General features: G+C 42.5%; 1 protein-coding gene across 2 annotated transcripts; it reads left to right on the top strand.

Annotated features, from left to right (window-relative positions):
* The first annotated feature begins 449 nt into the window (after window positions 1-449).
* On the top strand, window positions 450-59,313 carry efna3b (ephrin-A3b). Of its 2 annotated transcripts, XM_044034846.1 has the most exons (6): window positions 450-851; window positions 1,115-1,329; window positions 50,236-50,528; window positions 51,620-51,685; window positions 52,717-52,794; window positions 58,310-59,313. In XM_044034846.1, exons 2-6 carry the CDS (start codon window positions 1,220-1,222, stop codon window positions 58,426-58,428), a joined length of 666 nt encoding a protein of 221 aa, XP_043890781.1. In that variant the 5' UTR covers window positions 450-851; window positions 1,115-1,219; the 3' UTR covers window positions 58,429-59,313. The 2 variants fall into 2 exon arrangements, with proteins under 2 accessions (XP_043890781.1, XP_043890782.1); XM_044034847.1 differs by lacking the exons at window positions 450-851; window positions 1,115-1,329 and adding an exon at window positions 49,756-49,799.
* Window positions 59,314-72,089: the final 12,776 nt, after the last annotated feature.

Below are 72,089 nucleotides of genomic sequence, written 5' to 3' on the forward strand. Positions count from 1 at the left end.
GATAATGCTTTGAGATCACATGCAGCAGTGAGAGAGAGAGAGAGAGAGAGAGAGAGAGAGAGGAAGGTGGTGATGATCCATGGATGTTTCTGAGCTTTAAATGCATGTGTGTGTAAGACTATAGTATATGTATGAGAGGTTAGTGTGGGTGTTAACACACTGCAGATAGATGGTGGCTGCATACAGATGTGGAAGAGGAGAGGGATTCACAGATGTGTGCATGGACACAATCACTGTAGGTCGAAGAAGAAGAAGAAGAAGAAGAGAAGGCGTAGTAATGTCTACTGCTGCTGCTGCTGCTGCTGATGATGATGATGATGAGACTCGGCTACGATATTGGAGGAATGCGCTTTTGTCGCTCGCTGTGGGCGGAGCCACAGAGTGAACGAGTGCTGCCTACCAAACAGCGAGGGGGAGGGAGAGAGGGAGGAGAGAGAGGGAGAGATAGAGATAGAGAGAGAGGCTGCTCGTGGTAAACGATGGTTGTTGGATAGAGTCTTGAGGAGCTAATGAAAGTGGTTGGCTGAATTGTTCGCAGAGATTACGGAGCTCAGGAGCCTCGCGTGCTTCGCTTCACTCGGATCCAAACAAGGAGACAAGAAACTGCTGCAGCACAAAATAATAAAGAAACAAGTACAGTTTCTTCTTCTTTTTTTTTATTAGGAAGAGGACTTGTTTTTTCAGCCATTTCTTTTCCCATCCTTGATCCACTTTAAGCAGCACACTAACTCTTCCCCAGAGGACTGGAGCATCTCATGCCCGGAGGAGGAGGAGGAGGACCGACCTCCCGCTTGGATCCAGTGCACCGGCGTGCCTCACTCCTCCGGCGGGCTCAGAAGCTGCAGTTCCCGGTGAGAAGAGAGGAGCTCCACAGGCACAAAACCCCCTTTTTTTTTTCCTCTTGAAGCCCCGGGATTTGTGAGGGAAGGAGGGAGGAGGAGGGGGTTTGGTTTATGGGGGGAAAAGGAGGGACCTAAAGTCACTTCACACCACAATAGAGCCCGAGTTTTACAACACTTATTAACCAAAAGTCTTTATGTGGTCTTTGAAGGTATGCGTTTGAATGCCGTGCATATGAAGCTTTTGTGTCCCCCTCCTCTCTCCCGTCTGTTAGGCATTTGCTGGGATGTTTGAGTCGCGCTGTTTGGTGGAGGGGTGAAGGGACCGAGAGAGAGGACGGAGACACCGAGGGAGAGGAAGAAAGAGTGGAGGAGAGAGCATGGCTCTGGTCGCGCTGTCTCTCCTGGTGCTAACGAGTCTCACCTGGGCGGACCTGCTCCAGGTGTCCGCCAACAGACACTCCGTTTACTGGAATAGCTCCAACATACAGTAAGAGCTCATTATGTGTCACTGTGTGTGTCTCTGTGTGTGTGTGTGTGTGTGTGTGTGAGAGGCCCAGGTTAAGGTTGAGGCTTTGGTTAGGTTGTGTTTAATGGAATGGAAGTCACTGCAGTGTCCTCACAAGAATAGCAGTGCAAACCTGTGTGTGTGTGTGCGTGTGTAAAAATCTCTATTCTCCACTTTTTACATTGTCATGTCCACATATCACATGTCACCAGTGATTTATGCTCGAACACTTCAGTAAAATGTCACATTGTTGTGCTCTTCTGTTCATTATTGACCACATCAGTATCATTTGAGTTAAAGTACTAGTTATCATTAACTAGTATTCACTAATGCACTGTACTCCATTCTAAAGACACAGAACAATACAGAAAAAAACAATGATTAAACTGCAGCCTGTGCATTTGCTAATTGCATTGTCACAGCTGCCTCTTTCATCTGTACCTCCGCCTCCCTCCTCCTCCTCCCTCCTCCTCCTATGTGGTAGAAGTTATTTACATCCACACAAACTATTTCACTGCTTCATCTTCATGCGTGCAGTGTTTTTTTTGGAGTGCCGTCCCGCTCTGTCACATCCCCGGCAGACTGTGGAAGTCATGGTGGTTCAGTCCCAAACTGTCTTTCCATCATCTTCACACACACATGCACAGCTGCTCAGGAATATGTATGTGGCTGCACCTCAGGGTCACACTGTGCGTGCACACAACACATCGTTCTTTGGGGTCATTCAAAGCTGAGGAGTAGAAACAACAACAACAACAAAAAAAACAAACAAAGCCACATGTGATTCATTTGCCCTCCACTCCTCCTCTCTCACTCTTCCTGTCTTCTCCCCTATCTGGTTCAATTAGGAGCACTTCTTCATCCTGACCCCATTGTGTTGTTGCAGTGTCACTATTCAATCTCTCCTTCTCGCTCCCTCTCCGGCTTGCTCACTCCCTCTACCTCCTCTAACCCCCTTTCTTGTTTACACTCAGACCGTTGGCCTTTTTGTTATCCCTCTAATCCCTCGCTCCTCGCCTCGATCTTGATTCAAGTGAGAAAAAAAAGCTTCTTCTTTTTTCTCTTCCTCACTTCTGTCTTTTTTTTTTTTTAATGCTGTTCTTGTGAGTCCATGGCTCTGCTGCTGGATTCTCAAAGAACGTAGTGCCAGTCTTGTAGTAACTCACCGCAGATTCATCCCTCCTCCTACAATTAGTCAAATCCTGCACCATCTGTATTTCGCCGTCTTTTAATCTGTTCGTCCATATCTCGTTTGTTAGACTGGCAGGTGCTCAGGGAAAGTGATCGCGAGACTGTCGCAGCATTTCGCCTCATTTTTAAGGTTTAGCGAACAGTTAAGCGAGTTGTGATCCATTTGGAGTTTTCAACAAGGCCATTAAACAACCTCATTTGTAAGTTGCACATTTCACACACTGATGCACAGCCTCCATTTCGTTCCCCTCGCTTTTCAGTGAAGTCTGTGTAAATGTAAAAAAAAATAAGAAGTCTCCTCAGATCAGTAGAGTGAGTTACATTTTATGATGACACTTATTAAAGACATAAACAATGTGAAAACAAATTTTGTTTTCTGACAGTAACTCAAGGCCACTGATTTTACTTTACAGTTTGAAATAAAACTACGAGAGGAAAGTGGATTTATGCCTCACAGCAGAATTACTATATGAAGTTCTGCATGAAGTAATAGGAGAGGGGGGGAAAAAAAAGGTTATTGGTTGTGGTGCGATTCTGTAAACGATATTACTTTTCTTGAATGCAAGGGAAATTGTTTCCACACATTATAGGCCGACTAATACTGTGTGCACAGTTGCTGCTAGTCCATCGTATCTGATATTTCTTTCTGCAAGTCTCACTGTACGTTTCTACTTTTTTCCACTGAGAAGTGATTTTATAATAAATGGAAATGAAATGCCACCTTTGGTTTTCATAACAGAGACAGAAGTTTATTAAGATAAAATGAGGGGGGGGGAGAAAAAAAACAAAAAACAACCCTGAAGGCATAAACGGGAACGAAGGTGAACCTGGGACCTTCAGCTTCAAAATCAGCTTCACTTAACATGAGCAGTTTTAATGTTGTTCAAGATTGTATCTTTAGTTAAGTAATATGTCAGCTGTGCTCCGCTGCGTTTTCTGTGTTAAGAAATAAAAAAAAAAGAAAAGAAACTGCAGCTGGTGGTTGAGACAAAGCAGAGGGAGGACGAAGGCAGTTTGGGGAAGCCTAACCTTTAACCTGAGTGTCCACGGCCTGAGCCGCGCAGAGCCCCGCAGTCTCTCATCTCTCACTCCACACGTTCTCTGCCAACACTGTTTTCATCCCAACGGCCAAATATTCTTAGCCCCTGCAGTGTGAGTCTCTCTGTGTGTGTCTGTACTGTGGTTAATTAAAGAACAGTGCATCTCAGTGGACCTGCCTCATCCCTGATCTCCTCCTCGCTCTCCCTCTCACTGCACACATGCACAATGACAATGTATGGGGGGCAGTGAGTGGGAGTCACTTTCTCAACTCAGTCTACTCAGTGAATGAGCAGGCAAAGGATCCTTGGATAAACAGCAGGGTAGCTCGTCCAATCTCACTTTTTCGAGTCATTTAAATGGATGAGATCATACCCACCGCTTTAATTTTAATCTCTTACACCACAACAGCACAACATCCAACATTTGTGGCGTTGGCTGGTGCGTCTCTAGCTGCTGGCGATGGGCCTCCCTGGATTTTCTCTAACTCACATTGCAGCGTTGAGGTTTAGGAGGCCAATAATAAGCTGTAAAATAGCTGTCGATGTGAGTGGTAAACACTTTGTAAAGCCTCGGGACACTGCAAGTTTCTCAAACAGCTTCTGACCCCGAGCCACTCATCAACCACTAGAGACAGGCTGAAACTGTTACCATGGATTAACTGCTTCACACGCACACACTAGCATGTTCACATACGTTTACTATTGTGCGCACACGCACACAAAACGTGCAAGTCCCTGTTGTGCAGTCTTTTTTTTTAAACTTTGAAAAGATGGATTATTTCCCGTGTTTACATGGTGCACAAAGGCTGTTGCCACTGCCTATCAGTCACTTGTCACTGATATCCCTGGGCGCAACTGTGTGTGTAGTGGTGTGCGTTTTTCTTTTTTTCTTTTTTCTGTTTCTCTGTGGGTGTGAGACCTCGTGTACGTGTGAGTTTGCCCCGTTACAGATGTCTCTGTTCATAGATGTGTGACCGAAACAAAAACACATCCATCAGTGCGTTAAATCACACATTATCTCCCACCACCTGGCAATTAACCACTGCTGTGAGTGTGAGTGTGAGTGTGCATGCATATGCGTGTGCACGGGGGTAATTTAATAACGCAGTAGTGAACTGTTCTGCATAATACATATCTGATGATATCTTTTCATTTATCAGCTGTACATTTCAGAGGCAATTAGGTTTTGAATAATTGTTTAGTAATTACTGAATAATAACTGTTTGTGCGCCGCGTGTGTGTGTGTGTGCGTGCGTGCGTGTGTGTTTCCATGACACAAGTCACCTCGTTGATACCACAGGAATTGAGTCAGCTATCGCGAGCAGAAATGCCTCCTCATATGAATTCACGCGCATACGTGTGGTAATCGACACCGAGGTGGAACTTGTTTTATATTCATCCAGCTTGTCAGAGTGCACGGAGACGCGTCACACAGGGCAGGAGAGAAATAATGCAGGAATATGAGAGGGGAGGAGCAGCGAGGAGGAGATACTGTGGGGCTGGTTAGAGGAGGGAGGAATTGGGAAGAATGCAGATTGGTGTTGTGTTGAATTATAACGGTGGGGGTCATAATAATGGTAATGCTCGGCCGGTGATCTATACGCTCTTTGCGTGTAGATGCACAGTCAACCGTGGCTGGACTACACTGTTCAATTCAACAGCTGTTGTCTCAGTGTACGAGCACAAGTGGGGAATCGATTTATTGAGTGAAGTGTTTCTGCCTCCACTAGGGGGCAAAATGTCCCCCGTTCAGCTTGTTAGTTTTAAGCGGTTTCCGGGGTTAGCTTGCGGCGTGTTGCCATTCAGTCTTCCTACCATCCTTTAACTTAAAAAAAATACGATTCTTTAAGCTGATGGAGCATAAAATCAGTCTCCTCGTCATCTGCCCCAAAACAAACGTACCAGCCTAGATCTCGCCATGTTTTTTGTGTTTACGCAGTTGTGTTATGCGTCTGTGAACTGGCTTCTTCTGTTATTTCCGGGTTTAAGCCGGGGGTTGGGAAGTGTGGTGCATGCACAGAGCCAGGCCAGCTTCAGTCCTACTGTACATGCAGTAGTAGCTCCACTCCCAATTGAATTACCCAGGTTTGCGAGTCTGACTTTGAGAAATTTGATTTTCACACACATTGCAGTCAGATGAAAATGATGAAATGTATTTTAAAAGTCTGTATATATATATTTGTATATCTATATCTATACATATATATACATATGTATATAAAACAGGTCAATTAAGCATCCCCATGACAACACATCTGTCTCCCAGTCCCATTTAGAGCATCCACATTTACATTCATCAATATCCACACAAAGCAGAGCATTACTCACTCATGATCACAAGACCTGCCCGTGTGTGTGTGTGCGCGTGTGCGTGTGTGTGTGTTTGTACAACCCATCCATCAAAGACATTTACAGTGCTGCCACGCATTTCATCCACCACACGTGTGATCACAGACCCAAACACACCGTCGCACACACACACACACACACACACACAGCCTCAGTGATTTTATACTTTACACGTATTCAGACCCAGTAATCAGACCAATAATAGCACTGATATGTAATAAGGCCACATAGTGTATGAGTGAATGGATGGACTGGTTTGTGTCGTGTTGTGTGTGTGTGTGTGTGTGTGTGTGTGTATGGTGTGCAGACAGTAGCACAGAGACATCATTAATTAAAGGCAATAGAGAACACAGAACCTGTGTGATAGATTACCTCTGTCTGCATAATAAGATCCAGTTGTTTTCTCTCTCTATGTGTGTGGTGTTGGAGTAAATAACATTTTTCTGATTGGACAGGTGAGGATTGTCTGCTCCGTGTGCACAACAATAAGGGACATTTATCCTTTATCCTTTTTTTTTTGTCTATTTGGGGATGAGCTATATTTCAGGTCCCACGCTCATCCTCCCCACTGCCTGGTGGGGAAAGCACTCTTGGGGTGGTGGTATTTTGGGAACTGTGTGGTTTCTCTTTCTCTTCCAAATAAACTTGGACTAAATCTTTCCAGTGTTAGAAAATATGTTGCCTCGCGTTGAGGGTCTGGCTTTCCATCACCTCACCTCCCTCCAGCAGCACGTTCCCCTTTCTTTCGCCTTTGAACACCCGGCGTCTTTTCCCTTTTGCCTCTGAACTCCTTTAACATGGACTCGTCTCACACACATAAAACACTCACATTCATCTACATGATTAACTCATTGGAGCAAATTGCTGTGAAAATGGAGCGCCGGGGTTTAGCGGTCATGCTATCTTGATCTCGAGTGGTCAGTGTTATGGTTTAGACTCAAAGAGTCTGGTTGGTAGGGATTTTGGGGATGTAATGCCGCTAAGGTCAGGCTTATATGAGAGTGAGACTGAGTCTCGGGGCAATTTCAATCAGGCCTGACAGAACGTCTTACAGGTATAAATGCCCAGCCGAGGATTGGTATTGATTTAAGTGACTGCTGATTCCATGCTTGTGGCTCAGTGGATACTTTGCAGGTTGTATTTACCAGGTCTTTTGGAGTCCCAGCTAGAAAACACAGAATTGTATCTAATCCACCTGAGAGAAGGATTAATGTGTACTTTTTTATACACACATCGTCCTAGGAAAGACAAAACAGTCATAACATGATGTACAAACGGTGATGAGTTCATTTTAGGTGTTACGATGTAGATTCAAGACAGTTTAGGGAATGACCAGGTGATCTAGATAAAGCCATTTGTTGCAGGCAGAAATGAAATAAAACATAGCAAAATAGTGTCACTATGTGTTTCTCGTCTTGTGAGAATTTATTTTTGGTCGTCGTCCTCGAGGGAGGTGGAAGTATAATGTAGTGGGCTGCAGTGAATTCACAAGCTGAGGACTGCACATGAATGCTGTGTTTTGGCATACTTTTCCCTCAGTGCTTCATTTCAGCCACATTTACACAGATACATGATAAATAGAGCAATTGATGATTATAAATGTTTTGTGTATCACATTTTCCTGGACTGATGAACATGAAATACAGATGATACTTTACTTGTATATACATGTGAATGATGTGGCCTTGTTAAAATAATAATCATGATTTGTTGCTGCTCTTTTATCCTGTTTTATAGTCTGGGCTTGTCTGTGTGTCATTCATCCAAAATATCAAGGACAATGAATGCAGAATCAACATGTGTTGATAATCTGGCATGAATGTAGTTTAAGCATATCAGTGTTCCCAGTCCCTATCAGTTTATAGAAAGATAGGAAATATAGCAATTCATTCATTCAATCCATTCACTCCCCTGTAAGTGCTGTGTAGGTTGTGGATGGAGCTCTACTCCAGTATATCTCAGATAAAACTAGTTACATTCCATTTTAAATTGAGTGATTCTTGTTCCAAAGCAGATATTCTTTATTCAGTACTTTTGTGTCTGCTCAAACGTGCATGTGTGTTTATCATTTGCCACCTGCTGGGAACCCCTGCCGGCTCAGAGCGTCTCCGAGGCTCAACTAAATCCTGGAGCAGACAGAATTTTTGTCAGTTAAAGGCTGATAAGAAATTGGTTTATGTCGATATGCCCGAGTATGACTCACTCTGAGGCTTCTGATTTGGTCAGGACAGATTGATCCTGATCAGCGATTGTTGATAAACGCCATCCTCGGTTTGGTTCTTGTGTGGAGTTAAATTGGACAGTCTAAATCACCCAAAGGTGCGACCGAGAGCGTGAGTGATCGCTCTCTCCTCGTCGTGCCGAGACGTAGTCTCAGAAGTGCCGTGTCTGAAAGTGATTAAAAGCTCCCCTCGCTGGTGTTTGGACAAAGCAAGTGTGCGTTGCAAAACTGCCATGAACTACCATGAGTCTGACAGCCACGCCTGTGTTGCAGGTGTGAGCAGGTGCGAGAACGGGGCGACAACACTTCTGCCATTATCACCTGTCCTCATTAACCGCTGCATCCCCTCACTCCAGTCCACGTTGGCTACAACAGAAAGGATGTTTGCTTTCATAGAAAAGCCAAAGTCACTCCTGAGAAACAGCTGGCACAGATATAAGTCTATGAGGGGATAGGCGGACTCTCCCTGCGTCTCCAGTTTCGTCTGCTCCGTGAGTTAAACCAGGCCAACTTTTTTTTATGAGTTATACATTCATTTGCTGAGCACACAACTACTTCCACTTTACAATCCCTTGTCTCTGCGTCGTCCGGGTTTTATGTGCATTATAAAATTCCATCCGTGACGTTCTTGACGTGATTGATGATGGAAAGCTGGGCTTTTCCGAGAGAATATAATCCATTAATGGTTGTTTTTTTTGTTTTTTTTGCTTCCCTTCCACTCAGTTATACCCCTTTCACACATAGTGGGAATGTGTGCATGCAGTATTTAATTGGGTTAGGCTCTAATTAGTGGCATTAGTGGAAACGTAAAAACCTGGGTGAACATGCTAATTTCTTTGTACTCTGCATTCATGGCAGTGTAATTGTTAGGAAGCACAGCACACATTTTTGCTAATGTCCGATATTCCGATATGTCGGGAGTGCTAAGGCCAATAACAGATACCAAAGTATAATTTTTTTAACTGCAGAGATCATTTAGTCTCTTCTGTAGTAAAATGAATATATTTCTCATACACATTTCCCTCATTAAACAAAATAAATAAACTTCAGGGTCATTTTAGTATGAAAGAGGCTCTATAGTGACCATCAATAATCAGGTTTAGATGACAGTGTCTCTATGATCAATATGTAAAAGCATATAGATCAGATCAGGCCATTTGAAAACTGTTCTCATTTAATCTCAACAATTAATTCCAATATCACACAAAGAGGAGACGCTTTGTCAGATGACTGCATTGTGTTAGTTGAAGTATAAAAGGAAAATGTCTGTATTTAAAGTGGACGCAGTCGTCTGGTTTCAAAGGTGAAGTCCAGGAAGTAAGACCGAAGTAGCACTTATCCACTGGTTGTAAAACAAAGTCTGGAAGTCTATGGGAGAGTGAACCTCCTTCTCCCTTGATTTATAACGTCAGTAAACATTTTCCTGAGGAGTTAATGGTCTCATTTGCTAGTTTCATGTCTCCTTCAATAGAACGTGATGCCGGGTTTGTGAATTATGTTCCCAATTAGAGGGAAAATAGACAGTGAAGTGTGGCACATAGGAGTCAACATGGGTGTGACTGACAGGTGACATCTGTGAACACCAGTCAAATGTTGAGGCTTCACAATGGGAGTTTGTTTGTCAACCGGAAGATTGTCTTTGATAATTCTGACAAAACAGAAGCCAAATGATTGAATATTGTCTTGTTATCAGTAGATTTGAGGTAAAAACATGAGGCAAAACAACAAGTAACCTTCCCCACCCACGTGTTCAATTTAAACCAACCGTCCATGGAGAACAAATCCCACAGCGTTGGTCTGGAGGTGCAACACAAAAGCACTTTACAACACACTCAATGTTGTTGTTGATATTAACATTATTCTCTGAGCTGGTTGCTAAGCTTCAGCAGTGTAATCAGGTGCTAATAACAAGGTTTACAAGCGGTTTCAAAGCACTTAATGTGTGTGTGTGTGTGTTTGTGAGTACTTCTGGGGCTTTTTTTGAGGGGGTGGTATGAGCTGGTGAGGGAACTAATAATGCATGCTGTCAGCTCTTGCTCACACACGCACCAGATGCTCATATGGTGTTTGTGACGCGGCTAATGATGGCAGCGTCGCAGCGATCTGAGGCCATATGCTGAGCCAGAGCCGTGTAGTGCAGCGTTAATAAACTGTACTGACATGACAATTAGAAAATCCTCCACATACAGGCAACACAGTTGCATGCGAAAGAAATGCAGCTGTTTTGATCAAAGCCACTCACACACCGGGAATCAACTGTCTCCACTGAGGACAGGACGGAGGAGCAACAGGGAGCGGAGCCACGGCACTGACAGGAAATGTGTTAATTGTCACTGCTCGCCGGGCAGAAATCATGCTTATTGTCGGGCCTCGGATACGGATGTTGTTATTGCTTCGCGAAGACGTGAACAAGTTTGGATCTGAATTGCGGACATGCTCTTTATTCCGCTGTATTTTGAAGGAAGCGTCTGCGTAAGACAATTGTGGCGTATCATGGGGGAACTCTTGATTGTGACAATTTGATTTGTAAAGGTCTTTCTCACAAACTGTAGAGGACACAAAACCGTGCTCATTCCATTCATAGAAAGAGAGTGTGTGGCGGAGAGGGAAGGAGTCTTTAATTGAGGTTTTATCCATTTAAGCTGTCAGTAAGAAGCCAACTCTGAAACCTTTTAACCATTCTCCTCTCAGTAATGACACAAATCAGAGAGGAAATGTGTTTGTGTGAGTGTCTGCGCGAGCGTGCGCTCCGTGCGCGTGCTAGCGTCCATGAAGCGGGAGGGTAATTATGCGGAAATTGGGAAATGGCTAAGTGAATTATGACCTTGTTTCAGGAGAGGGCTTTAATCAGTCCCAGCCAGACCAGAGAAGGAGGCAGAAATGTTCACTACATGAGCTCAGACTGTCGCTAACGCAAGACACTCAACTGGTTTGATGTGTCTGACTGGAAACCAGTCACTCAGCCGTAGAAGGAAAAATCAAATATGGTGAAAAGAGTGTGTTCTGTGTGCTAAACTCTGGCTGGGTGTGTTGTTCCTGTATGAAGGCCAGTGAACAGAGAAATGTCTCTGCAGAACTCCTGAGAAGTCCTCACAGGCCATGACCGCATTTCCAGCACGGACCACGCCCACTTCACATTTCTGGCCAATCACGCAACAGTTGTCGGTCCCAAACGAGGGCTGCGAGAATAGTGATGTCATTGTTTTCTGGCAGCCCTGTTAGAGAGAACACGAGAACACGCGTCTGTGTTCTTGTGGAGAATGTACACGTCTTTAGAGCGATGGTCACGTGTGGACGGCTGTGTACCATGAGTTTTTATTCTTAGTTAATTGCTTAATGTGACAACAACAGGGCAAATCCTTGTTTTATATTCATTCATTTCACTGACGACTGACTGTAAAGTTCATTCGGTTATAAATTCCGTTCAATAACTGTTTGCATTGATTATTTGCAAAATATAATAAGATCACTGGGGTCGCTTCCAATTATTATGTACATACTTTTATTGATTTATAGTCATCAGTCATCCTCAAAATGCATTGGAACCAGATTAAACCAGTTCTTTTTTCTAATCCAAATTTCCTGTGCTTTGTATGTGACTTTTGTAATCTATCACTTATCAAAATTGCTTATTTTCCTGTTGAAAGTCAGTTTAGCCTTGTATTTCATATGTTGCCAACAGCAAAGAAAAGAAGAACAAATACACATTTTTCTACATGTGAGTTAGGATTATTAGCGTTATACACAGCAGAAGAAATACAATATATACAGCACGACGCCCCTGTACACACGTACACAGTCTGTTTCCTGCAAGAACGTTTATGTCAGATTGGAAGCACTCAGATTGAGTGCTGAACTCACTCATCCTGGAATGAGCACAGAGAGCGGCAGCTTGTGCGGATCAAGGTGTAAACAAAGTGAGTAACCGTGTGAAGCTGCAGGTGGTGCAGCGCAGAACGACGAGGCCACGCCATCAAAATAACACGGAATATTTTTCAGGAGCATATTTTCAGGCATGTGCACGCCAAAAAAAAAACATGGCATTGTTGTCTCTTGTGCCAGTGAAAACATGTTCGTTTTGTTGTGGCACATTTCCTGAATTTATTGTTGGACTTGTTGGTGTGTGTGTGTGAAATGAACGTGTGGATTAAGAGTGTGTGTGTGTGTGTGTGTGTGTGTGTGTACATGTATGAATGGCTCTTGCTGCTCAGTTGTGTGTCGGGTCAGCAGCGTCTGCTGCGTGTCAGTGTTTCTCTGTTGGTGCTGGTCTGGCTGTCTATTTCTGTCGGTGTTTTGAATCGATGGCAACCTACAGACACTGCACTCATCTCCTGGATGTTTCAGCCCGCTCCTTCTCTCTCTCTCTCTCTCTCTTGCTATATATCTGTCGCTCTGCCCTCCCTTCCCTCACTCTGCCTCTCCGTCTCTCCTGTTGCCTCACGAGTTGGCACGGTCTCTCTATCACTTCCTCCTTCCCCTCCTCATTGTCCTCACTGTATCATCGTGCTACTCGAGTCTCTCTTCAGACCAGACAATGAGCTCTCAGTGTGTGTGTGTGTGTGTGTGTGTGTGTGTGTGTTTTGATTCTCGCTGCTTCTTGTTGAGAGATTCCTGTTCTTCCCATTTTGGCCAGTTTGAGTTTATGAGCTGAAAGCCAGGATGTGCAAGTGATTTGTATTGTGTTCAAACACTCATGGCGATCAAGCTTAGACAAGGGATTTACTGGTTATCTGAGTTTCATATGTTAAGTCATGTCAGGCTGACAAGTTGTTTAGAAATAAGTCCACACAAACAACAGCAATGACACAAATGATTCTCAAAAATGTGAGGGGTATTTTGTGATTGTGGCCTGTCTGCAGTGAACATAACGTTTATTAGGACTGCAGTGATTCATCCATGCATTTTTTTTTTTTATAATTAAAACAAATGTTCTGATTTTCTGGTGTCTTTGCTCCATATAACAAAGACATCAAAACTGAATAATCATGGTTTGTGGACAAAACAAGACGTTCATCATCATTTCCACGTTTGGGAAACACCGGAAACAACATTTTGTGGTCCAAACGATTACTCGATTAATCGTTGGTTGCAGCCCTGATGTGCATATAGTACAGTATATCCATAATATTCAACTCAGAGCTGCAACTAACGATTATTTTAATAATCGATGAATCGCTTAATCCATAAAATATCAGAAAACAGAAATGGTGATGTTCTCAAATGTCATGTTTTGTCCACAAACCAAAATGATTCACTTTTAATGATTTCTTTGTTATCCAGAGCAAAGAAATGAAGAAAATATTCACATTTAAGAAGCTTAAATAATTGGAAATCTCATTTTAATCATGAAAAAAAGCTTCAAACCGATGCATCGATTATCAAAATAGTTGTGGATTAATTTAGTAATGGATTAATAATCGATTAAACGATGAATTGTTTCAGCTCTAATTCTACTGTTTGGTTAACTGGTATGAGCTTGTATGGTCTTGGAACCTGATATGCAATGCGACTCAGATAGGTTATGCTGCAGGGAAAGGGTTGTTTTGCAAAACACCAGAACGCTTTGGCAGGACAGTTCGGTCTCGAGGGTCATTTCCAGGAATAATGTTGGCTACCAGAGAGATTTTACCCAAATATAGAGTTGTGTTGGAACTAACTCAGCTGTATTAATGTGACTGGTTTGTCTAAAGTTCACAATAATTACCTTGTCTGTTTGAGACGTTCACCACCTCTGATCTCTTCAGAATGAATTATGTATGTTTGGATTTTTAGATGGTTTGACAGACAAATGTTACTCATAATGAAACTAATTGAATTTACCTTAAAACAAAGGTCTCAAACATGCGGCCTGCGGGACCTCATGTGGCCCACCATGTTTTATCAAGTTACCATGAAAACAATACTTTTGCTTATATTTATCACACCAATAAATATAGAGTGTTTTAAATTTTGATTCTTCTTTGTTTCTGTCTGTTTGTGTTATTTAAAGATTCATTTTTTTGTTTTTTATATTGTTTCATATCAAAAGAAATACTGTGAAAGAGCATCACAAATAACATAACTGATATCATGGTGAAACCTCTTTGTTTTCGCTTTACTGACCCTTCTCTTGACCAGACTAAACGTTCATTGGCCCATAGGTCATTTGAGTTTGAGACCTCTGCATTAAAACATAGCTTTATATTGTAATATCCATATAATTATACATAATTATATGGATAAAACACTTGAACAATTCTCTCGATAGGTTGTACTCATAGACATAATAGAGAGGGTTCAGTGGATCAACAGTATGCAGGACTTGTTCATTAGTCCATGCATCACTACATACACATTTTGGAGTGAATCGCCTGCTGAACAAAATGAACAGATAAAAAAAGCAGTTTTGTGTCATCGATTGACTTAAATACCTGAAAATTCAAGTTTCTTTGCAGCTGAAAAAAAAAATCGAATACTACCATAAAGCAAACCCAGTCATTGATTCGCAATATTGCCTGTGATGACAATTAACACATCTCTATTGATCTGGTGTATTGTTCATTTATCCGGCATTATCTGCAAAGTGTACTGTATACGTGTATGTGTGCGTGTGAGTTTATTTTATTTATTTATTTAAATGACGGTGTGGAGGCGGTGGAATCGACTGAGCGTCGGTAGTGTTGGCTGGCCTTCATGCTCGCACTCACGCCTACTGTCTGTAGGCTTTGCTTTTAAGCTTTAAAGGCACAGGAATGTGCTCGTGCCATAGTAAGACTGCATATGAATGAATATTTACTATCGTACGCAGCCCACTATCATGTGAAATAATGAAAGTCCAGAGCAGCTGGCGGAGTCCGGTCTGTATTTTGCTTGTACGGGAGGGGGGGTGGGCGGGGGAGAAAAGATGGTGGTGGATGTGGGGGTTGCAGGGTTCCTGTAATGAATGTACTGCAGTTTAAAAGAATTCTGTGTCACTTCCCGGGAGAGAGAGCGAGAGAGAGAGAGAAATAAAGGGGGTGGAGGAGAAGGAGATGTGGGAGGAGATGTTGTGAAACAGGACGTGTTGTGTTGGGTTGTAGTTCTTCGCAGACGGGCAAACTCTCCTCCCATGTACGAGTGCATGTGCTGCGGAGAGAGAGAGAAGACGGCATGTGAGTGTCCCACAGCCTCCGAGCATACCACCCACACACATTACCCACATGTATTAGAACCCATACATATGCATACTACCCCATACACACACACACACACACACACACACACAGACACACACAGACACGTAGGGAAAACACGTTTCACAGGCACAATATCTGTCATTACCTCCTACAGATTCCTCATGGGAGCACATTGTTATTTTCTCCCAGCCCTGATCAAATAAAGCGGAGCAAGTAGTGAACACACACACACACACACACACATTCACTCCTCCACACACAAACGTATAGAAAGACATGAACCGTAACACCTATGCGTTGCAACCGCATGAATGAATAAAACACGGCAAGATGACACCCATCATCAGCCCCCACGCTGAGTGTTTCTCCTCCGTGAGGTGAATAGTCAGTCCCAACATAAGTGTTGTCATTTTTAGTACAATATCAGTGCAGATAATCAAAGGCTCCTTCACAGCCTCCTCTCGATAGTGCGGCAAAGACACCAGCTGGACTTTGGTCGTATCTGTTGGCCCCTTGTTGATGCTGACGAGAAAAAAAAGGACAGAGACAGCACAACAACAAGAAAGATCTGCCAGACTGAGAAAGGAAAAAAAAAATCATTGATAGAGGGTGAAGGGGAAGAAGGGAAGGGCACCAAAGAATGGAGAAAAGAGGGCCCTGCAGAACAGTACTGCCAAGACCGAGGTCAATTGTGATGAAAATGGCCGTTCACATGTCCACAATAGCGGCTGACTGACAGCACTAAAGCGGCATAGATGGGCTTATCCTGATCACTCAGGGCCTTGACTGGGGATATCACAATGCCCTGGAGATCTGTCCTTTTTGGGGCTTGGAGGATCACAGAACGCCTTCGGTCCCAAGCTTTGGCCCCGAAACGTCCCTGACATTACCATATCAATGCTGCCGAGGCTGTTCCGCCAAGGAGCAGGACAGCTAGCGATAGCGCCTCCCGGCTAGCATCGCGCTGTGCCCTCACAAGGCTATTCAGTGGGGAGTCAATGCTAACTCAATGCTACGTGTGAATGAGAAGAGGTCCAAAAGCTCACTCCTGTAGCATGAACCCGTGTCTAGCTGTCCATTCAGTTTGTGTTTGTTTGTATACGAGTCTCTCAGCGTTTCTTTTCTCTGCTTTATCGCTCTGGTCCACCACAGCACGCACGGGTTTTGAACCTCAAAGGGCCTTTGGTGCTAAGCAAAACGCTTCCATACCATAGAATACACCCAACATTAGCTTTGAATGCTTGTTTGGCCCATTATAGACTTTTTTAATTAGGCCAACTTATTCACATGAATATGTGTTTAGTCTTTAATAACTCCTACACTTTTTTGTGATAAACTTTTTATTGTCATTTAATTGCAGGTAACAAATACCTTAACGACACTAGGGAAAAGGACAGGGAAAGAAAAACAAAACTAAACTAAAACCTGCTGTGGCGATCCCTTCTTCCATCTCTATGCACAGTTGTACATTTAATCTGTGATTTTATATGGTTTAGAATCAGTAAGACAAAACCAGTTACACTAAGCAAACAGATCTTGAATTTAAAATCGTTTTAAAATAGACAAAGTACAAACAACATTTTTTTATCACTGATTTTGACATGCCTGATATTTGAATTTTCCTCTACCTCTGGTTTAAGATCTGAAACGATGACACTGCTAACAAGATATTGTTCTTAAGTTTCTCTGCTTGGTCAGGCCTGTCCACACGGAAACATGTGGATGTTTTGTTTAATATTATGGAGTTTCATCCTCAGTATGATTCGTTTTTAGACAGTAAATATGCTACCTTAGGATAACGATGATTAGTGATTAGTACCACCTCTGTCATTGTTTGGCAGTGTTTCAATAAAAAGTGACTCATTTCAGCCTGAAAAGACACTAGATCTCACTAGAACACGTCCTGTCCTCGGTGACTTCAGACATCGCGGTGAAGAAAAATACAAATGTTGAAGATTAATAGTGAAACGGATCCGTAAATGAAGGCGAGGAGGAAACAAAAGCTATTTTCATAGACACTATTTTACTTGGATGAACAACACAGATGAGTGCGTGTTCCGCACACGGTCAGCTCTACTGCACATCCACAGCTCATTCTTGTCTGTGACTCTGTCGTCTGCGTGGTCACAGTGTTTCTCTCTGTCTTCTCTGAAAGTAGTTAGGGTTATTCCGGAAAGATGCGATTCACTAGATTTGTCGCTTGTCGCTTTTTTGAAGAAAGCAGAGTCACAGGGGCTCTGTAAAGTCGCTAAATAAAGCAGCAAAGTCACCAAGTTGTCAACGCTGTTGTTTGGTCTGTTTGCGTTATGATAACGTATTTTCTTTCTTTATTTCCCTTTCTTTCCCCTGGCTTGGTTCATTCTGTCTCCGTTTCTGTTATTTTATCTGCAGTGTGTACAGCGTCTTCAGTTTTTTTGGTGTAGCGTTACAGCGCCAATTACAGGCCTGGCATATGTACTACAGCGTCTTGAAGACATTTCCTGAAACGATCACATGTGTGCGCAAAAGCTTGTTTTCCACTTTTGTTCCATTTTCCGTGTGAATAAGCGTCCATAAGGTCACCATGATTAACATTTGTCACTGTGGACTGTTTCCACACGTAGAAAACGACACAAACAGCAGAGTAGAGGGTGCAAAATAAGTGCGCACAGGTTACAACCTTCCTGTGTTGTGAGAATATTAGATGACGTGGCTCTCAGAGTTGATGGCCTTTGATATCATTACGATGCAATTAGAGATATTAGCCAGTCAGAGTACAAGCCACAATGCAGTGCTAACCTTATTATTATGCCATGGGGGAGGAAATGGATCATCTGGAGAAGGAGAGCTGTTTTTTAAATGATGCAGAAGGGAATGGAGAGTGAGATAGCCAGAGAGAGAGAGAGAGAAAGGATGGAAGGAAGGAAGGAGAAAATCGATGGCTTAAAGTAAGGGATGGGAAACTAAAAGGGCAACAAAGAGAGGGAGATGAGGAAGAGAGGTGAGATATTGGCCGTAGACTTCTGCATTGTCATTGGAAATCAGAGCCCTGGGGGAGGGTGCTGTTTGATTTGCTGTTCTTGTTTTAATCTGTCAGTCAGTGACACGCACGCACACACACACACACACACACACACGCGCACACACATGCTGATATCCTCTAGTCTGTCACTTAGTATTGACAGAGAGCTGAGAGGTTATCATGCGTCGTCAGGTGCCAGACTGACTCTTGGTAGCAGGTTTGTCATTTGTAATTAGAGAGAAAATGTGAGCTGGTTTTTCCCACCTCGCTCCTGCCGAGACACACACACACACACACACACACAAACACATGCGCTGACACGCGTTTGATGGTCCAAGTTTGATTCCATTAAGAGGAGTTTGTCAGTTAGTCACTGAAGTGTCGGGGTGAATGCTGATGGCCGGGCAGAGCTGAACAGGATCTGAAGCAGGCTGTTCACACACACTCAAAACACCAAGGGTGACTGAGCAGTGGCAGGCCTAACGATGACTATTTTATGTCAGTCACATACACACACACACACACACACACACACAGAGACACAGACAGACACACTCACATAGCCTATCTGGTGTTGTATGCCCATGTGGTCACGGTCCACGCAGCTCTGAGTTGTGGTCACGGTTAAAAAGGCTTCCTTCTGGAGAGGAGGAGGGAGTGGAGTCTTAAGATGGAGAATGAGTTGAGGAGGTGGGTGTGTGTGTGTGTGGGGGGGGGAGATAATAGGAGAGGGCTAACAGCGGGGGAGGAGGGCTGGGATGGACGAAAGAGGGAGTGAAAAGGGGAAGATAGAGGCTGAAGGTGGGTTTTTGGAGTATGAAAGCCTGCGTGCCTCCATTTCTGTGCCATTGATGTATTCTAATGCTAAGTGTGTAATGCTGGGCCTCGACTGGTCTCTGGGAGAGACGGGCCTTTGATAGGCACAACCAAGCTGTGGGACAGATCTCTCACATGCCATTCATATGCATATGTAGATATATATATCTCCCTCTCTCTGTATATGTGTATGCTTGTACTGTGCTCTGTTTTGTTTTGTTTTTTTTAAGCTATTTAAGTTGTTTCTAATCCATTTGTACTACTGGTAGATCAGTTACATTTACATATCAATGTGTTTTAGGTTGTTTTGAGCAACTCACACCCTAATCCCGCATTACGCTGTTGGACCCTGCTGGTGGATGTTTGTGTGTTTTTGGAATTGAATGTGAATGTGTGAATGTGTGTGTGTGTGTGTGTGTGTGTGTGTGTGTGTGTGTGTGTGTAGGTGTGCGTTTTCCGTAGAGGAAGAACGTGCAGCATTTTGTGTGTGGCCATGAGGTAACGCACCACATCTGATCATGTAATTGGCCAACTGCAGAACAGGCCAAAGTGCAGGAGCTCGAAGCTGACTGCATCTCTCCAGCCTGTCCTGTGTGTGTGTGTGTGTGTGTGTGTCTGTAAATGAATGTGTGCCCCTATGAACTGTGTGTGTGAGTGTGAGTGTGTGTGTGTGTGTGTGTGTGAAGGCGTGTTGTGCAGAACGCTTTGTTTGCCGTGTGTTCCGGTCCCCAACCGATTATAGCATGAAATTCCACACACATTGTATAGCAATGGGGGTCTCACATGTGGATAGACACGCACAAACAAGTGCATACACACAATGTCACACTAAAGTGAGAAGTCAGAGAGGCCTGTTAATGACTGTCGGAGACAGAAAGGGAGCGGGACTGTGGTGTTGTCAGGGCTTTGTGACAGATGCTGGTTGTAAAATGCCTTGCTCAGAGGTTTATTGTCATTAAAAAACGTAACAATCAGACTCGGAAAGATTGATGTCATTCCTTCTTTCTTTCTCTCCTTTTCACACCCTCGCTAACCCTCCCACACACACACAAGGATGTGTCACGGTTTCTAGCCCTAACCGCTGCTATTTAGCCCGGGTGAGCTCAGCGATTTGATTTCACTCTGCAGACACGTCTGGCCAAGGGCGCCGTTTTGTCCAACTTCAGAATCTCCTTAAAAAAATAGGGAGCCAATCACAAACCAGGCTTAATGATGATGATGATGATGACAGAAAAGTGATATTTTGTGTCCATCCAACATCTGCCATGAGCAGTCGCCTTTCGATTCGGCTGTTGCTTCCATTTTAAACCACTTGTTTTACGGCGCTCCCCCAGGCAAAGGTCGTTAGATGCCATTACTAGATAGCCATCGCTCCTAGGAAACTACAACAAGCACATATGTTGATACACTCTTGTAGTTGTAGTTCAGTTTTCCACTGACCAGCATAAGCTGCAGCTAACATTTGTTGTTTTTAAACTGTCGACTAGTAAATGGTAAATGGTCTGTGTTTATATAGCGCTTTTCTAGTCTTGATGAGCACTCAAAGCTGCTTTACACCACAGTTTTTGCCATTCACACCCATTCACTCACACTTTCATACGGCGCATGTATTTGTTTTTCTGTCAGTCCTCTTTCATACCCATTCACACGCTGCCGGGCACAGCTGTCCGTCAGGAGCAACGTGGGCTAGAATTAGTCCCTGATTAGCCTGTCGGTTATTTTCTTGATGAATCAATTTGTTGTCTGGAGCATTAAATCAGAAACTGATGAACAATGTCAATTAACTTATGACACTTTTCCACTACACAGCTCCGGCGCGACTCGCCACGTTTTTTATTTTGCTTCTCCATCAGGGACAGTACCTGGTTCCAGGTACTTTTGTAGTACCTACTCGATGTTATACGTGACGTTGGCAGACTGCCGGCCACTGATTGTTCAGAGAAGCCACATCACGACCCCTGCCGCTGTATTTCAGGTTCAGCGACTGTGTCAGACGGAGTCTGTGCTCCAGTCGTGCAGGAAGTACTGAACGATTCTCTGAACAAATCTATTTAACAAGCTGATTCTAATGATTCATTTACACCCAAAACATCTGCTTTCCAAGTCACTAGTCACTCGTTTGACGTCATGGCAGTTTCATAACACGACTCCGCCGACGTACTATATTGTAATGGAAACCGTGTAGCGTCAAGCCTCTCGTGTGTGTTCTTCTTTTTGTCCGGTGGGAGTGGGGCCAAATGTCGCTAGATCCTAATCCAGCTCTCGCTCATCAGTGACCCTCCCTCTCACTTCGCTGTGTGAGTGCTCTTCTTCAAGCCGGAGAGGAGGAGGAGGAGGAGGAGGAGGGTCTACTTGTTCATCTTACTCCACCAGCGCTCAGCCTCATACTTCATGGTTGGCAGTGTGTTTATCTGCGTGCGTGCGTGCAGGCTTATATGTATTTTCTGTGAGACACTGGGTGGGGGACTGTGTCAAAGAGTGCTCGCCTTTATACTTTGACTGCCTTTTCTTTCTGCTCAAGAATATGATGGATGTTTCAAAACAGAGGAAGCCTGAATATCAGTGCCAGCCGCTGATGGTGCTTTGTGTGTGTGTGTGTGTGTGTGTGTGAGGCACTGGAGGTTATTTGATCTCATTGTGTTGTTGGAGAGGCACTGTTCTCTTGCTTTATGACCAGAGCTGTAGGGAGATATTCAGCTTCACCTGCTTCTCCTTTACAATCCATCATGCCTCTCGCAGCAGACAAACGCACTCCACTCATTTTATTACTTCCTCTCACACTCGGAGAAAAATTTAAGTTGCTCCGTTGCTGTACCTCGCACACACACACACACACACACACACACGTAATCTCTCACCTCTCTCTCCACAGTTTATCTCCTCAGTTGAGAGGAACGACCCTAACTCATGCTGTATAAACGAGTGACAAAGCGAAGCGCGCGCACATGTCGTCATTCTGACGGTGTTTCTGCAGCTGACTGCATGCTGCTGCTGTGTGGAAGCAGCGGTGTTAAGTGTGTGGCAAACCGAGCAGGGACGAGGACTCGGCTAATGACTGTCTCTGCACACTTCATCAGATTGCTCACCCGCAATATTGCCTCATATCAATCCCGAGCACCATTGGTGCTTAATGGCGTGTGCGTGTGCTTGTTATTGTTTGTGCATGTGTGTATTTCTGATCACAAACGTATATTGCTCTGTAGAGCCATTACAGTTTAATAGGCATCGTGGAATGTGCGGCGTGTTAATGCTCCAGCAACGTGAAGTAATGACACAATAAAACAATTAAATATGGTGGAGGAGAATTACTTTTTGAACAAGCTGCACCTAGAAGCTATTTGGACTGAGACAGAATAAATAGAAAGGACTGATCAAGCTTATTAAGGGAGGAGAGGGAGCTCCACCTTGCGCTCTCTTTTTTTCCCTCCAACTCGCCGTCATCATGACTTAATATCAGCTGATTCATAGACTGATAAGAGAAATTCTCCTTGAAATTAGAGAGTAGTGATTACATGCACGTTAACGTGAGAGACTTGTGATGAAAGGTCAGGGTGGTGTGTTGTTGTCGAAGATATTACAGATTTTCAGACAGTTGATTCTTTTTTTTTTATTCATTTAATCCATAATGTGGTAAATTGTGAGAAGAGTGGCGTTGTATTTTTGCAGAGCCTGAGCTGAAAAATTGCTTTTTTTGTATCGAGAAAAAGTCCTAAAGATTCTATTCTATTCTATTCTATTCAGTTCATTTGAGAAGCAACAAATGTGAGGCATTTTTCTTGATCAGTGACTTGACTTTAAGTCAGAACTATTCAATTATTTACAGATCAGGTTTTGCTCTCCGTGTGGTGTTTTTTCCACTTTCTGTTTGGGTTTCCTCAAGAAGCTCTGGTTTGCACAGCTGAAAATGTGCACTCATATATGTACTCAAGTATGTGAGTTCCTTGTTTGCTGTAAAATGTGTTGGCGTTTGTTAATGATAAATCCAGATGCTCAGATTGTATTGTCGACTGCTCAGAGGCGAGAACTGAGACACAATGCCTGACATCTGAACGGGGAGGCGTCATCACAGATACTGGCGAGCAGCGTGTGCCAGGTCGGATACATATGGAGAGTAAGACTTGAGATAGTGTATCCGGTCCAGATGCCTGGCATCTTAGGTATCTAGTGAGGGAACCTTGTCTTATCCAAAGTTATGGCTGTTAATATTGTACACCAGGTCTGGTTATAAGAATATGTGTATATTTAAACTTACAAGAAGAGAATGGAGGCATTGTTATTGGCTCTCGGCTTAAATAAAATCTGTCATAACCTGTGAATTATAGTTCACTAGAGTTGCATTGTGGGAAATAGAGGCAATATCTGGGGTTCTGCTGCATTGATTTTGATTCCATTTTTTTTTTTTAATCCAGAGAGAATTTGTCCATGTTACTGGAGGGAAATGCTGTAGTGGTTGAGTGCTCTTTCAAGGCCACGAGGTGAATTGCATTGGTCTCACAATGAAGTTGTTCTTAATACTACAATTTATGGCATTTTCTTTCTTTCTGTATCTTTAAAATGCATCATTTCTGTCAGAAATCCGTGCTGTTTGTGAGTATAATTTCGTGCATATTCTGTAATCTGTGATGACACAAGAACTTCCCTCTATGATTTAGTGTGGCAGTTGAAAAAGTAATGCGCGCAGTGAGCTTCACTTGTCCTCACTTAATTATATACCGTACATTTATTGTACACAGAGAAGACGCATGGTTCCGCTCACTTGCAGACGTCCTGGCCACGAAACCTTTAAGTACAATAACAGAGTTTGAGTTGAAACCTTGAAGGAAATAGAAAAAAATAACAGTCTATGTCAACACAGATTATGTCTGTATGAGTGGAGACTCCCAAGGTCCAGCTTATCCTAAATCCGGAACAGGATGGTATAACCTGACTGTATAATTCAACATCCTGCTTTGGCAAATACTAATATTAGACACATTCAAATATGTATTAGGTCACAAATTTCCCTGATGGTGTTCCTCCCTTTTAAAATGATGTAACACCCTCTTGAGATTCTCCATTTCCGAGGCTGATGTAAAGCACTTCAGCGGTGTCTGGAGTTAATTTGTGGTCAGGTTCGAGGCAAACAAACAAATAGAACGAGACGTTCTGGGGACACAATCCAACCATGTTTGTGGGGATGAGAACCACCTGTTTATGTGTTGTTAAACATAGGAGTCATTGTGAGTGTAAATTCTCTTGACTCAAGAACCACCGGGACATTCTGAGGGGATTTGTCTATTTTAATGTCGTCTTTCATTTATGAGTCTCTCGCTCTCTCTCTCTCTCTCTCTCGTCTTCTTCATCATTGTCCTCTCTTTATTTCTCGTTTTGTCCTCTATCTCGCACGTCTCTTTATGTAATCGTTTATAGAGATCTGTTGAGAATTAGAGATCGAAAACCCATTTACAGAGGTTACCTACGTAAAGTCAGCCTATTTGTCTGCTGTGAAATCGAAACCTTACCCTCTGCCGCTCTCTCCCATTCCTCTCTCGCTTCGCCCCCTTTCTCAAACTCCCTCTCCCTGTCTCAACCTCAACCTCGCTCGCTCTCTCTCGGGGGGGGTCACAACTCCACAAAGTAGAGACGATAAGAGAAGAGATTAGATGATTGGGCAGAAATGAGGGAATTTGTTAAGAAGAGATAGATGGACAGAGGGGTCGTTAATGGAGAATAAAGAGGGGACAAAGTATCAGGGTGAAACCATATTTGACTAAGGATGAAGGATGAAGAGTAAAGGAGTTCTTTTTTTGAACTCTATAACCAAGTAGATGATAGCACATGATGGAATTCAGTGAATGTTTTTCTTGTAATCATTGCAGAATTGCCCAAAGAATTGAAATGAAGGATAATTATTGGCTTGTGTTTTGTTTGTCAATCAGTATTTCCATGGACGGTTACTGCGACAGCTGTGGTGCAACTTAATTGCTACTGTCCATGTCCCAGTATAGAAACACTAGCAGGGAATGGATTTATGGAATTAAGTGTGTCTGCCTTCACGCTGCCATGTGGCAAATCTGGCAACGTGCTGCATTTCAGCCGCATGTTTGTATTTATCAGTTTCTGGTTTAGCCGGCAGCTCGTTGTAATTAGATGACGAGATTGTTACGGATATTTTTGATTATCAGGCGAGATGCGAGATGATGGAACCTCTGGAGTCACTGATGATGAGTTAAGTTGAAAGATTTTATTGTAGACACAGCTCAGAGCCGAGGAGAACTGAGACAAACACCTGGCATCTGAAGATAGTGTATCTAGATCTAGTGAGGGAACCAAGATTAGAATTCTCGCTCACACCTACCAGTCCAACATGTTTTTCTCCCTGTTATGGTAAATAGTCTGAATTTATATAGCTTTTCTGGTCTCGATGACAAACTCAAAGCTGCTTTAAACTACAGTTTTACTTCCCAGTGACTTTTATTTCCAAGTCCAAGACGAGAATGGAAAGTATGGAGCATGCACAGAGTCGTATTAGCAGGTAATTTGACTCTCAATTGCATTATCTGAGCATGTAAGTCCGACTTTGAGAAATTAGATTTAGTACAATTTCACGAGTGCAAACATGTGTTTTTAAAAGTGCGTTTCTAATCGCACTAACGCAATTATATGTCTTTTTTTTGAGCATCATGCAGTTGTACTGTGTGTGCAGTCTACAGTGTACTGGGGGGACATTTGGCCCCAGAAGTTGCTGCAGAGTAAGCGCTCCTCTCCTCTGAGGCAGCTCAGGGTGAGGACTTGGCCTCAATGTTGCCGTCACACTGAACAGTCATCTGAACCTTGTTCCATAAGGCTTTGCTTGGCAAGTATTAATCCTGAACATTTGAAGTGGATTCCTGTAAGAAAATACAGATTCAGAGTCACATCCAGCCCTTTCTTCATAATACATTTACATCCAAGAATCCACAATGTTTTGTCTCTTCTTTGGCCTAAAAAAGTACATCTAAGGCATTGAGTTTGACAGCGTACGGGCAGAAATAGCATGATGTGAGTGTAAGAAAAGAGAGCCGAGTGATGGAAAACAGGATTAGATAGACAACACCGTGGAGAAGTGGTTTGAGCCTGCAGCGAGGAAGAGTTTGAGCGAGTTAAGTGATGGAGAGAGGCCATGTAGGGGGAGAGAGAGAGAGAGAGAGCATGTGAGAGAAAGATGGAAAGAGAAAAGAGGCATAAATGAGTCAAGGCAGGGAATCCGAGTGTAAAACCCAGTCTTGGGCAAGAGAGTACGAAGGAAATGTGAGTGGGAAAGAGCGAGAGAGAGGAGGAGGAAAAAGACATGAAGTCAGTGTAGCTACAACACCTTCTGACACAAAGCTCTGACCTAAGCTAATACTCGCTCTATTAATATCTCCACCTAATGACTGCCACACCCTGTCAGTGGACGGCATAAAGTGAAACCCTTACTCATCACCTTTTCACTTTTTACTTCCTGAATTATGAGCCCAATAAATAGTTTAATGATGGTGTATGGAGGAGAGAGAGAGACCAGCTGTGTGACCATTTCAAAACAGACAGAGTAGGTCGCGTGAAATGTCACAAGTTAATGATTCACCATTAATTGCTTGAGCGTCATTAAGAATTTAACCATTTCATAATGTCTGGTAAATTAACCAATGTCACTTGCAGCGTCTGCGAAGGTTGTACATCAACCAAAGGCACAGTTAGAAGGTGAGGAAGTCGAAGTGCGGGGAAACTCTGAGCTGTGTTTTTGATGAACAGAATTCACTTGTGAAACTTTTCGCGCTTCTCTGTATTTTCACTCAGACTCAGATTTGTCATCTGATCTCATCAATCCTCTCCCGGGCCAGATACTGATGCAGACGGGCCACTTTTGGCTCACAGGCCACCAATTGCTCCCCACTGGGCTACAGTATTATATAGAATTATTTAGAACACAGAGATTGTTAGTAACACACATCCTTTTGTCTTTTCGTAAACAAATAATCAGAAACAATACCTGAATGAGTTGCATGAAAAGCCCAGCAGTGAATGTTGTTTTTTATGCTCACCAGCAAGGCACATAATGTGTGGTGTTTTTTTTCCTCATTTGACAATTTTCATCCCTTTGTTGTTAATTCTGTTTTCATACGCATGGTTAAAGGCATTTTTAAGTACTTCTTGCTCATACGTCTCAGGCTCATTAATTCCCATTCAATTACAAACAGCACAGAAATCCTCAGTGGAGACATCTAATTCAGTCAGTTTAAGTAATCAGTCAGTGTAAATGGGAAGCCTGTAATTGTTTTTTAAAGTGTTGCATTAACACGCTGGAATTATACTATGGAGTAGTTTGATTTGCCTTTTCATAAAATTCTACACGCTTTTAGACGACCTTAAAAAAATGAACACATTAAAACGGTGAACTAGACCCTGAATTCATGTTTCTTCCTCCTGTCTAAATAAAAAATAATGTTTTTGATTACTTTGTCTCATTAGAGCTGAACAGGTCAAACATGGATGGAACTACATGGTTTATGGAATTAGAAGCAAGCGGCACTTTATGAATTGAGCAAACCACAAAATCAAAATGCACAAATTGCAAATAAAATATCGATTTAATCATTCAAAAATATTGTTATTATTATTATCAATACACTTTTTGTTTGTGCTCCCTAATTTGTTTGTGCCGTGGTTTTTTGTTTGCGATTCTGACCATGGGCGGACCTTAGAAAGCTGCCTGCTGATTGGCTACTGAGGTTTGAAGCAACAGCTCAATGGACCAGTAGTAGTCACGGGCTTGGAGTCGCTGTCCGTCTGGAACTTTTTGTAAAAATTGTAAAAATTGTAAATAACTAACGTTTATAATTTGACAAGATTATTGTCGGATGTTGACAGGGAAAGCATGGAGAACGAGTTCCAGACAAGTGAGGGAGCGCAAATAGCAAGTGAGGGAGTGCAAATAACAAGTGAGAGGAGAAGAACAAGTGAGGGTAACAAGTGAGGTAGAACAAGTGAGGGAGTGGAACAAGTGCAAAGAACAAGTGAGGGAGTGCAAGAACTAAGAACAAATGAGGGAGTCGAAAAGAACAAGTGAGGGAGTGCAAAGAACAAGTGAGGGAGTCAGAAGAACAAGTGAGGAGTGCAAAGAACAAGTGAGGAGTGCGAAGAACAAGTGAGGGAGTGCAAAGAACAAGTGAGGGAGTGCAAAGAACAAGTGAGGGAGTGCAAAGAACTTTTTGATTTTGTGGTTGTGTCATTTTTGTGTCATTTTTGTGTCATTTTTGTTGTGTTGTTAGCTTCTTAAAAAAGTGTTACTTGCTTCGTGAAATGTCTTGTTTGCAAATATTGACACAAATCTAATTCCATACTGTTGAGAATTTAGGATTCTAAAAAAAAAAAATCTAAGCACCAATAAGAATCACAGCAGCTTGTGGAGTGGAGCTGCCAGTCAAATCTAATCTGTCCACACCCACATAGTCACTTTCTAATCAGAAAACAAGTGTGTGGGTAGACTATAGATGTGGCAGAGGCTTTAAGAAGATGGCGGTGATGCGTAAACTGTGAATTAGGGGGAAAATATTTCCCTTTCTGTGTGTTGGCTGATGTTTTAGAGGCTGCCTTCTGTAAAAATCACAACATAGTAGACAGAGAGTGCAAATCTATAAACAGTCCAAAGCAAGATGCTTTTATCAGTTAATTACATCTCGATTTAATGGCTTAAAATGCATTACATTACTTTGTGTTTGTTTGTTTTGGCACATGCTTTTGCCCAGAACAACCTTTTTCCCCTCCCCACATTTCCCTTTTGTGTGGAGGTTGAAAGTTTTCTGAGAAGACGTTAAACAGGAAAAGCCAGAGACCACGGCCACTGCAATCAGCTGCTGCCATCGCCCTACAACCATGTTATAAAAGAAAAGGAAGGAACCAGGAAGCAATCAAAAGTATTGCAAAAGTAGGCGACTGCAACAATTTAGAGGAGAAAACTTTCCTTTCACCCTGATCAGTGATCAGCCGTGTGGCTGTGCAGCCTGTTTTCTTTATCAAGGTGGATGTTTCGTCTCACTGGAAAATTAAAATAGCAAAAAAACAAAAAAATCCAAATCTCTCACTGCAAATGGATTCTTCACAAAAGAGTGCATATTTTACAGACATTTTAATTGCAAAAAAAAAAAGAAGAAATTTCAATTTCAGGGAAAAATAGTTCTCATAATCTATGAAAGGGGCCATTTCAATGAATAAAGCCTTAACATTATAACCACTATCTTCCCTCTCATCTCCTAGAGTTTATTCACCTCATGCTTTTATGCCTCTGAGCTACAGTCACTTGCATCGTGTCCTCTTACCCGATAATTCTGCCCACTTACAAAAGGAGACCGACGTTTCCATTTTCTGTTCGCTGTGATTCTGCTACGTTTCCTTCATTTTATAATAACTGCATTGTTTAAATGTGGACTCCAGGAAGAGGAGCTGTTGCCTGGTGTAATGGCTTATGGGGAACCTAACTAAACACTTCTTTGTTAAGGAGCACATTAAGTGTTTGTGTCAAAGGTCTAACAGATTCCAGGAGTTGTGTGTCTCTTCTCCTGTCTTCGCACAGAAAAAAAAAAAAAAGAAAAATCCTTACCCCTGAGAACTGGTTGAAATGTGCTCAGTAGAAGAGTTTCTTGATTGATTTTCTTCACAAAAGCTGTAGGATGGTGTGATGGCGATGAAGAACTGAATCTCTTCTTCCTCCATTCCCTCATTGTCCAGACTGACTGTCTGTCTGTCCTCCTACATTTTTCTCAGCATTTCTCTCCTGTCAGTCTTACTCATGACACGCACACACACACACACACACACACGCACAAAATCAGAGTATGCGAAACCCAGAACACACACTCGTCTAACGTGTTGTTGTCTGTCCTCGCACAGTGGTTATGTAAAGATTTCACTCGCGTGTACTCACTGGTAACACTTTATTACACACACACACACAGAGACACACACACAGACACACACGTATCGTAATGTCATCGTGTCACTGCTAAATGGTGCGTTTACGTCTTTTTAAGGAGATCCACACAGAAATGACATCATGTAGGCGCAGTTGCACTGGATCAACATGATGCACAGAGAAGGAGACGCGGTGCATGCGAGTGGGGGAGGAAGGGAGGACAGGGAGAGGTGGCGAAAAAGTGGAGGGGAAAGTAAACAAGTCGAGAGAGAGAGAGAGAGAGAGAAAGACAAGGGGATAATAAAGGGGAGGCAGAGGCATGAAGGCTGACACTGCACATTCATACTCAGTGGGAGGTCTAATATGTGTGTGTGTGTGTTTCTTACACCTCTGGAGTTGCTTTGTCTCATTTGGTCTTTCGTAGCACAACACTGGTGGATGTGTTTGTGTCCATCTGTGCATGACACGCGTGTCTGCACTGTCTGCCACACACACACACACACACACACACACACATCTGCTACCTATAAATGAACAGCAATCTGTTCCTTGTTACAGCTAGCATGACTCATTGTAATGGTGCATTGCCTCAGACAAAGGGTCACACACACACACACACACACACACACACACACGGGAACTTCAGCTAAGCTTGGAGGTTCATGCTACAGGAAACATCAGCACAGTCCTCAGCATCCCCTTCATTCTCTCGCTGACCCTGGCCTCTGTCTTTTCCTCTCGCTTCTCTCGCTGCCTCCGCCCACTTCTCTCTCCCTGTTCTGATCACTCTAACCTTTTCTCCCTCCATTCCTCACTCACTACGTGTCCACGCACAGTTAAGTCACAGCGTTCAGCTGGACTATACTTCCCTTGTCCTTGCACTAATGTGGAATCGATTGACTGGATGAAATGTGTCCACCTCCACGTCGCCCCTGTGGTGACACGCCCTCTTTCTACTTGTTAGTATGAACCGGTGGATGGTTTAGCTGCTGGCTAATTTCCACTTGTATTATCTGGATCTGATTTAGCACCATTTCAATCAGACCGACATGTTTACGCGTATTTTAAGAGTCTGGTTTTATTTGGACTAACAAAATAATTAGATGTAGTTTCTAATGTCACGTATAAAGATCCTTCTCTCAGCTCTGGGTCTGTTTTTTCTTCTTTTCTTTTTTTTTTTCCAATCAGCAAACTCACAGATAAAACAGTGTGGCATGTGCTCACAGAGACACACAATTTAAACAAGGATTTAATTTGTGTGTTTATGCAAAGCCAGCGTTTGCTATTCAAACCAGCCGACCTCGACCAATTACAACCAATCCAATTACTTTCTACATGCAACACTTGATATCAAGAAGCGTTCGGCTGCTTAGACCTCAGCGAACAATCCAGTGATCCAAACAAGCACATGTAGCTGATTGTGCGTGCGTGTGTGTGTGTGAGCTGACCTGCAGGTTATTCCCTGGTTGGCTCATCGTCATGTCTGATTGGCTGCCTGCTGGTTTCATCACATTGCACCAGAGACAGAAACAGACCTTGTGGCCTCTCACCCACGGGTCTCTTTCTTCCTGTCTCTCTCTCTCTCTCCCTCTCTGAGTGTTGGCTGACTTTGGTTTTGTCTGGCATGTTGAGCTGTAGGGAAGCACTTTGATTGAAGAGACAGAATGAAAAAAAAAAAAGCACACTGCCATCTTTGAAGCAGCTGTCCTGCCCATGACAGTCTCACAGAAAACACACACACACACAGCTGGATAGCTTTACATGGATACACCAACCTGTACTGTGTGTACACACACACACACACACACACACACATATGCAGGTATACACACAGGAATGCTTCAGCATGCAGGGGCAGCTGTGACACCTATGTGTAACCTCTTTGCTGCATTAGCACACACACACACACACGCACACACACACACACCATCTGCTTATCATCTCTTTGTTAACAGCCAGTGTTGTGGTCACCAGAGCTTTACTGTAATCTGCTCCTGTTAGTGACAGGGCATTCAGCGTAACAACCTTCACTCTAATCTTTCCAATTATGTAAAGACTGTATACATTGGTGAATGATCCGGAGAGAAATTCTGCTGAAACTACACATCATTTTTTTCCCCGTCATTGCTGATATAACCTCCAAGTTCATTTTTAATCAGTTGTGCCGTTAGAAACAACATTTCAATGTTCAACTCCAAAATGTACACACAATGTTGATCGGTGTTCGTCAAACCTGGAAATGGGGATGTTCTCAAATGTTTTGTTTTGTCCACAAACCGAAATGATTCACTTTGAATGATTTCTTTGTTATTCAGAGCAAAGAAACGAAGAAAATACTCACATTTTAGAAGCTTAAACAATCAGAAATCTTGTTTTAATCATGAAAAAAGTCTCAAACCGATTAATCAATGACCAAAATAGTTGTCGATTAATTTAGTAATCAATTAATAATTTCATAGATTTGGGAAATTATGGAGATAGCAAAAATGTTGACTTGATTAACATGATGTGGAGATCACAACTAGAGCTGAAACGATGAATCGATTATTAATCGATTATTAATCGATTACTAAATGAATTGACTATTTTGGTAATCGATGAATCAGTTTGAAGCTTTTTTCATGATTAAAACAAGATTTGCGATTGTTTAAGCTTCTTAAATGTGAGTATTTTCTTCATTTCTTTGCTCTGGATAATAAAGAAATCATTCAAAGTGAATCATTTCGGTTTGTGGACAAAACAAAACATTTGAGAAAATCATCATTTCCAGGTTTGACGAACACCAATTCACATTGTAATGTACATTTCCTTCCCCTGTCTCGCATAAACCTCGCTAAAATGACGGGAAACAATAATCTGAATGCATCAGAACAGGAACGAGGAACAGTCTCCACAGCTTGCCGTTCACATGTGACAAACCCAGCGGGAGATTGTCTGGAGGAGCTGCGTTCAGTTTGTCTGTGGATTCAGATTCAGAGTGGTTTTCAGCACAGAGGATTCCGGACACTCAGAAAGCTTCTTAAATGTGAATAGTTTCTTTGCTCCACAAGTGCTCAATGAATCGAATATGAAAATAATTGTTAGTTGCGGCCCTTCATCCTCTCCCCTCTTATGCAGAGTTTTGGACATGACTCGGAGATCACTTTAGAGTGACTGCTGTAGACATTTGCGTTAGTTCAAGTGCTTTATTTGATGAATACAGCCCCTTGTGGACTACGTCCAGAGTTCGGGCAGAAGAGGAGCCAGTGCTGGCTGCTGCCACCGGTGGCTCAGTGGTACGATAAACATTACAGCAAACTAATGGAAAGATGAGCGTAGGCCTCTGATACTGCTTTATCTTCTCTCTTAACACCTAACACCAGATTGCCTACAACCTCCACGGCCTCGGACTGTGAATGTGAGCTAAGCAAATCAGCGACCTCACAGGCCAACAATAAAGCTCAGGTTTGGATTTCAATCTGCCTGTGACCGGGAGGAGGGATGGAAAGTTAGTGGCAGCCAGGCAGAAGGAGAGCGCTGATGAGACACAGAGAGAGATGGAAGGATATAGCATAGCAGGGGAGAGATGGAGGGGTCAGCTCCGCCAGATAAGCCAGGGCAAGGAATGAAAAATAGAGCATAAAAGTGAAGGCAGATGAGATATTTAACATAGAGGCAGATAGGCGGATGACAGGGGGTGCAATGAGGGGACAGGGCAGTGAGATAATTACTAAGATAGAGAGGGATGTAAACGGCAGGATGAAGAAGGAAAGAGATTACAACTTTACACCACGGTGGATAGACTGACAGCGGCAGGCGGAGAGAGACAGACAGGTGGGGGTTGCAGCGGACGAGCAGGTAATGTCAAATGGAGACGGAGAAGGCTGGGCTTTAAAGGGGAGCGAGGACAGTAAGTGAGGGAAGAAGTCCTTGCCAAAGGGAATGAGAACTTCAAATAGCAGCAAACACTTGATTAATTTCTCTTGTGTCTTTTGTCACGTCAGCTGTGCCAGTTTGTGTTCACACGCACATCTGCCAGGGCGCGCACTTTCCAGGCACGTACGCCGTTAGTCCTCATCCAGCGGCACACATACACACCGTCAGCCGTAAAGGCACAACAACAGCCTCCCAAGACGTAAGAGCTTCTTTTCATATCCCTGGAATTGGCTGAATCAAAGTGCTGTTAACAAGGCAGGGAGTCAGTCTGTCAAAGGAGCCCCACGGCAGCTGAGGTGAGCAGGTGGCACATCTGGTGTCAAACAAGGTATTTTTAGACCTCAAACCAGAGGCAGCATCACACTAGTGACAGTCCAGGAACATTGCTGCATTCTTATTGTTTTGCAGCAAACTAGTGATGTATTGGACCTGAAGATTGGTGGTGGACTTCATGGCATTCAGGGCTCTGCGTGTAAGCCCTGCTCAGTTTGCCCTGTGGCGGCGTTGGTTGATCAGAAGTAGGAGCACATCGCTTGCAGGATGGGAGTGAACCTGGAGCTATCATTGAGCCGTGGCTGTTAGTGCTAATTACTGTGTGACAGGATCTTAACCCTTAGAACACAGAGCATTTAAGCTGTTTTGTTTCCATTGCTGTGTTAAAGGTACAGTATATACAGAGGCTATAAGAATGTTTTTCAGCACAACCTAAGCAATCTGATGAAAAAACATGCACACACCTGAGCTAAGAGTACTCAAAACGTTTAAAATCGCATTGAATTTGTGAAATTTGGAATTGCGTCACAGTTTAAAGTTCACTCGGCTCGTTTTTATAAACAAAAATAAAATAAAAACTGTCTATTTTGTGACCTTCTGCACCATTATTGCTACTTTAAATCACTACTAAATATACAAAATAAAATTAATCACAAGTTTGACTCAACAACACATAAGAAGACGGAAAAAAAGGGTTCGTTTTCATGACCTAGAACCACACCCCCCCAGGATGTCCATATAAGGAGTTGTGTATTATTCCCACGGCACTTTGCCAGTGGCTACATGTGTGAATGATGGAAGTCAGAAATGCACTTTCCCCTTTGTTTAAACACTTTGCCTTTAGACCTGTTTGTTGCTGCAAAAACAACAAATCTGCAACTTCAAACGTTGACTTTCTTTTTTTTTTAATTGCACCTGCAGGTGAAGCTCATGGGAACTGAATTAGAATAATTTACCGAAATATACTGATGGCTTTTGCTTCAATTGATTTTAATTATTGGCTATTATGTAACACCAACAATTTTGTTATAATTGCTGTTGTAATTGTTTGTTATCCTGAGCAGTTTGGTGTTTCTGTGCTGAGAATCTAAGAAAAAATACTTCTGTAATTAACATTTTCTCCAGGCACATGAAGTGAATTGGTGGTGAGTTATTGCATCTGCAGGAGGAGCTTCAACACAGGCTGCATTTCCTCAACTTTCACCCTCACATATGAAGGTGAAAACCCTCGGTCTTTCTCATATTCTCGCTTCTTTATTAAATAAAATTAAATAATAAAATGAGCTCATTGCTGAGAGAAACGTTCAGGCTGCAGTTGGAAGTAACAAGAGAGCAAGTGCCCATTAGCAGATTGATGTTGGCTGCACCTCCACTGACAGGTTTTAGGGGAAGCCGGATAGAGGGATGAAGGAAGGATAGAGTGAAGTAGCGGAGATTAGATAAAGACGAAGCCTGTCTTGTAGCTGTCCTGTTTGCATGTGCTCCTGTCTCTGTCTGCATGGGTGATAGAATATGACACTGACTTTGTGTCAGACACATATTGTGGAGATTAGAGAGATGTGGGAGTAAGAGAGGGGGGGGGGGAGAGAGAGTGAAGAAGGGAAGAGGAAGATATAAAAGACCCTGTTTAGACCTCGTATTAACAGCCATCCTGCAGTGATCCGTTCACAGGTCTGAGCCTTCCTGAAGTCCCATCACAAATCCTTCTCCAGAGGTTGTTTGAGGACACATGTGTCCACGTTCCTGCTCTCGTCCTACGTTCATTTATTGCTCGCCTCCATCACAACATCAACACTGATCAAGATTTATTTCTCTCCTGCTTAAAGTCATATTTACTGTTACAGTGGCAGGAGTAGAGCTTCTCTCGCACACACAAACACACTGACGACAGACACGTGTGTGCAGACATCAGTGTGTATTGGTTCAACCAGCTCCTTTCTATCCCACCCTGTGTTGTGTTTTATTGTTGTGTTTGCTTTTTAAGAATTATTGTGAAGCACTTTGAGCTGCAATAAATAAAGTTTATTTGTATTATTATTTGAATACAGGATGGGGAAGCCAATTCTGATCTCATGTGGTCAAAGGAGATCCAGGACACATTTGAACACTGGCTAAGGGGGACAGATGGATAGATACAGTGATGTAAATGTTTTCAAAAAAACAATGAGAATTCTCTCACTCTCTTCTTGGAGTCTCATATTAAACTTTAATTTCTTGCAGTGTGGGTCCAGAGAGTCTGATAGTGACAGAGCTTGTCTGAGGTGAGGCAAAGAAAACACAGAGCGACAACTTAGAGGGGGCGACACATGTGTAACTAGTGTGTGTGTGTGCACGTGATAAACAGAAGACTACACTGCCAGTGTTATGATATGTGACAGCATGTCGGTAACGTATTCCGATTAAGACGTCCACTAATATTTCATCTCCTCACCTTCCCAATTGTGCCTTTTCAAGTGTGCGCGCGCGTGCAGGAGCACGGGAGTGCACAGTCAGCAGAAAGTCGGCACTGAGACTGATAAACCATTATGCACGACGTGGGAGTGCATGTTTATGTGCCATTTTGTGTGCACGTGTGTGCGCACGTGAGCTTGTGTGTGTTGGGTTTAATGATCTTTTTTGATGGCCCGGTGTAGCGGATATTGAGATGGATGGTCCATATGCTCTTTATGGTCCATGCATATTTCATATTCCAGCAGCAAAGCAGAGCAGAGCAGGCATTGCTTATATGGCCAGGATGTTGCACTGGGACGTGGGCTGACTTTATGAGCGCTCATATTCACATCCCACTGTTTTGTCCCGTTTGAATAAATGCCCGAGTATGAATAAATACCATACATTTCATAAGGCTTTCACAGAGGCACCTACATATCCATAAACCTTAATGTCAGCTTTAAACCATCACATCTTTAATGGACCCTTGTGGCCACCCACTGTATGATTCACTGCTGGTGTCACTGGACCACATTTGCATGTCACTCAAAGAACAATGGTTGAGATGAAGTCGTAACCTGCGCTGCGGCTCCACATGAATAAAGGCAAACTTTTTTTTTTTAATTTATATACATATATATATATATATATATATACATCTATGTATGTATATATATATATATATATATATATATATATATACATATATATATATATATATATATATATACATATATATATATATATATATATATATATATATATATAAATAAATAAAAAAGTATATATAAAAATACAATAGTGATTCAGCCGGTACCTTTTTTCATTTCCTGTTCTTTCTTAAGAAATACCCATAGGCTTAAAAAAAACATGATGGCTTTTATGTTTCCAGCAGCTGCATGGGTTTGTTTTGGAATAAAAAGATAAAGAGTTGGAGTAGACACACATAAAGAAAAGAGGAGAAACTACAGAAAATGTTGGACAAACACTGACGACAGCGCATGATTAGTTTGTGTGTAAGATCTCATCAAAGCGGTAAAGGAAATCCTGGATGTTACTTACCAAACGAAAGAATGAGGATTAATGCTAGTTATTTCAATACACACACCAATGAACCTAGGTCAGGCTTGTGTTTTGACTGAGAACAGTAACCTTTACGTAGTGTGACGTTGTGACAATGCACAGTGACATCGAACATCGTACGGAGGACGTCCAGCCAGTGGCTTGTTTTTTTTCCCGAGAACGGACTGCGTGGCTTTAAAGAAACGCCGTACCTTACCATTGCTCTGGTAACTCAAGGGAAAGGTACTGAAAAATGGAACGGTTGGGGCCGGTTATTTTGGTGCTAGTCCTAATGGAAACACAGAAACATTCGTACCGAACCGTTCCACTCAAGTGATAGCGAATTCGACCTCTGCATTTAACCCGTCCTTATTACACACGCGAGCCAGGCACAGGAGCAGTGGGCAGCACTTATCTGCGCCCCGGGGAGCCTTGCTCAGGGGCACCCCAGCCCTTGATGGGTCCTGGGATTTGAACTGGCAACTCTCCAAAGTTACAAAGCCAAATTCATTTTCTCTTGGCCACGGGCTGCGCAGTAAAAATTAAAGCAGTAAATCACGGTCGAGCTGCAGCGTGAAAAAGGCACGGACCTAAAAAAAAATCTCTAACACACATATTCAAGAATGGAACGTTAACGTGTTTCTGCGCAGTTGTTTAATAAACCAATAACAGATGTGTAACCTCTGACGTCTGGACATCGTGATGCGCAGGAACGTTGTATTTCCAATCTTTTATTTAGTGCACCTGCTCTCAGATGCACTTTGAGCTGCCCTCCCTGCACATAAGCACACATGCTCAAGGTCCACATGAATGCACATTTTGCTGACTGTCATATAATGATTGTCAGGTTGCCACCACATGGAGAGGCATGTTGACTTACGAGAGAGAGAGAGAGAGAGAGAGAGAGAGAGAGAGAGAGAGTAGTTGTGGTCACTGGATTGACAGGCCACTAGAGAAAGACCGAGAGGGAGGGAGGGGTGTCATCGTCTGGTGAGGAAACGTCAAAAAGATTGAACCTGAAATGAAAAATTGAACGAGAGACAGATAGAGGGACACTGATAAGGATGGAGAGACAGTGGAGGAGAGTAGGGCAGAGTAAGCGATAGTGAGTGGGAGAGAGATGGAGAGGGGAAACGGGAGAGGGATGTTCCACTGATAGACTGTCAGGTCTGACTGAGTCTGCTCATGTTCAGCAGAGAGAGTCCACCACATCGTGAAATACGGACACGGGCGCACACACACACACACACGCGTGCGCCTGTGAAATGAGCTGGATTTAGATGTTTAGTGTGAGTAATCGCTGACTAACTGGCTTTCACCGAGGCAACACGTGTCCCGCTGTTGCTCGTACACGAGCCAAATATGTTCCTTTTGTGAAAATGTCTCCCGTTTCATCATTGTTTTGCTCCACGTCCATGTTGTTTCTTGTTACCATCGACTTCTGCAAGCTTTGCAGAACTGCCGTCGTCTGACAGGTAATTTACTGGAGTGTGAGGACACATCATGCAGCAGGACAGACTCTGAGCCCGGCTTTTTTCAGGACTGGTTCAGAAAACACAAACTGGATGTTTCCATTGTGAGTGAGGGTATCACCACGTCCAAGCCTGGGTTTTATGTTTTTTTTATGCGTTCAATCCCTCAGACTCATTCATCACCCCGTCCCTGGTGCTGCTGTGGAAGGTGTCAGCACTGAAACATCTGGAAAGGGAAAGGAAGAAAACTCACAACGTTGTTTTTTTAAATTGAGATAAGCAGTGTGTCTTAATCGGCATGTGAATGAATATTTGTGGAAACATTTCATTAATTACCCAACGTCACGGCACATAGTGGTTTAAATGTTAGAGCTCAGTGTCATTTTTGTTAGTTTACGCTTAATCTTACTGACGTGTGTGTTTACTTTTATTTGTTACCTGTTGAGAACCTTTTCTGTCATGAACACTGACCTTGTCAGGACTAGGAGTCCTCATGGAGACCAAAACCTGGTCCTCCTAAGGCAGAACCTCATTTCTGAGGAACTGCTTAAGTTGCTGTGTTTAGGCTCTTTTAATGAATGGTAAGCGGCGTGAGCTTGTGTGTGTGTGTGTGTGTGTGGGTGTGTGTTGTTACTATAACCATCTGTCTTTGTGTTGAGTTCAACAGAACTTCTGTTTTCCTCCGAAACCCATGCACCTGATTTACTTCTGGTCTTATTTCACTATTTTCCTTCCTTTTATTGTGAGCAAAGCAAACTAAAATAGAATGGTAAGGTCCATTTTCAGTAGCTACAGTTTGTGTCTTCACTAAAAGAAAACACTTCACACTGTCTCACCTTTCGATGTCCAAAGTCAAATTTTGAGATGTAATTAAAAAAAAAAACGTGGAGAAAAAGAGTGAAAATGGTGCAAATAGATAAAAGCGGATGCTTTGTTATCATGTGGAAGAGTAGTAAGTGGTACTTAATTAGCCATTAGTGAGTCAGAGGAGAGATGGTGGATAAAGAGGGAATAGATGTTTTTTTTTTTTCACACAAAGCAATGAACCCCTGCAGCCTCTCTATTTTTTGTTACTATAGCTCCACAGCTAAGGCTTCTTCTGTCGCCATGGAGACTAATGTTGAAAGCCAGCTGTGGTTTTGTTTTGGAAGCCCATTAGGCTGGAGCTCAGTTGGCACTCCTCTCTGTCTCGCTTTTCTTTCTGGCTTCGCCTCCTTGGACTCACAATGGCGAGAAAAATATCCTATCCGTGTTTAACTTGTCAGTGATATTGGACATGGGTCAAATAATGGTTGCAAATCACTTGGAGCTTTTGTTTTACTCCCTTTCAAAAGCCTCTTTGGGGATAGTTTTTCTTGCGTTAGCCAAGTCGGCCACACAGACACACACTGCACGGAGGAAGAGGAGGAGCAAAGTGAGTTTTAAATATTTTCCTTTATCGTTCATACGTACGGTGCGGTGCAGCCCACCTGTCCTGTAGTTCAAGTTGGTTAAAACAAATGCAAGCAGATTAAGAGTTATATGTAAATACTATCTGACCCGGGTCTGCTTGATGGATGGTGCTGCTTCTAATTCCACATTGTCCATTCTGTCTGGGTCCAGATCCCTTATTAAGTGTGGCTCAGGAGGAGAACGATCTGTGTGAGTAATGTTGTTGTTGATGCTGAGGATGGTTTATACCAGCCCTGATATCCAAGCCTGCAGACCCTGACCCAAACACATCAGTCAGCAGGGTGCCATGTGACTCGGCCAGGAAGTGGGCTGGAGAGGGCAGGGAGAATCGCTGTTATGCAGCAGATTGATCAGGTTTCACAGGACACCGCCGAACGATCAATCTGTGGGACTGTTCACACAGACACACGCGTGTGCATGTGTGTGTGTGCATGTGTGTGTGTGGTTTTCACGCGGCCAGGGTCAGGGCCGGGGCGTTGTGTTTGGGGCAGCGTATGAGAATCAATAGCTGGGTCAGAGGGTAATGTCTCACTGAGTGCTGAGTCTATACACAGCCATCAGACAGGATCACTATCAATCTTTGGAGAGCTTAGGGAACATACACTCTTTCTTTCTTCTGTCTTTTTGCCTCGGCTGGCCCCAGTGTGTGATGGGATCACTGTAGCACATGTAAGGGCTTTGGGAACACAGACAGAGGGAGATGTGAGGAAACAGAGGGATAGAGCGGCCCAGGCAGGATTGATGGGAGCAAAGTGATAGAGTAAGGAGGAGAGAGTGGTTGCTTTTGGCAGCCGAGTGGCGACACTTGGGATCAGAGGAAGAGAAGACGCCGTAAAGTGAGCAAACACTTTGGAGCGAAAAATAGGGCCGTGTGGGTGGAAAGGTGGCGATGATAAATTAAAGTTGAAAACAAAATCAATAAACACGCAAATTAAGGTAAAGACTGGGCTGGGCTTATTCACAGGTTCAACAACATTTTTCCTAATCCAAGTGTTTCTCTCTTTTCTGCCCTCTTTTCTCCGATCTTGCACTTTTCCCCTGTTGTGTTCCTTTTTCTGCACACGTGTAAACGCGGGTGTCGTCATGTGCTGTTTCAGGCCGTCGTTCATTTCCCCTTTCTTCACTTCCATCCATCTCTTTCTGTGCGTGTCCACACGAAAACATGCAATGATGGATTGCAAAAACATACATGTGCAGGAGAACATGCTCGTCGTGTCCATAATGGCTCTGGAGTGTGTCTGCTGAACGGGCCTCTTTGTGAGAGCAAGACAGCTCGGTTCAAAGGGCTAATAACGCCTGCCATTAGGTCTCGTGCTGCTGCTGCTGCTGGTACACTCACTCTCACACTACATGGTCAATATTCACAGGCTGAGAGGAAGAAGAGACGGGGTGAGGATGATGGATGGGGGAGGAAGAAGAAGAGGAGGAGGGGAAAGAGGGAGTGTCTGAGAGCAATAGAGAGAAGTGAGACAAGAGCAGTGAAATGAGGCAAACAAAGGAGAAGATGTAAGAAAAGGGTGGAAACGGAGGGGAAAAAGAGATTTGGAGAACTCGCTGCCTTGTGTTGTGGGATCATGCCAAACTGTGTGTGAGGCTGCCTGGCAAGACAGCCTGTAAGCTGTAAAACTTTGATCAATTAGCAATGATGAACCATCGGTCTGTGGGACAGGTGTGTGTGTGTGTGTGTGCGTGTGTGCGTGTGTGTCGTGGCCTTGAGAGAAGGCAGCATATTCCAGTCTGTTGGACTCACTCTAGACAGGTATTGATTTCAATGGGGAGAATTTAGAACCTATTCAACCACTAAACACCACACCTCCCCCACTTCTCTCTCTATCACACACACACACACACACAGTGGTGATATGATGGAGTGACAAACGGCAGAAAACAACGAAAAGTGAGAGAAGCTGTAAACAGAGCAACGGCGGTGCTGCGATGATTCAGTGATGACGTGGAATTCACTTTTAACCACTATTACGTGGCGTGTAGCAAACGTACGTATGCACAAATGCTTCTTATAAGAAAATCAAGAGGGTCAGGTGGAGAGAAAGAGTGATTAGGAAGAAGAGGACGGAGTCGGAGTGACACCCGTTTGTTTGATGAGAGCCTCAGTCGAACCACACATCGCCGGGTGTCTCCGTTCACAGGAGGTGCTATTCAATTATAAGGTGCGCTCTCTTGGCTGATTGGAGTCCTCCTGGAACAATGTTAGCATCTCTGTACTGAACTGAGGTGGGATTACGGATTCAGGCCTCCGGAGGCAGGGTGGCTTTTACGTGGTGATTGGCAATGATTTGTAACGCTGCAGGACAGGTTTTAATCCCGTCCAACCTTGTGCCCATCAAAAGTGTCTCCTTTGATTTCTTTAACCTTGATTTGGTTTTTTGGCAGTCTCACTGTTACACACACACACACACACACACACACACACTTCTAGCCCCCTGTGCTACCCAATCAGCCACCTGCGTTCTTGTCCTGTTGATCACGGGGTAGTTATTTAGTGGTGTGTCCAAAGTGGCCCGAAGGATTTCTAATTAAAGTCATTCAAGGCTGTGTGAGGGAAAAAAGATAAAAAGAAGACGCACAAGTCACAGTAGTAGTAGATTGGATTAGATTTGTGCTTTAAAGATAATATGAATGTCTGCTCACTGTCAAAAATGGCTATTGTGATGTTTTTTCACATATAAAAATGTTGTTTACACTGAAGTGGAACATTGATAACGTGAACCGTGTGTGGGTTTTTATACTTAATTATAAAGCAGCTGGGGAGCAGTGGGTGGAGTGGTGTTCTAACTAAAAGGTCCAGGGTTGGATTCCTTTCTTCTTCATGACGTTGTGTCCCTGGGCAAGGCACTTAACCCCCAGCTGCTCCTGGCAGTGTGTCGGTAGCTCTTTAGTAGGTGTGATTTGTGTGTGATATGCATATACAGTGGATGTATGCGTTTACTGCAGTGTAAACTGCTTTTAAGTGGTTAATCAAAGCTAGAAAAAGCATTATATAAACACGTATAATTACCGTTCCAACTGTGCTGTGGAGGAAGCTGCTCGCTGGAATATGTTTTCACAGAATTTGTGCACTCTTAGTCAGAAGTCGGTAATTGCATTTATTAGCGTAACTGTTCTAAAGATAAACGTGCTTTTGCATCTTGTCAAAGTCGTTTATTGAAAGGCTTTTTCACTCAGCATGTGAAGCACTTGTTCATCACCTATGGCTTCGTACTGATCGAGTGTCACAGTGAGCGCTGACAGAGTGAGAGCGTGCCAGCATGCAGCAGCTAAATGGAATTAGGCCCGACTTGTTTTTGTTGTTCCTACGCGTTTTCACGTTGATAAAAGTGGACTCTGCGTGTGTTATGTCACAGACATTTGGAGGAAAGAAAGGTCAAACATTGCTCGACCGCATCCCTTTCATGCGTGGTTTCCATGGCGATGTGCAAGGTCACTGATGAGATTAGTATATAACTTTACTGTAAAGATGCATTTTTCTGCATTTTCTGACCTGCACTGAAATGGAGCTTAAATGACGTGCCTCAGTAAGAATCTGTAATATATCCCACTGAGAGCACACACTTTTTTTGGGGGGGTGGGGAGGAATTATTTTTTAAAACATAGTCACAGATGACAGCCCAATGGTCGACAAAGGTCTGGGCACACAAGATTTATTGTGTGTAATAAAGTGACCCTGTAATAATAAAGCATTACATTGACCTCTGTGCGCTTTGCTTCAAAAAAACATGTTATTTTTCTAGGATGAATAATTAAATAAATAGAAAACATGCTCTAACAGTCATACATGTAGGGCATGGCATAAATCTTTTCAGCTTTTGCAGTGGCCTTTTGTTAAATATATGTATATATATATATATATATATATATATATATATATATATATATATATATATATATATATATATATATATATATATCTTCCGTCCAACCAGCTAAAAATAAAAGGAATGATTTCTGTTCCGTTCACAGTGTTTTATTCATACAAGGCCAGTCAGATAATAGTGGAACAGGGGGTAAGTTTGTGGCATTATGACTGATTTATCTAGTTAGTGTGTGTGTGTGTGTGTGTGTTACTCTCTCTGTACTCTCTGATGTGATTTTATAGTAGCGACATTGATCCAGGCCCACTTTGATCTTGCTCTTAGCTGTTGCGTTGTCTTGCTCCCTCCTGCTATCGCGCTCCACTCCCTGGTGTCCACACTCCGCAGCTTTTAACCCTGACCAGCCCTCGTCTCGTCCTATAAAACCTCCTCTGGTTTGTCTCTGTCGTCCCTTCACTGTATCGCTCTGGTGGATCCGATGGCGTTCCTGTTCTTATGCCTTTTTCTTTTGGTGCATGCTCCGCTTCCTCCTCTGGCTGCACGCGGCATATATCACTTATGTAAGAGGAAATTAGAGGGGATACGGCGGCAGCCGAGGGGTGAGGTATGAAAAGAGAGCAGAGGGCAGCAGCACACCATGACATCTCATAAGCTGCTACACCTCTGTGTCTCTCCATCCATCTTCATTTTAGTGCTGAGGGAGCATTAGAATCCAATAAAGTCCAATATCAGGGCAGTGAGGGCCACACGGCTGGTTGTAGTGGTTAGCACTCTTGCCTTTGCAGCAAGAAGACTCGGGGTCTGCAAGAGACCAGAGTCTTTGTGCATGCAGTTTGCATGTTCTCCTCGTGTGTGTGTGTTTTCTCCAGGTTCTCTGGTTTCCCTTCCACAGTCCAAAAACATGCAGATTTAAGGAGATTTTAGATGAATTGGATTCTCTAAATTCACTGTAGTTGTGAGAGTGAATGGTTGTTTGTCTCTCCGTCGCCCTGTGATGGACTGGCGACCTGTCCAGTGTGTGATTAAGTGATAGAAGATGAATAGTTGGATCAAAACAGTGAAAAGAAAAAATCCCTCTGAAAGCCCCTAAATTAAATTAAAATATTTATTATATATATATCTTGGACTGAATTTACACACAGATGATTAGACATGAAGTTTAAGTGATGACCATTAAGTTGATAGAAATGTGTAATCGTTTGTCTGTGCCATTTTGCATAAAAATATTATAGACTTTAAGTAGAACTGGAAGATATCAAAGTACAACATTCTAATATCATGATAAAAGGGAAGATTTATTTTTGCACCTGAGTTATATTCAAAGAAACCAGTAACAATAGAAATATTCATATACAACATACAAAGCATTAACATTATATTGATGTATTGAGCCTTTATACTGATATTGAAGACAGTTGTGTTGTGATATATACTGTTATTGAATACTACTTGCCCTACTTTAAAGTATTCTAATAGGGTTGGTCAGTATGAACATTTTAAAACTGCCTCCAGATTTTACTGTGGCATACGTTATTACCGTTACTATGTTGTATCGTTAAACACAGAAGAATTGCCAAAATAAATTCATTTTAAAAGTAAAAGTAAATAAAGGCGGCAGCATCAGCAGCAGCAGCACAACTTATACTATCCACTGGTTTATTTTTAGGACCTATCAACATATATTATAATTACCCCCAGAATGTACATTTTCATATTTTTACTACCGCCTCTGCTTCTGCTCGATCCTCATGGTGCAGATGTAACCCGATGCCGCACACCACCTTTTTTTTTTTGTGGGGGGGGGGGAGTTGCACATCTGCCTCCCTCGTCTGCAGCGTGGCCACTGCACCTGCGGCTTGTCCCTCCAGTCTCACCGTCTTTGTCTCGGCCAAAGCAGCATCATCACTCACACTCTCCACGGTACGCGGGTCCAGGAAGTTGCATCATTGGTGCGCCGGCTTGCCTTTTTCTATTTGGCCTCCTGCTTGGCAACAATTCCGGCTTTTATTGACTTTGTCAACCCGGCGTCCTCGTCTGACACAGCAAAGTTGTTTTTTTCTTTGACACTGAGTCGCTTGATGTGCAGATTGCCATTGTTTTTCTTTTTGTCTTCTGTGAAGAAGAAGCGTCCCCACACAGACAAACACTCATACTTAGATATTAAATAAGGTGTATTTAATCTTCGATATAGTCAGTTTTATGACAACGGTGAAACAGATTTATATTCACCCTAACCCTAACATACAGATATATACAGCCAACATGCACATACAATTAAAGAAATAGCTTCACTCTGCCATAAAATGCAATAAATTACATGAATTAAAAAAAAATGTATGCTTGAATCTGACAACACAATTATAGTCCAATTACAGTTGAGTTAAATCAGCACCTCTCTGACACACTAACACTGTTACTTTAAAGTTATGAACTTATTAACTCGCCATGTAGAACCGTACGTGATTTCTAATTCAGATAAGAGACAGAGTGTGTGCACAGTTACATACAGGATCATTACCATGAGCCCTGGGGACCGCTATATTCCACGCCATCCCAGACACACACTGTGTTTGATGTGAGAACTCCATTCAATTGAGAATGAGATTCATTTTAGTTTTATCGTGTCATTTATGAGGATATAAGGGCTCTTGTTTTTAGTAAAATGTCCACTTTCTGTGCTGATTTCCTTGCATGGACGACTTGAGTCGTGCTGCAGTAAAGGAAGCTTTACTTTTCTTTTTTATTGCCAGGCCTGAGAAAGAAGGCAGAATTTTCTATTTAGAATCCAAATTGCATCAGATAATTTTCTTGTTGGGATTCAGTGTAATAATGTAATGTCAGTTTTTGTGTCCTCTTAATCAACCACTTATGTGCATGACATGAACATAAAATAATAATCAACTGGTCAGTTAAATAAAGTTGAAGTAGAATCTGACCCTCGCCGTATGGGACGGTCTTTCTTTCCATTCTTCACAATCCATGCACTATAAAAGTATTTAATGGTGACTTTTACTCTACGTTTAGATTATTATATTGAAACAGTCTGCATTTTGTAATTACAGTGAGCGTATACATATGTTTTATTGGATTGCAATAACTTGTACTGAGATGTATTCATTTCTTTACAATAATGCATTAAAAGCACAGGGCTTGGTCAGCTCACAACACTAATATAATAATAAAAGGCGTCCTGAGCAAACCTCTGCACATGGTTGGCCATGCAAGTTAGACTCTGTTATTTCAGATTAAAGTCCAACGGAACTTTCTGCAGCTGCAAAATCACTGTCATTTTCGAATAAGAGGATTAAAAATAATACTTTTGACATGTTATTGATCATATCTGATTATCCACAGTTGTAAATGAACTTGTTTTGGTCTTATGATCATTGTTAAAGATTCTAATGTGTTTGTCACATTTTGGGAAATCATTCTTTTTTTTTTTATGTTTTGAAAAAAGTGAGGGATGACTGTGAGAATCCTGTAAGAAGTGATTTGCCCTTTCAGATTACTGAAGATGCTCTAAAGGTGTCCTCACCCTCATTTTCACTCTTTCTCTTTCCACCATTATGCCTCATCTTGAGTTTGTGCTTTTCTTTGCTCTCGTAAAAACTCTCCAACTGCCTCTCTCTCTTTTTTTTTTTTTCCTTCTTTTTTTTCTGGATGTTCAGTTTCTGGCTCTCACTACTCTTTTGCTCAATTTGCATTTCCACCTCCCTGGTGGAACCAAAGTCATCCCTCACAAGTATTATTTTTCTCTCACCCTCCAGATCTTTCTCTCTGCTTTGCATTCCCTATAAATATAGTTCCCTTGAAGCTTTTTACGATTGTTTTCTACTGCTAATACCAGCGGAAGTCAAGTAAATCTCCTCTGCAGGCTAGTAAATGATGTAATGAGAGGAGGGGAGAGGAGAGGAGAGGAGAGGAGGGCAGAGAGTTAAGGATGTCGAACAATTAATCTTGCGTTCATGTTGCTCTGAAATGACTCTTAAGAGTGAGATGGAGAGCAGGGAGAATAAGAGGGATTTGAGGAGAGTGGTAAGAAATGATGGAGAGTGGGAGACATTGGGAACAGTGTTTCGATCTTCATTTAATAATTGAATAATAATCTCCCTGGAGACATGACCTAGAACTGGCAAAAAAAACAAAAAAAAACGAGAGAGGAAGCGTCAGGCTGAGGATGACACACTGCTGCCCCCTTGTGGTTTTACCGTGTCACCACTAGGACAGTTGAGTGCATGTGGTGTGTGTGTGCTCATCGATGTGTGTATGATTTACAACTGCAACCTGTCTCTGTCACACAGATATGGGTCTGTGTCTGTGATGGAGAGAAAAAGATGGCTTTTGGATGTCAGGAAAGAATCTATTTCACTTTGTCACACAAACTACACACACACACACACTGAGAGACACACACATCTGTACCCACACATACCCAGAATCAGACCTTATCTTCCTGTCAGGCTGAGTCTTTTTTAGGTTTGACACTGATATATGAGCTCTGGCGGAGGAGAAACGTAGCCAGGACGTTGACGGCTGACTTGAGCGCAACGCTGTGCTCGGGTTGATGTACGAGCACTGGGGTTAGGGGACAACGCTACACTGATACCAGGAGAAGGAGCTGTGGCCCTGGAGCCTTGAGCCCATACAGAAAAGTCACAAATACACAAACACACACACACACTCACACACAAACAAAGATCTGTTTGACCCTGGGTGCACATTCAAGCACACAGCATCTGAAATACAACACATCATGCAGCAATGACACATGCTGAGTAAATGCAAAAGTGTGTGTGTGTGTTTTCATGTGTGTAAGAGGAGGTGGTAATAATAAATTCAGTAATAGTAATAGGAGTCATTTACTAACTTTATTTTATTTATTTATTATTTTTCAATAACATTTATGAACCGCTATTTTATGTGTTCAATGTTTAGTTTTGGCATTGTTTTTATTTTAAATATATCAGCACTTGTTGAGTGTCTCACTAAATGTTCATTTTAGTGACACAATTGTGTGTATCCCTATCAAACTTGTGTGCGTTTATGTCTGTAGGTGGCTGTGAGGACAACCTGAGCTCTTTGTTAAGACATTGTTGTCTGGTCCTCTGGTCCATGACTTAGTATTTAGGGTTAGACTTGTAAGTTGTGTTGCTTAAGGCATGTTTTAGATGTCGCCCGCCGACAACACACCTGATTCAAATGAATGACTGATTATCAGGCTTTTGCAGAGCTCGGTAACGAGCTGATTTGAATCAGGTGTGTCGGAGCAGATCTAAGACAGGCAGGACAGTGGGTGTGTGAGGACCAGGACCAGGACTGGGACACACTGGGTTAAGGGTAAGGTGTGAGGGAATGCGTTATGTTTCTGAATGTTCTCACAAGACTGTGTTTGTTTTTTTTGTGTGTGTTTCCGGCATATAAACATTGACCTTGTCAGGACCAGTAGTCCTCAAGTAGACCAAAACCTGGGCAGAACCTAATCTCTGGGGAACTCTGAAGCGTTAAGTTGGTTTGGTTGGGGTAGTAGTTAGGTCACGGTTATGGTTAGGCATTGACTAGTTATGGGAAAGGTTAGAAATAGTGCTTTGTTTAGGCTGGCGTAATGACTGGAGGTTAGTGCAGTGTCCTAAGAAGAATCTGTGTGTGTGTGTGTGTGTGTGTGTGATTTGTTTATAAAAGTCATGATTGTAATCAACAAAGGTGAAACATGTTGTTATGTTTGTTGTACCACTTTGCAGTCGTGTTAATTCCGGCCTTGTTTATGTGTTTCCAGTTTGCGCAGGGAGGGCTACACGATGCAGGTGAACGTCAACGACTACCTGGACATCTACTGCCCTCATTACAACGACAGCCAACGCATCGTTGGCACCGGGGAGCAGTATGTCCTCTACATGGTCAGTTACCGTGGTTACAGGTACTGCGACCCCAACCTGGGCTTCAAGAGGTGGGAGTGTAACCGGCCTCATGCTCCCCACGCGCCCATCAAGTTTTCTGAGAAGTTCCAGCGCTACAGCGCCTTCTCACTGGGATACGAGTTCCACGTTGGACAGGAGTACTACTACATCTGTGAGTGCACTCACACCACTGACCGATATTGTGTCAAAACATGTATATACAGTATTATGTGCTAGTGAAAAGAAAAGGGGTGATAAATGTTTTTTTTTTTTGTTAAAAGAGGGCTTTTTATTATTATTTTTAAATTGATTTTGCCAAAGTTTGTCCTCAGGTAATTCCTAGTTGACAAATGACTACTTCACGTCTCGTCGTATCACACACACACACACACAGCAGTGGGACAGGCTCATCCATTTGTGTTGATTGCTAATCAAGTTAAGTCACAACACCATGTGCCAGTGTGACACAGTATAAGTAATGAACTTTGACGCCGCTTCAGACATAAGATAAATGCTCCTTTTTTGCATTAAATGACTATTTAACGAGTACTTCAATCTATTCACAGTTTAACATTCAGCATTTAACCTTCACCACTTGGGAAAACGTCTCCAGAAAGTTGATACGCTCTGCACCAGCAAGATCAAACGGCTGCTTGAAGCTCACAACAAAGACTTTTGGTTGTTCATACAGCCAGTTAAATTTGCCTCTCAAGGAAAATACGCTTAAGATCAATGATAGGTCGATGTAACCACACTTTTGTATTTTTCAGCTTAAAAATGTCCCGTTTTTGTATTTATATTAATTACAAGAAAATGCAAGGATTCATTTTTAGACTGTTTATATTATCTGTGTTTCTCCAAAACATTGATAACAAGAGAATAAAACAGTTGGGATACAATACTGTCCATACTGTATAACGCATGTTTATATTCAGTATGTGATTAAAATACTTTTGCCTACAGCTGAGAGTTTTAGTTGCTCTTCAGGAAGTCTGGGAATAAGTTGAACTGAATTGTTTTGCATGAAAAACAGCAGCTGAAGTGACACATTTTAATGATTACACATTTGCTCTTGTCACAATTCATATTGTTATTCAGTGTTTTTGTGTTATAAAAGTATATCACATGTGTGTTGCAGGTATAGGACAGAGGGAAATGGGTGGCAATAGTTAGTGTGGGGGAGGACAACTCTGTGTCCCACTCAAACCATATTTGGACACAAATCTTGCACGATTTTAATCAGTTGTCCATTTTGTCTCACAGCCACGCCCACACATCACCACGGCCGCAGCTGTCTGAGACTACGAGTGTACGTCTGCTGCTCCACGGGTAAATGTTCCACTTTGTGCACGTGTGTGTAATGTGTGACCTGTAATGTGAAGCTTGCTCCCACACCTGGATGTGGACACAGTTGCTCTCCACATCTGGCAGGTCAGACCCAGGGCTCCTACAATCACGCTCACGCGTGTCCTCATCGCAGCTGCATACAGATGCATATTCAACATAAATAAAGCCCAAAAGAGGCAGCGCTATTAATACTCCTGCTGAGTTTCCCCCTGCAGCATTTTCACTCACATAACAGAACCTCCCTATGTTCGTCTTTTCCTTTCCTTCTTTTCCCCACTGCTGTCTCTTCCTCTGTCCTTGCTCCATAGCAGCAGAGACGAGCAGATATGGCTTTGAAAGCTCTCCTCTCCTCTCTCCTCTCTCCTCTCTCCTCCTCACTCCCTGTCAGAATCATTTTATTCCAGTATGCGGTCAGTGGGTGGCTGTGTGTGTGTAGTGTTAACCTCTCACTTGCACCCCTGCCTTCCTTCAGTCTCTTGACCCTGACTCTCCCTCTCACTCTCTTTCACACACAGACAGACACACTCACACTCACACACACACACACTCACTCACTCACAAACACTCTTTGATCCCTGGCCTGTCCGGTCCTTTTAACTTCCACAGTCCTGTAGTATTAACCTCTCCTCCTCTCTCACCCCCACCCCCAACTCGATTGCTCTCTATCCATTTTCACACACACACACACACACACACACACACACTGCCTCTGCTCTGTTCAGTTTGATCTGCCTCTCTGCCCCCTCTCTCGCCTCCCCTCTCTCCCTCTCTCCCAGGCTTCTGCTGATGTTATGACTTGTCAGTCTTTTTTTTTTCTTCTTTTTTAACCTTACACCATTGCCTGGCTGCTCTTTTGCACATTTCACTCAAATGTCAAGTTGGATGTAATTAAACTCCTTTGGTTTGGAGCAATGGTTTAGCCTCTACTCCCTCACTCTTCACCTCCCTTTTTTTATTTTTTAAATCTTACTCACTCGCCTTTTTCTCTCTCTGTCTCTCTGTCTCTTTTTCAGTCTCTGACGTGGATGATGAGCCAGAGCCCACAGAACCAGACTACACACTTAGACCAGGCCTAAAAATTGATGACATTGGTGAGTCACACACGCACACTCACTCACACACACACAGTGTTGTGTAAGTGGGGATCCACCGTATGTCTGGAGTCACAAAAACATATCAGATCACGTTAGTCTCATATGATGATTAAAAGCATATGATTCATGCTGTGTCATGTGGGCCAATTGCAGGGTAATTATTTTTCTTTTATTTATACTTGTCATGTGATCGTTAAACCGCTCAAAACAACTTTCCATATCTACCTTCCCCGTCTTTGGCACAAAGCCCGTAGCCCATTAGTTCCATCTGAAGTTTTGAAACATTAAAAACTGATCATAAATACTAAAAAGGATATTAAACTGCTGATGCAGCTAAATAATACCGTATTTCAAATCCAAGTCAGCAATTACTGAGTTCTAATGGTTCCGTATGTAAGAATTTGTTCAGGAACGGAAAGCTTTCTTGGTAAGTGCTGGTTGTTCGTCGTGTTGTTGTCATTCAGGACTCCACAACAGAATGACTGTTTAAATGACAAGAATTCATATTATACAAGTACACATTCAAGGCTTATTCTAAAGCAATTATGCACAAACATAACATATTCCACTTCTACTAATAAACCCTCATGAATGGTAGAAGTTGAGTATAATAAATGGCAGATATGAGATTGTCATCATGTACTTCTTACTGTGTGTTGTGTTACAACGATCACGCGCCACAGAATAATTATTGAACAACTGTCGTGTGACAAAATGACATTGTTAATCGAGTTGAAATATTAGTTTGACGTAATAACACATCTATTGTTTTGTGTTTCATGTCATTTAGTCACACAATAGATTTGAATTTGTGTCAACACTCGTGGACTTGTGGGTATAAATCAGAATTTTTTAGCCTGTGTTAGCCTGTAAAATGTGCTGCAGTGTTGCTAATACTGTATGTGCACACACCTGAAAACATGTGTAATCGATCTGTGTTCTCATCAGCGAATGACTGCAGGTCATACGAGCTTGTTGAGATCCCTCTCTCTCTCACACCGCCCCTACATCCTTCTTTCATCTCTTTTCTCTTTCACTCCATCTTCTTCCTCCATGCCCTCCTCATCCTCCCACCCTCCAATTCCCATCCTCCCTTTCTCCTCCTGGAGCAGAAGTTGAAACGCAGTGGAGGGGAAAACCACTAAAACTCAGTTTATTCACCTTTTGATGTGTGAAATTGAGTTTTTGCCTCTCTTAACATTACCTTTTTTTTTTTTTCAAAATCATATACATTTTTAAATTCCATACAATGCATTATAGCTACCACAGTGATGTGAAATATATGAAAAAATATAATAAAATACAAATTAGGCTGTGTTTGTTAACGTTTTCTCACTTTAATACTAAAACAAATGAAAGAGTTAATTAGTTCACCGGCACTATTACTGTACTTTTCCAGCTAATTCTCCTAAATGCATAGTAAATACAAAGGATGCTCATTACAATAACATAAAAGATTCAGTTTAACCCAAACTGTGTGCAATACACAAGTAATTACGAGCAGGCGAAGATAATTTCCACAGAAGAATTGAATAATTAATTGAAAAAAAAAGTACATGGAACTACTGTGAATATGTAGTGAATGGCTAACACAATAGCAGGACACAAATCACCAGCGCTCCTGTGGGTCATTTTCACCTGTAGTGCTGTGTTGCCAATTAAATTAATTGGATAACCCAAGTGGTGCTGGAGGAAGTGAGGGAATCAGCGGGGAACTGTGAAATGAAGTGAAAACAAAGAAGCAGTGCAGTTTTTCTATTCCCCGCCCTCATTCTCAGTCTCCCCGCCGCCGATTAGACTCATCACATCATAGTTTTAATTACTGCTATTCATATTTCACATCAGCACATTCACACAACCACAAGGCCACGCGCAAGAAAACGGCTCCGTTGGAATCTGCCCGATTGCCATGTCTGAAAATAACTGAAGTGAATGTTGCAGAGTCATACTGTAAAACTCTCTCCCTCTCTCTCTGTCCTCCACTGCTCACAGTTTATTTCCTGGGCACTGCCTTATTCAATCAGTGTCTACAGCTCAACAGTGGTTCCCTCCAGAATACGGCCTCTAGTATTAGATTTCATTTAGATCTCATTTACAACATGGAACGGTGCGAGCAGCTCCCCGTGCAGCCATGTGATTACTGATGGCTTTCAGTGGGAGGATACTCATTTACCAAGCCTGTTGGCTCAGGTTACCGCATCTGACGATCAGGTCTGGCCATTAGTGGAGAAATCAGAAGCTTTTCCTTTAATGGGGTTTATTGTAGCAATTACCACTCCTTTAAGCGATAGTGTGTTTGGTGCACTTTGCCTGCAACATCAGGTCGGATATCAGGGTTCGAACAAAAACACAAAAGCTATTCACAGTGCTGTAATCTGTCTTTCTGTAGTACTGTGAAAATGTCTACGTTTTTATGTCGGACAAATTCTGTGATCATTGGAGGTTTGGATTGGAATGTTACGAGTGAGAAGTGAAAGCCATGTTTGTGGAATCTTCAAGCATGTCCTGAATAAACCAGGGTCGTACTATTTTTCAAAATAGGTCCAGACAGCTCACGTGATGACTGCAGAGTTGTGCTTTCCTCACTCACATTCTGATCACATGAGCACCTTTTTTACAGCCTGTGCTGAGTGAAGTTTTTTCACATAGTAAAAGTTTTTGGATTGTATCGGGTTTTATGATTTCATTATCTGATAACCAAATCTTGGGATCGTTATCAGTATCGGACCATTACCGACACTGGATATCGTATTGGCTAATACCTCGTGGTAACTGCTTTTTATACACTCTTGGATTTTTGTGGGACAGCCTTTAGGTTTGATAATGATGCACAGCTTTGATGTAATGTCACAGCATTTATTTTTAATCTAATGTTGTGCACATTTTTTACCTCGATCTTGTGTTAATGATGAGAGTTGGACCTCTGTGTTAAATCTTCCCAAAGATTTTCAGTGGGGTTAAAGTCTGAACTCAATCCATGTGTGAAAATGATGAGTCATGTTCCCCGAACTGTTCTTTCATAATTTAAGCCTGTTGAATCCTGGCATTGTCATGTTTAAATATGCCCCATAAACCGGTCATTCAGTATATTTAGGTCGTCAGCTGACCTTGGCCCTGGTCACATAACGTTGCTAAAGCAAGCCCAGATCATAACACTGCCCTCACAGGCTTGTATGGTTGGCACTAAGTGCACTAGGTTTTTATGGGCTGCTTTATTTCTTTTTAATTAATCATGTATAAATCTCCTGGAAAAATTAGCTGCACCGAGGAGGTTACATTTTTGGCTGTTTTTGTTTGTCTGTGTGTAACACCATGATTTCTATGTATATACACACACACATACTGTATATTAGGGGCTGAACAATTCATCAAAATGTAATCAAAATCGGCAAAATGTGTTTCAAATTGCCATTTTTGAAACATCATATCCTCCAGACTGAAGAAAACATCTTTATTTCTCACAGATCTGCACAAATATCAGACAGTAATTCCTTTGATTATGTTATTGAAGAGAAAATGAGAATAATTATGTAAAAATGACCATGCGTTCTCATATCGCAATCTAAGTAAAAACTAATCGCTATTAGATGTTTATTGAGAATGTTCAGCTCTAACATATACACTGTATATATTGACAGTGATCTTCATAAATGCTTTCTTCTCTAGTCAGGGATGTAGCAGTGGATCACCTCGCCCCATATTTAATGATAGAAAAATGACAGCACCTGTGTAATTATACCCCGTAAATGTTACGAATCTTATTTTCCAAGAAACCAGTTTAGAAATATAAAACCAGGAAATGTTTACTTGCCTTTGTTTGGGCAGCCAGTGTGTGTTCAAGTACATTCTGACAATTTGTCTTCATCGTGCACTCATTTTAAATGTCAAAGTCAGTTTACAGACTTACAACAGTGGTGTTTGTCTTTGTTTCTGGGTCCTTGATGAGAGATGTGCGTATGAATAGTGAGTCTATAAATAGTCTTTCGTGCCAGCGTCTTATTTCAACTTGTGTCTTTATGGTTAAATGTATGTAAATAAAATGAATTACATGAGGACACCACAAATTATGACTCTACCACACAGTTGTGAGTGTCAACAACAATTAATTTCAGTATTTATTACACACATTGTACGTCACTGACGTTAATGGCTATGCTGACAAACATGTACAGTCCTGTTCACACGCATGTGAGCAATGGCTTATCCTGAAAAGCAGTGCAGGACATTGTACACAGACATTTACCCTCACGAACACAATCAGAGACTAAAATATCTGCTTGTTCTTATCAACATGACATTCAGATTTCTTGACGCTTCACTCTCCTAATTATCTTTTGGAAACTGCCGACTTTTCTGCTCCAAAACGTGGCAGGTGCACACACACAAGTAGACGCATAAGGTCACATAAGGTCACAGCCCTCCTCCTGCATAAACACTGAGCCATAAAAGCACACTAATAATTATGTCTTCATCTGTGACGGTAAGTGAGAGACGGGGGCTGAGCGTAGGTGTGCAGGTGTGTGATGGGACGACGAGTGCGGCCACACACACACACACACACACACACACACACACACACCAGGACCAGTTGCGTGAGGTACTCGGCAGCAGTCCGCTGTTTGTGTTTGTCAAAAACCACATTCCGCCGTTCTGCGAGTGCCAAATTTACACCATGTCGCGACCCCCTCAGCTGCATGCACGGTTACAGAGCGCTCAAAGCATTTAACCTGCGCTCCACTGCTGCGTAGACCTCATTAGGTCATCCAGCAGAGCATACCAGAGGCAGCCATCTCTAAAACCAGGTGTCAGCCAGTCATTACTCTGCTGTCTGACCCCACAGAGCAGCTGGAAATACTGGGCTATTGTATACGGCGCTGAATGGAAACACTGAGAACATCCCGACTTTTACTTTGATGCCATTGAAACATAAATGCAGTAGTGACTTCTTTTTTTTCCTACAGACAGTAAATTGTGTCTCTGTCTGGTCTCCAGTCTCATTCATCAGGTGACTACAGAAGGTGGGTCTGTGCAGGCATGCAGAGAGCTGCCTTGTGGCTTGTGTTTTCACACATCAACCAGACATCAATGTTCAGTGTGTAAGCGTTGATAATACAGCTATTTTAGGACGCCACCAGGTGCACATGCTGCCCCAATGGGATGAGGTGTTTGAACGTAAATGTGTGTGTCTGTGTATGTGTATGTGTGTGACTGGCAATGTGTCACTTTATCAGAACAATGAGGGCTCTCTGATAACAGCTGCAGTGTGCGGTGACACTGCGGTTGTGTTGTGTTGTGTCTTTGTAGACGAGCCACATGTCAGTGGGAGTAGAGACTGTCTGTGCCGATAGCTGCTGTTTGTTCAGGCAGACTGGTCATCGGTGTGGAGACGCTCACATAAACTTGAACTCTTTTCAAGTCGAGTGACATTCCCTGATATCTGTGTGATGGATGGTAAATGAAGACGTGACTCTCAGTTGTCTCTCTCTCTCTCTCTCTCTCTCTCTCCCTCCAGATGAATTTAACCCCTTCATTCCCAAGGTGGAGAAGAGCGTCAGTGGGAGCAGTCCGTCCAGGGATCGCCTTCTCCTCACCGTGACGATGCTCCTCTCGGCCGTTCTGTTCATCTCCTAGCAACGGCCATTCCATCAGCGTCACCATGCCAACTAGCCTTGGGAGGCTGTACAGTATCAGTGGGTGGGAGAGGAAGGGGAGAGAGTGGAGGAGAGTTAAGATACAACAACTAGAGCAGGAGGCGAGAGAAGCAAGTCTCTGTAATGAGTTTGCAAGCATTACAGTGTGATTGTATGTGTGTGTGTGTGTGTGTGTCTGTACAGCTGTGTGTTTGTGTTGAAATACCTTCAGGCACACAGATTGGTTGACTGTGTGTGTATGTGTGTGTATGTGTGTATGTGTGTATGTGTCTTAACAGGCCACAGGTTGTGCTTGTTGGATCATGCACATCACAAAGAGCATTTATACAACTTGGGGGGTGTGGGTGTGGGGGTGGGGGAGTCCTGAAATAGTAGGGGAAGAGGGAAAGGCATCAAATCCATCCAAGTGCAAACCATTTGAGTACTCAACCCTGGATCTGATTGGCTAAAACACTTCCTTAGGGCTAGTTGCCATAGTTTCTTGCAACAAGACTTAAGCTGGACTCAAATGAACTGAATCAAATAGATTTCAGCAGAATTGAACTGAAATTGCCTTTTTTTTGTGTTGTTGTTGTTGATGTTATTGTTGTTGATCTCGATGCTGGGAACTCGCCCCCAGTTCACACGAGGGCAGTCGAAGGCAGCGGATGAACTGTGCGTCTCCTGTCTCAGCGACTGGTCAAAGGAGGAGATAGTCCACACACACACACATGCACACACACACACCCACCCGGGGGACCTCCGGGCGCCATCGCCACTCTGCTGTGTCATCCTGTGTTCACCATCAGTCTCTCGAAGACGGCAGCCCTGGACAGGGTCGGGGCGGGAGAGAGCATCTCAACAATGATTCATTTACTCAAGTCATTTGGGGGTAGGGGCGGGGGCGGGGGGGTGGAGCAAGGGAGGAGGAACTCAGACGTGCCATTGACACAAACAAACATAATTGTTATAAGTTGCTTTCTTTTTTTTTTCCTTTCTTTATTGTCTTTGAAGTTCTTGGTTTGTCCTCTATCATCTCCAAAGTCAACTAAAGCACACGATGGCTCCAGAGCAGCCATGGATACACTGAGCAATACAGTCCTCCTCTCTCCTCTCACTGAGCAGACCAAGGAGGAGGGACAGTCACTCACACGAGCGTCTACGGAGAAGAAGACACTCCCGACTGGTCCACGCTGGAGTAGCAAACGTGCTCTGCAATCTCATCTCTGTAAACTCATTTTGTCAGTTGCCACATGTGAACTGTTTTCTGTTACTGTGTGAGTCTGTTTGTGTGTGTGTGTGTGTGTGTGAGAGAGAATATTTGAAATGGTACTAACGACATGAAAACACATCGACATGCTGTTCATCCTTTGAGTATAAAAATGCAAAAATGTTTGAAAAAAAGTCACAAAAACACAACGAAAGCAACGAGTAATAACACACGGTGCAAACCAAGTGCTTAGGTGAGCGGGTACGGCAAATTCAGAATTCAAACAACTGTACCAGTCGGTTGCTTCAGGATGGCGTTTCCATAGCAACTAGCACCTTATTCGCCATGGTTACCCTGCCAATAATGGACTCTAGTAGGGCATGACTTACCATTGTAGCTGATAACAATGATTATGTGGTAATGAGGATGATTAAGACGGACTGTAAGCCGACTGTTGGCTGAGCAGGTCACACAGCACCTGTGTCAACGTCAAACTGGGACACAATGAAATTTCAATGTCTTAAAATTGCCGAGATGTAATGTGATGTAAGCCGTTTTGTTGTTTTTTTACAACATTTAAACTCTGTTTTCTTTTCTGTTACATTTGCTTGTTTGTGTAGAATTGTTTATCTGGAGTGTGGAGATGGGGGTTAAGTGGGCCGTATGTAAACTGGACTGCACTCTGTGAGTCTTTAAGCCAAGTCATTGTTCACAATTTAAGGTTATATTATCTTTTAGTCTAAAAACTATTGAAAAGTTTTGTTTCTGATCTTTTTTGGCAATTCTCTTGGCCCATTGTGGGACCTCATTAGAAGAAAATATTCAGCCGGTGCAAACTCAGCCGGTCATGTTGTCTGGTGCTCTGGAGGGAGCTTTTTACATTTTTAAAAGAAAATTACCCCGATTATGTCACCAGGGTTAACTTGGAAAGAAACCCTGTGTCACAAATGAAGAATTTCAGCAAGTACCATGTAACTTTATGAGTTCAGTTAATATTAACAAGTTGCAAAGACCGAAAGTTTGGGTTATTTAAGTCCCTGATTTATCAGTTTTTAATTCCATTTCATGAGAGAGCTCCAGTGTCAAAATGAAACCAGTTAGGATGCCATTATTTACTTTTCAGGGTGAAATGATCAAGTTATTCATTCATTCTGAGCAGCAAAACTACACATTTTTTAGACCCTGAGAAAAAAGATGCTTGTGTCGTAACAAGAAAAAAAAAAAAATCACGAAGCTTTGGAGCATCATTGAGAACATCGATCAGTCCAAGTGCATGTGCAGCTCATGGTGGGAGGGGGAGGTGAGAGAGGTTTGAAGAGCCGCGTGTGTGTGTGTGTGTGCGAGTGAATCACACTTCAGGAAGTTGCACTTCAGAACTTAGACATGAGGGAAAGGAAGTTTGTGTGTGTGTGTGTGTGTGTGTGAATCAGATCATTTCTCTTTTGGCTACTTCATGGATGTGTGCAGGAGCTTTAGCATGAGATGCCGTCCATCTTAGCGTGTACTGGTGTCAATGAATGTACGTGTGTGTGAGTGAATGGTTGTGTGAACAACAGTCTTTTTTTGGTTCTTGCTGTTTCCACGTGTGTGTGTGTGTGTGTGTGTGTGAGAGAGTGTATCTGATGTTGTCTGGCAAAACAACAAAAGCATTTAATAGTGTTGGAAACAACAATTTACAATCATGTTTACCTTCGACTGGAATGACTTTAAATGAACTTGAAAACAAACTGTAAACTGAACAAAACCATAACAGAGGTTATAACAGTGATCATAATAACAAAAATAATAAGCTTACAAATCTTACTTTTAACAAGACGTGTGTTTGACTCTTTATTTGCCTCCCTCTCTAATCCTGTTTCAGCCTGCCTGTTTTATCTGTATCTGCGCGTTTGATTTGAACGCATTGAACATGGAGCTAATCCAAGACAACAGATGGAGGGGTTGTGGGGGGTGGGGTAGAGGTTTTACCTGGTATTCAGTTCTCAGTAGATAGTGTCGTTTGGAAGCTCACAGATGTGATTTTCCATATCAAAGCTGGTGAGGCGACGCTTTCCCTCTGCAGTAATACCTTTACACACTCCGATTAGACGAGATAAGCGCTTCCATCAGCAGCCAAGCATTTAAATGACAACGGGACAGTCCGGTAGTATGTACAGATATATGGATATATATGGACAGACTGATGGAGGGATAAAGACGCCGCTGCTGATGTCAGAGCGAAGCTTGGCTCATTGTCTCTGATCTTGTGCTATGTCAACTTTTGCACTGACATTAAGGAAGAAGATGGACAGATAGATGTCAGCACAGCTCTAGGTCAGCGGGGTGGAAGTTTGTGAGAGCCACTAAAATAAAATTGCATATTTTGGTGTCAAATATTCAACCTCTGTAGGACTTGAAGCAGGGGGCTCAAACTCAAATGACCTTGGGGGCTCACCGGGCATCTTATCTGGCCAACTATTGAGTAGGGGTGGACAATATGATCTTAAAATGACTGTATATCACCATATTCTATCGTGATATCACAATAAAAATGTTGTGATGATAGATATTTCTCAGAATTTCAAAATTAAAGTGTCTGTGTTGACATGGAGCCATATATAGAAATGTATTTTTGGTGCTAAAAAACAGAAATAATATCACGTAGCGGGCCACTTGAAATTAACTTGAGGGCCACATGTGGTCCGCGGGCTGCAAGTTTGAGACCTCTGCATTAATGTAAAGCTTTGTAAATCACCTTAATGACCATTTACCACATTTTAGGTGAAAATCTGCAACTAAGTTAAAATGATAGGCACCAATTCCAGAATGGGAAATGAAAGAAAACTTCTAAACTAGTGTCTTTGAGAAAGTATTATTTTGAAATGAATTTGACATCATACTCATCTCATTCTCACCTTTCTAATTTCTTGGGTTTGTATTTGAGCTAGTTGTTTTTATTAAAAGTACAGTGATATACAGAGATACAAATGAACAACAAGCAGGTGTTTTGCTTCTAAGTTCATCATCATCATCATTTTCATGTGGGAACAGACAGATCACCAGACCTGGATCCTGGCAGTGATTCACACACATTCACCGCATTATGAAAATGCAGCTTAAGGGATGAATAACTTGACTTGACGCCACCCAATAAACCATATTCTGCCAATGAAATGAAATCTGCTTTTCAGAGAACCACCCTGACTCACAAACCCCTGAATATTTCTGTCAAAATTGAAAACAGCACCATCTTTTATTAATATCAGGTCATGATCCTTTACCAAACCCAACCCTTCACAAACTAATATCACCAGGAATGTGGGATAAGAGTCATGAGCAGAGAATAATTCATAATCCACTTTGACTCTGTGTGTTTCCATCTCAAACCCATGCTGCAGGAGCTGATGGTGACCACTTGGTGCCGCTGTTTGGTCACAGCTTGGTTGACAGAGGTACTGTGACCCACTGCCCCTACCCTGTAATCCTTTCTATGAACACATCAAGTTATTAAAGCCACAATGGCGGTTGTGTAACTGTCGTCATCAGGATTAAACACGCTGACTTATTCATCTGAATCATGACATAACTGTTGATTTGCAGCATGTTGAAACACAGTGACTTTATGGAGAGGTTTGTTTCTTTCGTCCCCAGAGACAGGAACGTAGCTGTGGAGGTCAAGGGCTGAGCTCTCACATTATCACATACAATGTGAAATTATGCAACAACAGTTCATCAGATGCTTTTGCGACTCAAGGTCTTCCAGTCACTGACATGGACGCTGCTTTTCTGTGTGCATTCATTTATCAAGGCAGCAGGAGATAAATGTGAGCCTTGTCTGAATGTGTCTCTTTTTACCAAAAAGCAAAGTTATGCACGCAGGCTTGTAAACACAAAACTCTTTTCAATAGACTTCTCCTACCAACATTTTCATACACACACACACACACACACACACACTGTATGTTCTCCTTTGCTTTGGACTGCTCGCATTATATTTTACCCCAATCTTTAACTGGTTAAGTCCTTGAATTCAACTGAAAGTATTCCATCCATATTCTATCGCTGACCCAAATCTGCATGTTATTGGACTGTGGGAGTTAAAAACCTTACAACTTGTTAGCATGTAACCACAGGGTTGCTGGTTCAAAGGCTGGGGTATCGCTGAGCAACACACCCAATGCCATTAATTGGGTTATTTGGACATTCTAACATTGTCGTTAGCCACAATTGTCCTGAAGGTTGCGTCTGAAAGGGTTAAAAAAAAAAATCTCTGTCAAATCAAATATGCAAAACGCTAAACATGCGATCTGCTGTGACCTAGAGAGGGAGAAGCCAAAAGAAAGCTCCCTGTCTAACCCGTTCATCCTCCACGTGAAGGTCACAGGTGTAGTGACACCAATAATATGACATACTGCGTTGAGAAGCGCACGTTGCACTTTTATTTATTTATTTATTGATTGATTTATTCGTGCACATCACCTGTTTTCTCACATTTACTGCACGTTATCCGTTTTTTTTTTGGTGCACATGGTCTGTTTATTTAAACCTGACAAACTGCACACGGCAGGTCTGGTTCGTCCTCATGTAGTTTTTTCAGATGTGTGTGTTTGAGCGTTGCAAACTTGGAGCACTCCCTGACAGATAATGACAAATTGCTCCACAGTGCGCTGCCTTTATACAACAGAGCAGTTTTGCCACAGTGGCACTTCACAAACTTACTTAGCTCTTGTAGTTCGAACAGTAACTCTTGCAGTTCACGTGAAAATATAACGCAGCGCACAAACCAACCTGTAAAAACCCGCCTTGAATAAAAAAAGAAACTCAAAACTGGGAAGAAAACAAGTCATTATCGATGCTGATGAAGACGACACGCACAGACTACAACTACGAGGAGTAAATCAGGTCAAAGTTGAAGCCTGTAGGCGGTGGCTGACATTTAAATGGAACAGTCTGGGCTGTAATTTTGTTGTCTGCCCCCGTTTTATTTTCCTGATAGACGTGACTAAACACTGCAGTTTGTCTGACAGCTCGTGCTTGTTGCCCCAGTGGACCTATTCTGAATGAAGATGCCACATTCACAAATAACTTGGGTGCGTGCCCTGCTTTTGGAAGCAAAAGCACACGTTTGCTGTGCTCGTTGTCATCAACGGCAGCATTGTTGATCTTAACAAAGGAGACGACCGTCCTCTCCGTCCTCTCCGTCCTCAGATCTCCTGATTCACCTGGGCAGATGTGAAACAGATGACATTGCTGTGTTGAAACGCCTCCTGCTACTGATGAGTCCTGTGACTGCGAGTGTTGCGGGGAGCTGGACGACCGCCCACTGTGCCTTATGGTTCCTGTTTGAAAAACCTGCTCCCTGCCACGTGAATATTATTCATGAAAATCACCTCGCTCATCATGTGTCTAATGTGGCACTGAACATAAGGAGCAACTGCGTCAACATGTATGCACATGATGTTTGGGGCTCGTGTATGAGGTGTGTGTGTGCATGTGCAGCACTTTTTCCAAACCCACAGAAGGTGAAACCTCACTGTCTCATCGATGTCACGTTGAGGAAGCAGGGGCCAAATTTGAAGAAATGTCACCGACTGCTCAGTCACCATGTCTGTATGCTCATATATGTCGGGTTTGGTAATTGAAGCTCAAGTGCAGAACTCATATATGAACAAATGCCTGTTACATTTAAACCACTGGGGGTATACAGACAATGTTCAAGCCTTTCAGCAGGGAGTGATTCGTTAGATGGAAGCAACAGCAGCACCGTGCTAGTAAAGCAAAAACACAAAGAAGAAGCACGGCACGGTTAAGTTGCATTTCCACGCACATATTACCTGGTACCAGGTCATTTTTTTGTAGTAGCTGTGCCGAACTGTAAATCAGTTAAAAAGACTTAACAGTCCTACAAACGTGGGTTAATCTCCAACAATTATCAGGGAAATGTCTAAAATCTCAGTATTTAACAGAGGAGTCTGGTGTATTTAGGGATCGCGAGTGGCGAGCGGCATCACAAACCTGGGTCTGTGCTCCGGTCATAGAAACAAATATTTCTAATGAACTGATTCTAATGCTTTACAAGTCACTCGTTTGTGTGTCGCGTGTAAAAACAAAATCACCGCCCACATCGTAGGTACTTCTTTTGTAGTGGAAAACACACTGCGGCTTTAATACATGTATAACTGCAGCAGGATGTTTGTGGCGTCTAGTCATGATTTTCTCTGGATTCAGAACAACAGAAAAGTCTAAAAACAGAAATCTCACTTTTATCCAGGGCCTAATTCCTTGTTAAGTTGATGCTGAAAACAGTTCTTTCTGGTGCCTGCAGGAATCCCACTGGGTTTTAAAGATGCAGTTTCACCACTGATCACTGATGCGGATCATTCCCTCTCACCGCCCTCATGGTGAAAGCCTTGAAGCTAAGGTCACGTGGCATTTTAATGCAAATACCATATTAAATCAACTCACCATCTGTCAGAGGAACATCTTTTAATGTTTTACTTTGTGTTTACATTCCCTGGGAATCTTGAACATGAGGTGATTTGTCAAAACACAGAGGAATGACATGGACATGAAATTACCCAGAAAGAGATGAGGGAGAGAAAGAGTTGCAGAGTGTTTGCTGTATTTAAACCTTACTGGACTCAATACCTGTCCTTTTTGATGTCTGTTGCATATTTATAAAGATATCCCAGTCTTCACACGGGAGTTCCTGCCCACAAGCTTCACAGCAGACAGAGTTTGGACACAGTTGAACTTCCCGTTGCCCTCAGCCATGAAAAGCCTTTCTAAACTTTTGAGTGTCTCCATCTCGCATGAGCAAAACAAACGAGATTGTCAATTTGAATCCCGCCGTGTCCCGAGTATCTCACTGGATAAATAAATAAAGTGAGTGCTGTGTGGTATATGACTTGACCTTTTGTGCTGTTTGCTTTGGTGCGTCTTCTCTTTGTCATCCTCCCTCTGAACAGTTGCTCTGACGCTGTCAATCACCCCCACATTTATACTTGTGGTGTTAGTCAAAGCCTGGCTTTCCCCCTCGTCCTCTCATCACATGTCCCCTCCTCTCTATGCGTGTGCACAGCCTCTACTACAACGGAGTATTAGGGCCAAACTGAAGAGAAGAAATCTTTAATCTTTCGAGAATAAAGTCGTAATTTTGTGAGAATAAAGACGCGATGAGATTCTTCTTTTTATCGATATCTAATATATTATTAAATAGTAAATAGCAACAGAACACAGACGTAACCAGCGTTATCTTTACAGTCAGTCTGTGTTTGTGATTCTTTGTGATTCTGTCTTCCAAACAAACTCAGTTTCTTTCACAATCTTTTCAAAGTCCCGATGCTGAAGATAATGTGGTGCTGATGTGACAAAAAAAGATGAAGTATTTCTCTATTTGTGAAGCCCCAATTAAAATGTAACTTCACAAAATGCTCCACGTTCCTCATCTTGACGCAGGTTGCAGCTGATCATCTGAGATTTGGCTTGAATAATAATTATCATAATATCACAACTTTATTCCCTTTATTCCCTGTGTGTCATGGAGCAGGAAGTGGACTCAAAATGCAGGACTCTCAGGTGATGGTTGGAGAAAATCAACAGTGGAGACTAATTACTGCAGGTAAAAGGCTGATAGAATTCAGGTGAGAGCATTAGAGGCGGGGTTAACTAAGGCTGGTGGGATGGAGCAATGGAAAGGAAAAGCACAGGTGTTAGTAGTCACATTAACGATGAGTCATGAACCATCATACATCTGATACTGCAACTGAGGACATCAGCCATTCAGAAGAATGTAAGTTTCAAAAAGCAAACAGGAAATGGAGCAGAAAACACGACTGGAAACAGAGAGAATGATTCATTTACATTGTGTAGTTGGAGATAAGGGGTCTAGAGCCCAAAGCCTGAATTTAAATACCTAACACGTGTGGCCAAATCCTTTTGTCCATCGAACCAGGCCCCTCATATCTTTGTCCTCTGTTTTCAGAAAGAGTGACGATGGTGGGTAGCTGTTGTGCCCCAGGATACCAAAACTGTTCAGGACAAGGATGAGGGAGAGCATTTTATCTGATCCCCAAAGATCCTGAGAGACAGCAGCGTTGGATCACTGCCATCAAACCAGCTCAGAGCGAGCACAGACGATGGAGCGATGGGAACCCACAGGCGACGGACTCTGCTTGCGGAGTGACCGCTTCCTATCAGGTACAGAGTCCAAACACCCAAACACTAACATCTGGTTTATTTGAAATGCTTTTATTGTGATGTGTGAGCATTTAACAGCAAGTTGAAGGTGTCAGGTGAATGCAGGTGTGGGATCAGCTCCACTCTGGGTATATAAGGGTCAGATATGTTGACACTGAACCAGTTTGATGAACCAGTTTGATGGTTCTAAACTGGTATCATTCAGTTTTCCTGCAACCATGACAGTGTGAACCTTTGAAAGACTCAGTGAGTTTTTTTCAACTTCATTTTAGAACATTTATGAACGTATGAAGTTGTGAACAACACATTTGTGCTGACTCATTTCAAAGACATAATTCTCCAACTGTGTAACAAATAGTGTTCGCCCAAAAAGATGAAATAAACAGCCCAAAACATGACATCGGCTAAAACGCTTTTGCTGATTTTGTTTACTTTTTCACAGTCTGTGCAATACATAGGATTTTTGGATTGTATCGAATTTTACATTTTCATCTGTCCGATATCTGATCCAGTGATTTTGAGCAGTATCAGTGTGATACTGTGTGTATATAAGAAGCAGAGCCCATCACCATGTTTAAGGTAAAGAACACAGTTTTTACTTTTAAAAGTGAGGTTTCTGTCAAATATTACCCAGAGGCACTTTGCACAAACTTGACTGGCTTTGATGATTTGATTTCTTTGATGCAGTTTGATGGATTTTGTCGAAATGTTAACGTGGACGTTATCAGCGTAGTAATAGGAACTGAGGTTGTGACGTGGTAGGTCCGACAGCATACAGTATCACACACACTAATAGATTTAGGAGATGTAATTGATTAATCAGCTCGGTGATCCATGTCCTTGTCTGCTGTCCTCTAATCACTAGATTATCCTCTTTAAGATTTCCGACTTGACGGACTTGTAGGCCTCATTCTTGTGATTTACTGACGACAGCAACAAGAAGCGGTTTGTCCTGTTCAGGTGACGCATGCAGTGACGAGTCCTTGCGGTACATCTGCTTCAGTATGTTTTTTTTAAGTTGTCACGGAACGAGAAGGTGTCTCAAATGTATCCGTAGCATTCAAACAACTGAATCGTCTCACGTGAAGCTGGTGAAGCTGGTGAAATGACCTTTTGTCTGTATTGTTCTGTCAAAATTCTATTTACATGGTGAAGATGGAACTTTATTACCGAGTTCATGAAAGGTTCACCCGTATAACTGTTGTTTGGGAACGCAACAGTGAACCAGGCCTATTGTTTCAGTCAGGATCAGTTAACCAAAGATCACAAAACATGTGTTGTTAATCATCGAAACAAACTCCTTTTTAAAAGGAATGAATTCCTGAGGTGCACAGTAAACTTCTCAACCAGCTCTTCTGGTTCCTGTGACACACTAACGACACGTAAACAACACAGACGCAACAGCTCAACTGTGACATGATGTGATTGAGACATACTATACTATGTGAGCCAGTGTGGCAAAATGTAATACATGACAAATATTCAATATAATATTTAAATTACATCTGTTTAACCCTTCCTCCCATCCAAAAGAAATATCAAAGAAAGTGACTGCACCTGTTAAAGGGCTTTAATACAATTCTTATTTATTATTTTCAATCTCAATCCATAGAAAACAGAGGGATTACAGTTAAGTAATTATTACAAACAATTATGGCAATGAAAAGGTGAGATAAGTGCAATGAAATACAGTAGATAAGTATTTACACTATCATATTCATGTCGTATTATCATGCTATTCAGGCCTGCAGTGTTTTAATAAAAGGCTTCATAGAGCAACAGATAATCCATTTTTATTAATTTCATTTATTTTACTTTAATGAGGACTGGGAGTCACACTGAGATTAATATCTCGGAATTGAATTTGAATCTACATGTTTATGTGCCATTAATGTGTCTGGATACAGAGAGCAAAATAAAAGGCTTAATGTTTTACTCCTTGTTTGGCTTTGAAAATCCGCTGGGTGCACATTAGCGCGAGCCTCGGTGAAGTGGTGGATAATGGGCCACGGGGCATATGGTGTGTCGTCTAGTAGATGATAGTTTTGTCCTTAGATTTCCTCTTAATCTCCGATGTGCCTCGTTTTAGCTTGTCTGCTTAAATGTCCTGCATGAAAAGCTTGTGTGGTTTTTTTTTTTTTATACTCACTTCCACTTTTATACAAGTCCCTCAAATACCCAGTGACCCTGCGACAAACATCTGGCTAACACACATCCGTGCGCGCAGACACTTAGCACGTACTCAAACCGATAACCATGATTGAAGCTGTGAGCACATTGCAGAGTCCTCCTTTAGCCTAATGGAGGACTTAATGATGAAAATAGTCACAGGCTGTCCTAATGTGACACGGTGACAAAGCGTGTGTACAGTAAAGACACGGCTGACGTTGTCCTTGAACAAGTTGAGATTCTTAAAGCCGTTGTCCTTATTTTACATTAACTGACTGACTTAAAACGTAGAGTTGATTGTCTCTTCCTGTGGTATGTCATCCTTCTGTCTGATTGGGAAATATGTGGACAAATATGTGACCAAACTGAAAATGTGTCATTTACTGATGATGCTTCCCACTGTCATTTCATATTTAATGAACCTCAGGTCATGAGAGTTAATTGAAAAACCTTATCAGTTTCTGCAGCGAGGAGCGATATCACCAAAAAACAAGGTCTGTTTCTTTCAAAGTGGTTTCAACAGCTCAATTAGCCTCTTTAGACCCAGAGGCATCGCAGCAGGGTAGACAAGCAGGCAACAGCCCGGGGCCACAAGCTGAGGAGGGACCCCAAAAAAGGCTTAGTATATTAATCTGCTTTCAGGCACCAACTGTAGTCAAGAAATGTTTCCTGAAAATGGTTTAGAGGCGCTGTTCTGGACGTTTCTGAAATGCTGACGTGAAAACTGTTCTTGTGAATGTGTCTGACCGAGACGATCTCCTACTCTGCGTCATAGAACAACAGAAAACAGATTTCTGACATGTCTGGAAAATCAGGTCTTAACATTAAATGGTGTCATAACCAAGCCCTTGCTCGTGGAAAAAGGAGAACACATTCTACACAGTCTAACAAACTAAGTCAATGATGTAGTGGACAGATGATCTCTGATGATTTTTCTAACCTTCATAATAGTGGTGTGTTTACAAAATCAGGTTTAGTCGCTCCTAAATTAAAATGGGTTGCACCACGTTTACTGGCAATTGCGTAGAGCGTAGTAATTATTTATATCTCATAGGTGGTGTGAGTCGAGCATAACTTTGCCAGCTGCCAGCAGAAAACAACACAAAGATAATCATGGCTCGCTTTGACAGGATGATGGCACAACAAGAGGAACCTGTCATCCGTAAAAGGGTTCTGACAGACACAATCCACCCTTTAGATGAGTACGATGACATACACGTTTGTTACTGGAACAGATTTCAGAGTGACCAAATTATGAAAATCACAGACTTGTTATCTCTGGCAACACTAGCACCACTCAGGGATGATTGGGGCTCTGTTCAAATTTCTGTTATTGAGATGTTTTGCTGTGGGATCCATGCAGAGTTGAAAGCACTGTGTGCCGAGCAATGCGTCAGGTGACGCTGGCTTTATACTGTTGCGACTCACTCGTTTATTCTCACTCATCTTCTACCGCTTTATCCTCCACATGAGGGTCGCAGGGGGGCACGGGTGCCGATCTCAGCTGACATAGGGTGAAGGGCGGGGGGGTTCACCCTGGACAGCTCACATGGAGGCTAACAACCATTCACTCTCACACTCACACCTACAGTCAATTTAGAGTGTCCAATTTGCCTAATTCCCTAATCTGTGTTTTTGGACGGTGGGAGGAAAGTGGAGAACCTGGAGATAACCCACAGAGAACACCACTTGCACATTACTTTGAATTTACTATGGAATTGCATAAGTTGTTCTGGTGCAACCGGCATTTCAAAGTACTAGCTGCAAACTAGCTAGTGATCCTTAAGGCTTTAGTAGATTTCGTAATTACTAATTACTAAATAATAAATGTAGTAGAAACCTCTGCCCCCCAGGTGACCCCGTCATCGAGCTCAACCCACTTATGGCTGAGTCATACTTATCATCTCCCATCTTAAGAGCTGCTTCACATTTCCTCCTGTGCATACATGCCCATGGGGGTTTGCATCAGTCCGTGCTTTTGCATGTTAAAAGTCAGACTTAAATTGAGCTAGTCTTAATCGGACTATAATGACTGGATAATGCGAGTCATAGTCCGATTACTCCTGCATGTATGCACTTAGTCGGACTTGGCGTCCTACCCAAGT

The sequence above is a fragment of the Solea senegalensis genome, linkage group LG9 (genome assembly GCF_019176455.1).
Source record: "Solea senegalensis isolate Sse05_10M linkage group LG9, IFAPA_SoseM_1, whole genome shotgun sequence".
NCBI lineage: Eukaryota > Metazoa > Chordata > Actinopteri > Pleuronectiformes > Soleidae > Solea > Solea senegalensis.

What these genes read in the sequence shown, in the direction of transcription:
- efna3b (XM_044034846.1), top strand. Translation starts at nt 1,220, where the DNA reads ATGGCTCTGGTCGCGCTGTCTCTCCTGGTGCTAACGAGTCTCACCTGG. An exon ending in TGGAATAGCTCCAACATACA is followed by an intron (nt 1,330 to 50,235) that starts GTAAGAGCTCAT and finishes ATGTGTTTCCAG; the next exon opens with TTTGCGCAGGGAGGGCTACA. An exon ending in CCTAAAAATTGATGACATTG is followed by an intron (nt 52,795 to 58,309) that starts GTGAGTCACACA and finishes CTCTCCCTCCAG; the next exon opens with ATGAATTTAACCCCTTCATT.